The 72,089-nt window shown below is 41.2% G+C and overlaps 1 protein-coding gene across 2 annotated transcripts; it reads left to right on the plus strand.

The window, feature by feature from the left end:
* Positions 1 to 34,242: 34,242 nt before the first annotated feature.
* Positions 34,243 to 44,355, plus strand: shox (shox homeobox). Of its 2 annotated transcripts, none has more exons than XM_079665406.1 (6): positions 34,243 to 34,625; positions 36,253 to 36,461; positions 39,594 to 39,651; positions 39,793 to 39,899; positions 41,852 to 42,064; positions 42,418 to 44,355. In XM_079665406.1, exons 1-6 carry the CDS (start codon positions 34,385 to 34,387, stop codon positions 42,505 to 42,507), a joined length of 918 nt encoding a protein of 305 aa, XP_079521532.1. In that variant the 5' UTR covers positions 34,243 to 34,384; the 3' UTR covers positions 42,508 to 44,355. The 2 variants fall into 2 exon arrangements, with proteins under 2 accessions (XP_079521532.1, XP_079521533.1); XM_079665407.1 differs by having other exon boundaries at positions 39,814 to 39,899.
* Positions 44,356 to 72,089: the final 27,734 nt, after the last annotated feature.

Raw genomic sequence — 72,089 nt, forward strand, 5'->3', positions numbered from 1 at the left:
TGTGGAGAGGAAGAGAGATGTAGTATGTTCTCTAAATGCAAAGTATCTTGAAATAGTAATCAGGTGTTTAACATCTTTCTCACAGACACCTACCTAAATAATAGGAAATCAGGCAGGTGAAGACTTATTTCTTTTTAGGTTCTGTGCATTTTCTCTGGCCAGTATACTATCATTTATGCAGCTGATCTGCTCTGGTGATCATATCGAAAGTTGTGTCCTGCAGTGCAGTCCCCCGCAGAAATCTACACAATTAATATTCATTATCAGATAATGAATAACTCAAGAAACATGAATAAGTAAATTGTCAGATCTTACTCTATTAAAAGACTTAGTCAAAAGTGATGAAAGTAAAAAGAAAGAGTATCATTTATATATGAGGGGAATAATAAGCTAATGACAGTATACATAGTCCTTGTATCAGTGCATTGTGGGATATCTCGCTTATCGTATTTGTTTTGTATGTGGGGGAAGGTTAAATGCAAATGTAAACAAATTAAATTGGATTCAGCTGTACGAGCATGCATGAAGACTTAACATGCATGTCATACAAGGATCCTTCATATTTTGGACGGATCTCATTTTTCCAAACTCACTGCCCTCCGTCAAGCGGGGTGGGATTTGTCTAAGATTAATAGTTTTATGATTTATAGGCTGGCAGTGTGTGAGCAGCGCTGCACCTCCAACCAGCCAGATATACAATTATCCGCTGCTCTTGCCCTATATGAATGCCATTTCCCGGCATCCCTCCTTAAAAGAGACATGGGCCATTTGTCTCCCTAGCTGCCTCCTCACCCAGGCCAGTAATAAGCCATCTGCTGGATCTGAACATGAAAGATTAAAATGATATACAGTATGAAAGCTCTCTATTCAGTTGCTAATGTCCAAGATTCAGGGACGCAGAGGCCAAAGCTGTCATCTCTCTCAGGAAGAGGTAATTATCACTCTTCCTCCGAGGGGCGGCCGCTACCTCTGCCTCAGCTTCACGCAGGACCCGGCCCCCGTGCCGGCTGCCACCGGCCAAACCTCATTTAGTAAGCCAGAACAATACCCCACCAAATGTCTGGCTAATCCCCACAATCCTTTGTATTCATCGAGGGCTGGTCGTATGGGCCTGAGGAGAGGGCCCCGCTGCTCGTGTGTATGTGAGAACGAGTGTGTGTGTGTGTGCGTGTGTGTGTGTTGGAGGGCAGGGGGTCAGCTTCAAGCCCTCAGTGCTACAGGCGAGGCGGGTGATTATTTCACTCACTGCCATTAAGTCTTCGCCTGTGTGTGAGTGTGTGTGTGGGGACATGTGCGCGTGTTTGTGTGCACATGCTTGGGTTAGGGGGTATCCCTTGTAAATAAATGGGGGATTAGAGTGAGACACATTTGTCATGTGAGATTGATCTAGATCTGAGAAATGGAGCAAAGAGTAGCAAGTTAAATTGGCCATGTACAGGAGGGGATGGAAGGATGGCGAGAAGAGGCACACAGTGACCGGGTTGTGAATTGCAGGCCATTGTTGTTGTATTTTCTGGGCATTATCTGACAAGATATTTGACTAAGACATTCAGAATTGTTGAAATTCTGAAAAAAAGGGGATAAAAAATGATTGAGTATGGCAATTTGTCAACTTTTAAAGTTTAATAATATTAACTGTGTAATTGAGAATAAACCCAGACCGAACACAGCACAGCGCTGGTGGTAGGGTATTTTTCCAGGAAGTCCAGTTAGAGTAATAAATGAATGCGTTTAAAAGCTTATGGGATGCCAAAACACTGCATGGAGGTTTGTAATACCACATGACAGTATTTTACATCTCTTGAAAGTTACTACTTTGGTATCTATTTTACAGTAAACAGTGCAGTGATACACAGGGAACACATGGGGAGAGAGAGGTATAACACGCATCCAACAGATACACTAGGAAAATAGATTGTTTGCTTTAGGTCAACTTATGGATGAATGGTCTCATCATTCCTGCTATAATAATGAACAACTTAAGAGAAGTAAATGGCGTGTGATCCCGACATATTAGCAACATTTAGCCAGCGTGTCAGTCATGTAATGCCTGATAATGTGGTATGTAATGGTTAAACTGAAATAGCAGAGGAATTGCAGTCTTTCCTAATCAAAATCAAAGACGCAATCCTTTTCTGTCCTCTTCCCACGACTCAAAATCTCTTTTCCCGTCCCTCACCGGAGTTATGTAGTTCTCTGGAGCTTCTCTCTGAGCTGTGAGCACCACTGAGAGAGTAAATTAATTTTCCACGTAGACCAGAGGGCTTAATTCAATTACAGTCCCAAGAGCTCATCGCGGGCCGACCTCAGTGAGGGGGCTCGGTGTGTCTCTGGGCTGGGTGAGGGGATCCAGCAGAGCTCTGCCCGTTAGGTGAGCCTGACTGTCTTCACTCCCCACCTCCGTGCATCAAATATCTCTCTGACATCCCCCTACTCCCCTTCCTTATTCTCCCCCATCTCATCTTATGGTCCAGGGAAAAAGCTGCCTCTCTTTTCCTCCCCCTTCCAGCTTCCTTCATCCCCCCACTCATCCTCCTTTCACAGTCAGAAGAAGCTCCCCTCATTCTCCTTTTCGTTATACAAGCCTCAATTATGCATAAACTCGTCAATTTCGCCGTTCAAAGAGGAATGACATGGAATCCAGTGGAGAGGGCTGTCTGAAGATATATCTCATTTGGTGACAACGGGAAGCTTAATGCATGTCTTAGTGACTGTCCTGTCTCTCACACCCACTCCCGTGTGACCCATCCCTGCAATCATATTGTTAAACATGTTTGATAGAACTTAAACCCAGCCAGCAAGTGAAATGCCACAATACACCCCCGTGATATATTTTTACATCTGCCAACGCTGCTGCCGCTGCTGGGCTCCATCGTTAGTCGGGCTTGCATGAAGCTGCCTGCAGGACTTTTCTTGACCTCAGATTTCCACCAGCCTGTTGAAAACAACATTATCTAAAGCAGATCAAAAGCTTTGTTGTTATTTCATTATTGCGGAAAAAAATATTTCAATCAATATGTTTGGCTCCAAGCTTTTATCACATTTACATCTTTCCCTCTCCAAGTCTTGCATGTCTAAATGAGATTGTGAGAAAGAGACCACCCCGGCCTCTGCTGTCTTGTTCTCTCTATCTTCCCCTCTATGTTTTTCCTTTCATCTGAGTCCAACTGTACCTACTCTGTGAGACGACATGAGTAAATGGTTCTGTCAGGCCTCCTGAGTGGATTAAAGTGGCCTTCAATTACCTTCATCATTGACCTTATGAAGCTGGTTAACTGCAAAATCCTTAACCCCAAACTCAGTCATTGTACACTCTAATTCCCGCTTACACACACGGGGCAAGAAACACACATTTGTGTTCACAACATTATAAAGGGGTTGAAATGGGAAGGAAAGATCTTTAGTGAAAAAATAGGTTAGGGGTAAAATAATTCATTCTGGAAGTTTCCCTTTTTTCCGATTTTGGTTGAGATCAAAGCGTGGTTTCAGGTCTAATTAACCAAACGAATGCAGATCCCAGACCTTCTGGCTGTGGGTAAGGCCTTGGAGGGATCCCTAGCTGAAAATCCACATCAGATTTAAATAATTAATATGGCACCTTGAGCTCTGCAGAGAAAGAGGGGCTCCATGTTGGAGTTTAGAACAATGTCACTGCCAAGTGTAATGCTGTTTGTCTCCATGAAAATGAGCAGGGGCGAAAGCAGCCACTCCATTGTACTGCCTCCTTGGCAAATCAGGGGACTGCTCTCTCCTTTGTCATGCTAACGGGGAGCTTTAAGGGGCCGTTGGTAAAGAAGGCCTGCGGCCTGTGCTCCATTACTGGCTTGGCCAGGCTGAAGCAAGCTGGGCCTGGCTCTTGGGACTTGGAGCTAGGGTCATTTTATGGTTTTTAATCCTCTTAATCCCCGTTAGAAGGGGCTTGGTGGAGACAAATCCGCTCCCAGAGGTCCTTAGGATTCAAACGCTGCGCTTGAGCAACTGTATCATTTGATAACAACAATGGTGGAGGATAGAGTGAGAAAGGGAAAGGGACAGACGGGAGAGAAATAGGAAGAAAGATAGAGATCTACACATTGTGATTGAGAGATATAGATTTTTTATCTTTGCCCCCTGGTTATTAGCTCTCTTACTTATTGGTCACCACTTCTGTCTCTCGAAGTTTGTGTCAAGGTGGATAAACCTGTGACGGATCCATGACACATACGCACATTAACACTTGGTCTGAGTCTCATGCTAATGACCCTTATGTTGCCCTGTAGTCCATGAAGAAAGGCAGTGCGTTCCCGGTGCGGACAGCACAGCGGCCCGTTTTCAGAGCTCAGAGAGGCAGGGGAGCCAGAGATAATCCAGAGGGCCCTATTCAAATTAATACACTCCTGTTAACCTCATCTCAGACATGCTCTCTTCATTATCACTCAATTAAAACTGCATATTTGAACAGGCCTGGGCTGGAGACGCCTCAGACTGTCGGAGCTTAGTGACCAAACAGTGAAGCCAGAAAGGAGGGACATTAAAACACTGACTGATCAGGACAAACCGGGTTATAGTAAACTAACTAATCAGAAAGGTGTATGATTGTTACAAGGAGAGACATGCTGTACAAACTGGAGTTCTGATGAATGATTACGAGAATTGATAAAGACATAAAGGGTTACTTTGCTCTTAAGAAAAGTAAAGTTATCCTTTTTGTGAACATGCTTTGATTAAAAAATTCCCCTTTGAACGGGTTGAAGGGCATTTGCTTATTATGCCATGTTTAGCACTGTATTGCAGGCCACTACTTCTGCCTATGTCTTTTCTAATTGGAGGAATATGAGAGAGGATGGTTTGCTGGAGTCACAATTGCGCACGCCTCACCAAGAAACCCAAACATAGTCTAGATCAGGGGTCTCAAACTCAAGGCCCCGGGGGCCAAATCCGGCCTGCGACTTGATTTTATGTGGCCCCCGCAAGAGCTTGCAAAGAATATAGTACGTTTATTATACAGTTACATGCCACTTTACAGGAGCAGGTTGTCCATAAACTACATGTCCCACAATGCATCTTGATTTGTGACATGCACACTGAAGAAACTTGCAATTATTTGCCCTGGACTTCTGCTCTCAGATGTAGTTAATCATTAATAAGTTATTATCCTATAAGAGGCAATAATGTAATATAATACATTATTTTATATATATATTATATATTTATATAGTTACAACCGGCCCTTTCGAGTGCAACCTTTATGTGAATGTGGCCAGCAATGAAATTGAGTTTGACACCCCTAGTCTAGGTTGTTCCTTTTGTGTAAAATGACCTTGTGAGTTTGTGGTCAGCAGAAACCAAAGCATGGAATGAAGCAGAGGAAAAGCCAAATGCAGAGAAAGAAAGAGGGAACTTATTGGATGAGCCTGACACTGTTAAGCATAAAGCAAACAGATTCCTTTTATATTTAACTGCTTTCATATTGTTGTGTTATCTTTCTGTACTTCTTTCTCGTCTTCCTAAACTCCTCCTTTTTGCTTTCTCCTCCTCTCATTGCCCAGCAGCTCGTTCCTGCTTATGAACCCCGGAGTGGAGTGTGGGGTTGAGCACCTTCAGCGTTGAGCCCTGGTGTGGGAACAGGCTAGCTGTCTGTGTTCTGCATATAGCCTGCAGCCAAAGACTGAGAAGGAGCGGGCAAAACAACAACCACAAGTCTGGCCTGTCTGCAGAATGCCAGGACTGCTTAGTGGTTGGCAGCCTCCAACACACCAGGGGTACACTGCTGTCATTCGTTGGGAAGAAATGCTTGAGATCCCAAATTCCACAGACAGGGTACATGTAACTTGGAATGAAGAGGACGAATCTCCTTTCCATTTTGCATACGTAATGTCTGGCTCGGATGATTATAGTTTGCAGGTACTTGCTTCATGGCTGAAATCCGGAATGAATTTATAATCCTGGAGTTGACTCGGGTGAACTAGCTGAGAGCGACTGGAAGCAGTGGCGGACTCAAGCTGTCTGAGGGGCGGGGGCAGCAAAAATAAGAAAAGGCACCATGTATGGAAGCACTGCGTCACGTATTTTAAAATGTAAGGCCACTCTTGAGTGCACTTCATTGCACTTTCTTCAATGGAACGGCACCCTTGACGGCACTTTATTGAGTTTTTTCCAATAAAAGGGCTCCATAGAGGGGGCTTTGCAGTATTTATTTGGAACAGGGGGGCACCACAGGGGGTGGTCTTATATAAAGTTCTGCCAAGGAAGTTCAAGTGTTCGCATTGCTGTCAATATAGGACTACTGTGTGAAGGAATCTTTTGTTATTTTACAACTGAATATGTCAGGAAAATGTATAAAACACTATCCATCTCTCTCAAGGTTTGACACATTTTAAATGGGAAATCAAATGATTGCCTTGCCCAATAAGTTACTGATATTATTAGCTCAAGCGTTCAGTAGTTCAGAAAGTCCACTGATGAAATGAATTTTCAGTTTCTACACAATTCACAGTGTGAGTTTGACCTTGTTGCTCTCCACAGTAGCGGCTAAAACTAAAAAGGCGATTCGGAGCACCAGATTGCAGTTTCCATCTGGTGCATTTGCCGTGCGACACGGGAAGACGAGTTCACATCTTTTCGTACTGTAATTGTGGTTTCATAAAGCGAATGGCGGTGTCGTTTGCTGCATTGCTTTTGCTGCACACACATTGTTTCACACTGTGGGTTGTCTACGTGTTCCTTTCTCAGGTCCTAAATCCTAACTCTATATTATTTGATCAGGGCTGCGTTCACCACCCTCTTGTTTCTATAGCCTTTGAGAAAGACAAACACAGGCAAGAAACCTGTGTAATGAGCATAGTGTGCGTGCCTGTGTCTACGTGCGCCTTATGAATCCGAGTTCATTTCAAACACTTGGTTCTTACTGGGAATGCAGCTGAGAGCGAAAACGGCTTGTTGGTGTGTGTGTGTGTGCGTGTGTGTGTGTGTGTGTGTGTGTGTGTGTGTGTGTGTGTGTGTGTGTGTGTGTGTGTGTGTGTGTGTGTGTGTGTGTGTGTGTGTGTGTGTGTGTGTGTGTGTGTGTGTGTGTGTGTGTGTGTGTGTGTGTGTGTGTGTGTGTGTGTGTGTGTGTGTATATGTATGTATTGATGTGTATTTCCATGTGCGTTGACAGCCTTTGAGCCAGTTCTCGCCTTCACTAAAAACGCTTAGGGCACAAAGCAGCCTTCCCCCCTCTGCTCCTGAGCACAGGCCCTGCTCTCTCTCACTGACAGGAGCTGAAGGTAAGCACCAAAGACATCCTGACACACACGCCTAAAAGCACTTTTGATGCGGGGAAAATGGACCGCTTTGCAGTGTACAAATAACAGCAAAATGTCAACAGAGCGAGGCGAGTCCGACGGGAGGCAACAACACGAACCAGGTTCAGATGATATTACAGCGTACAAAACGTGAGTGTCAACCACCAAAGGCCCTTTGCTTGTCTTCCTCGATCTTCACATTGTTTTGACTTTGTCTGTTTATCAAGCCACGCTTTTCTCCCGCATTCAATCAACAATGTGATTTCTTACGGAAACACTTCACAGGAAACCCACATGGGGGTGAAAGAATGAAAGGCAAACTTTGTATACAACACAACAATAGTAAATGTTCAATCATCCTTAAAACAAATCTATTTATTTTTATTTTAAAAGAAATTCGGCCCAGATTCAAGTTCCCCATGCTGTAGTTCTTGTCATGCAAAGTCAACTTAGGCTATTTTATATTGTGTCATGTGCACATTTATTTCATTAACAGCAAGAAGATTTTATTTAATTTGTTTCATTTTTTCCATCATGATAGGAACTTTCAGAGGGATCTGATTGGGTAGTAACGGATTGGAGGTACAGGATCACGATACAAAAAGGTAACTGTCTTTTTGGTTTCATTCAGCCTACTTCGAATCTTCTTTATTTTAAATATATATATATATATATATATATATATGTTTTAAGTGCAGTAAGTGGACAACTGATTTATTAAACTAAAATACGGTGTTTGCTTTTAATGAATGTATTAAGACGTAATTTGTAAACTATACTGTTCTGTAGGCCTAGACTTTAATTCAACATGACACATTTTTAATATAAAATATATTTTAAAATGTGTTATTATTTTCCTTGTAATTATTTGCATTGCATTTGATACTGAGGTAATATTTTGGTTACTGATTACATTGTTTTTTTTTTACATGCAACTAGTAATTATAGTGGAATACAATTTTAAATCTGGACAAAAATCTATTTTTTAACCATTATTTTAAATTGACAGCTGCAGTCTATAAATGGATTATCAACATTGATGATATATGATACTATAACAATGCAACTCAACAACTGCATTGTTAAAGTATCATATCAAATCTATCTATTCTAAGTATTAATATTTAATAATCAATACATTTAACCTGAAAACTCTCGTCGCATCAGGAGGACTCTGCCATATTTATCTGCCTGCTTTCATGACATATCTATATTTACCTGTCAATCTTTAACACACATTCCCTATATAACCCATTACCCTGCAACACTTCCTCCCCAACCCCAACACCCCCCTCTGTCAGTCTGTGCTGTGTTTCCTGTGAGGTGTGTGTGGCGGGGGCCGGGGGTCAGGGCCCAGCGATTCTCTGGGAGACAAGTGTCTGCTCTAACCCAAGGCTACACCTGTAGGTCACTGCAGGGGGATGCTAATCCCTCAGCCGCCCACTAATACTGATGATCTGCATCTGAGACCCTCTCCCCTGGGAGTGTGTGTGTGTGTGTGTGTGTGTGTGTGTGTGTGTGTGTGTGTGTGTGTGTGCCTGATGCTGGTGTGTGTTTGGGTGTGGGGGCTGACAGATGAGGCAACAGGGGGCCCAGCAACCCGTGTCTGTCTGTCCCTGTGTGTGTGTGTGTGTGTGTGTGTGTGTGTGTGTGTGTGTGTGTGTGTGTGTGTGTGTGTGTGTGTGTGTGTGTGTGTGTGTGTGCGCATTATGGGGGATGGGAGAAAATACGGTATTGTTTGTGTGTGTTTTAATGTGCGTATATGTGAGTGAGGGTGGAGCTATCTTTAAGGGGTGCTGGGAGGGTAACTGGTCCGTTTTCCTTGGCCTCCACCTTCAGAAGTGGCTCTGATGCTCAGATCCTAGACTGAATAATTTGTCACCTATTTACATCGAGCCAAGAACTGGAGAAATGGCACGAGCAGGTGGTGGTATCTCTCCGTCTCGCTCTCTGTGCCATAGACAGATGTGTCTGGCTGCAAACATCCCCCCATCCTCTTGCTTTCCCTGGGGCTCTCTTTCAATGCTTTGCACTTTTGTTGACTGAAATACACAACGTAAGCTTTTTGCTTTATACTGTAGCTTATTATGTTAGTCAATATCTTTACGAGTGAGCTAGTCCTGGAGATTTCTTTGGACAAAATAGAATAGAATAGATCATTTTATTATTAAGGTATCATGTCCTAAATTCATTCAACCATATCTTAAGTATCACACTGCAGCAGGTATACACTGGTGTAAGTTTTACCCATCACCCTTATATTAAAATAAAAGTTGTCCTGTCACAACATGCAGACAGTGAGGATTAGTCTAGTGTACGTTTTTTCCAAAAAAAATACAGTTTAACATGTTTTCAATAACATGGTAATAGTGATTACTTTGCATGGCTCTGATGTTACATTATATACATTTCTATTCAGAGACAGTAAGTCACAAACCCCACAACAATTGAATACAGATGAGGATCATGCTAACAATGATCTAACACAATAGTTTAATAATCACATCACAAGTTGTTTGATGGAACACACTGGTTTACTTACAAAGGTTAACTTGTTTTAACATATTAGTCCTTACAGACAAGCAGAGAAAGCCGTGACACGCCCACTAATATTAGTCCTTAGGTTGCACCGTTAGCGATGCCCTCATAGAAATAAAGAGTTTCCAATGTTTTAGAAAACATCTACGGCTCCATTGCTCCCTGACATCGTTGTCTTGGTTGCTCCCCTATAAGAAAACCTGAAGTTAACGACTGATTGCCACAAATATTTGCGAATAAAATGGCAGAATAAAACAAACAACACAGAAAGTGAAGCAAATAATTTCTAACAATTTCCAATCTTGTCCCCATCCACTTCCGGTGCAAAATCCCAAAACAGATATTTTTTTGACAAATGCATACAGATATTAGGTTTTTTGTTACACAAATATATTGTAGCAACTCGCAGCAAGAATATGATTAGACATGACAGAGACATCTCCATTAATTTATTACAGAAAGTGGACAAAATGTAGGCCAACTCCAACACAAAGAAAAATAACAGAGACATTATCCTTGAGCTTTATTCTTCCTCAGACTTTTGCATACAGAATAATTTCAGCTGCTTCTACACAGGGCCGGTAATTAAATGCATGACCACAAATGTTAAACTGATCAAACACATCACAGTAACAGGTAGCTAAAAATGATTGACAGCCTTAACAAGCTATTAGACTTTACAACATGTTTGGAAATGGCACTGATCGTGATGTAACAACCATTTATCTCTAACTAAGCTCTTGATCTGAACTAACTTAACTGAACATTATTAATAATCACAACAGCCACTCCTCACATGCCCGTTACAATATATTAGAGTCAAATGTGTAAAGTGGTAGCTGAATGCGATGGAGAGAAGGAAAGTTATAATAAGGTGGGGAGAAGTTCAAGTGGTAACATTACTTGATTAGGTGCGCAGTTTTTAAAAAAGGTGATTGGGTCTATCCTCAGGCTACTTCACACACACACTCACGCGCATGCTGTTATTGCATGCTAATCATATTTCACCCCAATCACTAAACACACATTCATATTTGAAGGTTTATCCCAGGCGGCCATTTCAAATGATTATGTATGTGATTCCAACCACACAGCGCAGAGAAAGTGTTTACTCTCTTCATTGAGGCGCTGGATAAGTTGAGAGCAGAAGCTAAGTGTACTACAGTCTATGGCAGAAGAATAAACATTTTCCTTTATAGCCTGAGGACCCACTTTTCATCTGTCAAGCATGTTTTAATAATTAATCTGTTTAATACACACACAGCATCTGCTGGGTACAACTCCCATCCTCCCATTCAAACTGACTAGCACAGCTGCCACTGTTTGGGTGTACTGTACAGGCCTGGAATATGATAAGATGTTTTTTTTCTCCTTTGCAATACACAGAGAGAATACTGCCGTGCAATCTCAAAGTATATAGACACACATGCACAAACTTGTAGATGTGCACACTCCTGCAAAATAGTTTATGCTGAAGGGGGGAGGCTCTGACTATGGGCCTACTTTCCCTATGTATTTCTCCTTGGTGAGCAGGCCAAATGGGGATTGTGTAAATTAAATACATTTCTTTTTCCGGCAGCAGAGAGAAATGATGCCAGATTAAGCCCATGAATATATACATGGGCCAGGGCTGACCTGTCTCCAGACGCCTGATTTCCCTGGAGGGGTGCTGACATGGTGAGGGGCTCCAGGGGTGTGTAGGTGTGTGTATGCATGTGCGTGCATGCATGCTTGGTAGTGCGTGTGTGCGTGTGTGTGTTGCTCAGTGCACCTCAGACAGAGGTGAGGAGATCTCTTGAACAGGTCCAAATTGAGCTTAATCTCATTCCTCATTGTGCTGGAACAGGAATGAAATTGCACAATTGCACTTTAATCGACGATCGAACACCCTTTCTCCCCCCTCCTCCCCCACCTCCTCTCCTCCTTTTCATTTCTCTTGCCCTCTCTGTCTCTTTGTGTCCTTGGCCTTAAATTCCTAACATGGGCCGCTGGGCATGATTGCCGCTTAGCCTCTATTTTCTCCTCGTTTCTTTTTGTTCCAATGGAAGCATCTCATCGTGTCTTTTAAAGCAATCAGGAGGTTAATGTGGTTAGGATAAGGGCAATCATAAACCAATAAAGGATATCCGGATGCCCCATTCCTCTTTCATTCAGCGTTTAATCCTGGGAGATTGTGATTTCGGGAATCCTGTGCCGCATCCGTTGCACTGAAGCGTGTCTCCATCATGGGCAGGAAGGATTCAGTTAGTCCCCCGGGGTTGATTACATACATAAACACACACACACATCCTTACAGTCATTTGCGCCACACAGGTGCTTCTGATTATCTAAGTTAGGAAACTTTTGGTCGACTGAATATTACCCATATAAAGGGCATTTGCCCTTACAAGAGTATAGAGAGCAAAGCCATTACTATATATTTTTTCCTAAACACACTCAGTCACTGTTTCCCAGTCCTCACATAGCGATCATATTCAGCAGTTTGCCTTTTTGGTCCTCTCCCTTGTTCCCAAATTCAAACAAACCACAGTCTCCAGGAGAATCTATTTTTATTATGAATGAAACATCTGACTTTAGTAAATTAACAACAACTGTGTAAGGATTATAGAGGCCGTGTCAGAAACCACAGAGAAACACAGTTTAATGCAGCTCAAACATTAAGTCAACATTCTTGTATGTACTCGAGGATGTTAGAGAAAGAAAACCTGCGGCAGCAACAACAATGCACTGATGCGATTGTAAAATAGCACCATACTAGCTCACTAAATGGAATTTTTCTGACATTACAGATTGTTATTTGGTTCGTTGTACAATTAAAATCATGTATCTTTCAGCCGGCTGGAACCCGTACATGTATATAATAGCACAATTATTATAAAACACGCATTTCTTTCAGTATTTTAATAGTTTTGCAGCATAGCTCTGTGATGATAATGATTTCTGCATGTCAAAATGTGAGGCAAACATAATGAAAAGAAAAGAAACTACAGAAAGATCTGTCCCTGTCACATATTTAGAAAAAAATCTGCTGGTACTTGAGCCATGTGAAATGTGTTGATTTGTTGCTCATGTGTTGGAACAAAAACAATGCAACAAAGGTTCCCAGGTTGTTGTATCTGGGGTGGATGTACTCATTATGGCCCATAACGAAGGGCCCTGCTTACCGCTGTGCATCTACTCAGCAACACTGACGACCTACACACACACACACACTAACACTAACACATATACATACACAGGCCAGGTCGCTACCAGGCTGTCAAGTCCAAAAATAATTAGGCATCAAAATTAGTTTCCCTGTTTTTTTTCCTCCTCTTGTTTCGTTTTATTCATGTGCTGGAACTCGGGAGACTGGCTAATGCAGTTAACATGCTCTCATCATGAATTTTCATTACCCCATTACATTACATTACAAGAGCAGGGAAGCTGCGACTACAGGGATGCCATCAACGCACACTGACAGAAGCACACAGACACACATAAACCCATGCATTTATTCAGATTACCGAAGGCATAACGAGAGATTCTGCTTCCTGGCTTTGCAACGTGTGATATATGTAGTTTTTTGAAACACAACCGTTTTACATTATTGGTAATGATACAGTATGAGGTAGGGATTGTGGTTAAAGGATTAGCTTGACATTTTCGCAAATATTCATATTCATTTCTTGTCGGGGTTAAGATGAGAATTGATACCACTCACATAGTGTATACAGTATGTCTATTCATTTTGGAGCTACTGCTGGCACCCGCATAGCATAGCATGGCATAACATGGCATAGCATGGCATAGCATAAAATGTATAAATACACACACTAACACCTGTAAAGTGCTTTTATTAACCTGGTTTGACTGCTGTGTTTACTCTGTAAACATGTCTACATGTTGGGGCTTTAAAAGGGTTTATACGTGTGCTTTATAGGTGTTGGTAAGAAGATTTTGTTAACTATATCTGTAAAGCGTCTTTGAGCACCTGTAAAAGCGCTAACAAAATAAATCTATTATTATTATTATTTCATCATGTTTCTAGTCTTTGTGCTAAGCTATACTAAATGGCTACTTGCTCTATTATTGTAATTAATGGACACACATGAGAATAGTATCCTTCTCCATCTAATTATTGGCAAATAAATAAATTACTTTTTTAGTTTGTTATATAAATGCTCTATTGCTTATGTACCTTATTAAAGGTGGGGTAGGTAATTTTGGAGAAACCAGCTTGAGTGCGCTAGAATTTGAAAATACACAACCAAAAAATATCTGCTACTTCCTTACAGAGCCCCTCCTCCAACACACAGGAACGCGCACATGACCAATGAGATAAGTTTGTGCACATATGGAAGGCTGACAGGCAGGTAGGCCGACCAATCATTTTAGCCGGCCCGGCTAAAATAACTGGATGGCCTACCTGCATGTCAGCCTTCCATCTGTGCTTTTTACAGCGCCACGGCTTCCACAGATTACATTTTTTTAATGTATTTATTGTCAAAGCATTTAATGTATTCATTGCTATCGGGATGTTAAGAGCATTCCATGGAATATAACAAAAAGTGTTTCTGAAATAAATTACATACCCCACATTTAAGGTCATAGTTCACATTTAGGATATCATCTCACTTGCCTTTGTTTACTTCCTGGAGTTAAACATATAATATCCATTCTGTCCCAAAGGGGAAATACCGTCACAGCACATCAACCTTTACACCATACACATGAACAAACATAAAATACACCCTAACGCATCGTTACTTCCAAGGGCATTGCATGTGTCAACGAGCAACACGGGTTTCTGTGTGTGTGTGTGTGTGTGTGTGTGTGTGTGTGTGTGTGTGTGTGTGTGTGTGTGTGTGTGTGTGTGTGTGTGTGTGTGTGTGTGTGTGTGTGTGTGTGTGTGTGTGTGTGTGTGTGTGTGTGTGTGTGTGTGTGTGTGTGTGTCGGCGTGTGTGTCTCACTGCTGGCTGGGGCAGTGAAGCGTTTTGGAGGTGCTTGTCAATCTCCATGTTAAATGGGTTTTCTATTGCTGATCTGCTCATGCTCAATTACCCAAAGTCTCCTGGGGCTTAGGGAAGGTAAACACACATCAGCTGGGCCTGATTTATTTCACTGTCCCACAGCAGCCTGGAATTAAGGCATGCATGCTTCCTCGCACTCACATATACACACACTTCCTGCGCCAAAATATGCATATTATAGTCTAGCAATTATTTTCTTACAGAGGCCATTATAATTGTAATTGTTGCTTTGTCAGTTGCAGTATTTTACATATTGTCAATGCAACATCTTTAGTAGCCTACCAAAAAATACTGAATCCCAAAGATCAGACGGTTCATTATCATCAGACAGTAAAGCTTATAATGCGCATGCAGTTAACTTATGAAAGTCCTCATGCAATGACAGATTGCTGGTGCCTTTGTTACAATGCCAAGGCCTGCATCCCCTAAAGCCTAAATCTCCTGCCATCCCTGCCCTCCCTCCTTCCTTCCTTCCTCCCTCTGCCTCCTTACTTTCCTTTTTTTGTATCTATAACAGGTATCTGTGAATATGGGCAGCTCACTGGCATCCTCTGGATCTCATGCATGGTGCTTATTGATTCTCATGAATAGACTGTCGATATGGAGCCTGACCCCATTAGACTCCTATTAGATCCTATCCAAAGCCAGTCATGGAACGAGCACAGTATCCTTGCTGAAACATGTCAACGCTAATCACATGGCTAAAGCAGACATGGAGGGAGAAACAGAAGGGAGAGAGGAGAGGAGATTGGCCTGTTGGTCAGCCTCCTTGTATAATGATGAAAACACCCCAGGGAGGACTTGCTGTTTTGGAGGCCTTAGGCAAATTAGGGTATGATTTCCTCCTACCTTCTATTTTCACCATTTGTTTAAAAAACACTCAGTTTTAAACATGAGCAAGTGAGCCAAAAAGTCCAATAACACAACATTACTGGCAAAAAATAGGAAGGACTCACTTTTCTCAATATGTATGTTTCAGATTGCTACCTCCAACACATTTGTATATCAAGACTCCTTTTTTAATTGTGGGGAAAGAGGGCATTGTGTAGCATTACGTGAAATATATTCTGTAGCCCACATACTTATTTGAGGCCTTTGAAGCCATTTGTTTGATTGTCGTTCCTACCCACGCAGAGTAGAAGACGAATTTGAATAAAGATATTATATCAGTGTATTGGTATCTTTTTGACTTTTTGTGAAATGAGAGGTTTGTGTTAAATAATAAGCATGCTTGTGTCATGGGATAATAACTCTCATGCATATATAAAAGGCTGAGTTGTAGCATAGAGCCATTAGGATAGATACATGTAACACAATAACAGAAAGGTCAAAGAAAAAGCAGTAAAATAATAGTAGAAAAGGTGGAACTTAAGGCGGAAATCCAACTTTCTCCTCCCTATTCCTCTCTCTCCTGTCCATCTCTTCCTCTCCTCTTGCCACTTTCATGCTGTCCTGGGTGATTGTTTGTCTTCAGAGCGTTGCTGTCTGCCAGACAGGACTGTAACATCAATGTTAGGAAGCGTTCCTTTCTCTGGTGTAAGGCTGCAATGACAACGTCTGCCATGTTTCACTCTGATCTCTCCATCAGTGTGAATAAGTGTATCGCCACGCTTCCACAGACTGTCACTCACTCCTCTGGGGAGACACCCGCACACCGCTCCTTATTATCTCCGCCAAGATGGAAATGCAGCAGATGTAGATGCACAGGCCGACACACACAAACATTGTATATTATATATGTGTGTCTGTTATTAGCATATTCAGCAGTCTGCAGAGATACACATTGAACGGTTTAATAGAAACTGGTATGAATGTGTGTATTTATTACTGATCAGTGGGTCAAGCTAGGAAATAGAGACGGTTAGATGTGACAGACAGGGCCAGAGTCCTGTGTGTGCGTGTCTGTGCACATGCATTTCATTGAGCGTGTGTGCAACTAGTTTGTAATGGCTGTGTTGGTGCATTTATGTGTGAGAATGTGTGTGTGTGAGCAAGCTGACCTGTAGTGCAGCTGCGCAACACACGCTGACTACCTTTGTTAGATCCCTCTGTCTTTCGTGTCACATCAAAACACCTCATTATCTCCGCCTCTGTCATTGGATTTCACACTGTTCTTTTTTTATTTTTTTATTAACCTACTCATATGCTCTCTCTCTCTCTTCATCACTCTGTTTGTCTCTCTCGTATCACTCTGCTCTCTCTGTCATCTGCTGCTGAGACAGTGTTGGGTAATGATTTTTTTCTATCTTGTTTGAAACCATTATTTAAATAACAGATGTCTCGTCCAGTGAAGGACAGGAGAAGAAAGCAGCTCTTTTTCGAAAGTCTTTTCATAATGTGTCAGGCGAAGAAGACCTCTTCGGTGTGTGGCTTTAATGATGTTCATCAACCCTTTAGCTGCCTCTCAGCAAGTGGCAGACCGTACAGGGACCGCTCTCCGGCTGAAGACACACAATATGAATTGTTAAATTAAGATTAAATCATTGTCCAGTATGGGGAAACTCAGGAAGTGATTTAAAGTGTACACACTGCTAGCTACGCATCAGAGCCAAGAAACCAAATCTTAACATTTCTCTGAGCTTGTCATGTTGTTATGTTAGAATCTTTGGCCGTGTCTATATCAACATACTTTTGAAGGGTGAAAATACATAACTTTACATTGCCAACAGTTATTAATAGAAAATGGAAGCATTTCTATCGAGTTAGCTGTTCTTGACATTATGATTGCATATATTTGTCTGTTGCTGGAGGCAATCTCTCTAATCATTTGTTTTGATTTACAGACGGTGATGTGTTTAATGTGGACTGTGCATTATTGTTCTGAACTTGTCCACAGAGGCGCACAGTAATGCAGGCCTCGGCCTCTTAATTACTGCACGGGTCAGAGAGGAAATAAAAATGACTTGAAACAGGAAGTTCATATTACCGTGTGAGCCTGGCTGTGTCAGCAGTGATCACTCTCTCCTCATTAGTGTGTTGTTTCACCTCATTGAAACATTCACATTCTCACACACACACACACACACACACACACACACACACACACACACACACACACACACACACACACACACACACACACACACACACACACACACAGACACACACACATACCATGTATACATCTCTTCAGCTAACATTACATTGACTTACATGCATTTCCTGGAGACTTATTCTAACCTTAACCATAACCAACATGTGCCTAACCCTAACCCTTACCCTTACCCTAACCAAGTCTGCAGTCTAAAATGAATGATTCCCCTGATGGGGACCTCCATTTTGTCCCCATAAGGGAAGCGAGTCCCCATACGTGACTGTGTAAACAGATGTAGGTCCCCACAAGTATAGTAATGCTAGGCCACACACACACACACACACACACACACACACACACACACACACACACACACACACACACACACACACACACACACACACACACACACACACACACACACACACACACACACACACACACACACACACACACACACACACACACACACACACACACACACACACACACACACACACACACACACACACACACACACACACACACACACACACACCTGTAGACTGTGGGCGCCAGGTGTCCGGAGAATGGATCACTTTTTCTATGCCTCATTTCAAGTAACAGCTGTGTTAAAAGGAAGTCCATGCAGCAGGGACTTCCTGTTGCGGGTCAGTGGGGGTTACTGTACAAATTGACATTCTCCTGTGAATGCCCTCCATGTACATACTCTAAACGTGGAAGGTTGTGCTGTATGTTGCATGTACAGGATGGTATGGGTATTTATATTGGAGCTACGCATTTACATAGCGGTTGAAACAGAAGATATGCATCAGGATGCAGATAGGTTTAGTAATCGCTTGTGTTTTTCTTCCCGCTCACATCTTTTTTGATGGTGGCTGAAGGGTGACATGCTCTCCTCCTCCTCCTCCTCTCGCTGCATGGAGGATGGAAGCCTTCTCCTCCCTTCCTTTCGTATATGAAAGGGCAGTGCGGCCGAGCGCAGGGAAGGTGATAACCCTTTTGTTTAGTCTGGGCTCCATCACAGGCTCTTGCAAGCCCAACAGACAAGCAGAGAGAGCCGTGACAGGCCCACTAATCTGACAGCTCCTCCACATCACAAAGCAAAGAGCAGCCATCACATCAAAGTGGCGCGAGTGAGGAACCGGTGGTGAGAGATTGACGCCACTCCTTTGCTCTGCCATTTTCGCTGGTATCTTCATAGCCCCTCTGACATGCTCGCTCCAGGAACCTTCACAGGAAGTATCCCGGTGGCAGAGAGGGAAGCCTGAGTTGAGGGACTCCCCTCTGGCTGAGTGGTGCGAGGGGGTAACCTTCCTGAAGGATGAGTGTGTGATGCACTGAGAGTACATGACAGGAGGTTTAAATGGATTTGTGTTTATGCGTTTGTGTTGTTGATGGAGGGGCTGTTTTGAAGAGGGGTGGGGGTCACATGGCTGTGTGACTTTTCTCTGTGTACGGCTTCAGCTATGAAGGAGGAGACGATACAGGACATGTATTCTTAAATACCTGTTTGAAAAATTGGCATTAGATTCCAAACCACTATGCTCGAATACCTGTGCTCCACAAACCCAATTGTATTTATCCAGTAACAGTTTCAGAGATTCACATCCAGAAGCTCTCCAACTGCATTTGAAAAATAATTTGTAAAAGGTTTCTGTCAATGGTACATTTGTATTACTTCTTGCACAAGGATAAGTTGAACTATGACATGGTTGTACAAAAACTTGGTTTCTGCTGTACTTCTGGTTTCTACAAACTGGACAGAAAAGGTTTTTAGAAGCTTTGTGCCTATAACATTTATTCTTAAGGGATGTAAACATGACCTGGTTCAGTGTTCAGTCAACACTTCCATATCATCGTTGTCAAGCTGGATTTCATCGGCCTTGTGTTACATGAAGACCAACAGACTTGTACAGTAAGTGCAGGTTCTAACTTTTGTCTGTCAAACGGGCCCTATTATGCAAATGTTCAGGGTTTCATTTTTGTATTTTCTGCTTCTACTGTGACATGTTTCCATGCTTTAATGTTCAAAAAATGATATTTATTCTCACAAAGTTCCTGTGCTGCAGCAGATCTTTTCACCCTCTCTTTGAAATTGTAGCACAGTCTGCTCTGATTGGTAGCTGGCCGGTTCTGTTTTGATTGGACAGCCGCTTAGAGATGTCCCGCCCATTAGCCTATCATACAATGTGTTACTATGTTACGGAAGAAAACAGAGGAGTAAAATGGAGGCATTTCAGGCTGGGGGGGGAGCGTGTCGGAGAGAAACTCCCTCAGGAGGGAACTTTTAGTCTTTGCAGACCATTTACATGCACACAAACCTATATAACACACTAAAGGGAAAGGAAAACCCCAAAAAGCCCCTTTAAGTTGTGTATAACTTGATTAGTCCATCTGTCCATCAATCGCCCGTCAATCCACATGCATTCCAACAATAATTTCCCACTTCTTACAACTGTTGGTGCCGTTACTGTAGGACTCGGAGCTGTGTCAGAAAGTGGGGTCACACACCAGTAATGTGGGTCACATGTGATCTTCCTCATCCAGATGGTTTGCCAGATGCAGAGCTGCCAGTCGTCTGACAGAGCACACACCCTACCTGCATACAAAAACAAACAGAGTGGCATTCATCAAAAACTACCACAGTACTATTTATTTAGTTGGCTGTGAAAAAGGCAGCTATGGATGTTCAAAAGTCCAGTTTGCCGAATGTTTTTCTACTTAATGTTAAGTAATCGAGTCGATGCATGTGTGAGTTTTGGGAGGATGAGGTAATGGTCTTGTAGCGCTCAGAAATGCCCCAAGTCCATCTAATAATGTAAAACAACACTAATTTGAGAGAGCCGCTTCATCTCTGCATGTTAATCAATAAACTCATTACCTACGGTGCTTAGTGAAGGATTCCCTGATGCCTGCTCACTGATGTAGGCAGGAAAAAAAGAAAGGGAGAGGGAAGGGAGATGGAGATGAGGGGGAGAGGTGGAGAAAGAGGTTGATTATAATTACAGATTTTAGCAGCCTGTGCCTTAGCATAACCTGCTCATTACAGTGAGTGAGTATGTGTGTGTGAGTGTGTGTCAGCCTCACACTATAGCCACAGAGCTCCCCAGCTTCCCCTCCTGCTGCAGAAAGCCAAGAACAGCCCGACACAAGTGGCCCATTTTAAATATAAACACACAAAAAACCTGTTATTTCAATTGACCTTCGTCACATCAAGCTGTCAATGATCTCAGCTCTGTACTCTTAGTCGTTTTCTCCTTCTCCTTCTCCGAGGCAGGCTGCATGGTAATGAACATTTGGTTCAGCATAGGTGAGAGGGAGAAAGAGGGAAATGATATGCCGGGGCATTTAGCCTTGCAGTGTTTTCTGGTGTAGGTGAGACAGCCAGCAGCATTTATGGAAATGGACAGAGCTGAGGGGGGTACTGTGGCTGCTGCTGTGTTTTCCCCAAAAACTCCCAATAGCGGGAAATTATAGAATACAGATTTGGTATTCCTTTGTTAGAGGGATCAGCAAACTTAATTTTTTAGGGTTTCTTTTTCCATTAAATGCAGGCAATCTTTGCTTGCTTCTCAAATAAGATGCGGGCAAAGTGGCAGTGACGAAATGTTTCAGAGTTTGGATCCTCTGTCACGTTTGTGGGTATTTTTCCTCGCATGTGTGCTTCTGCCTGTGTTTGTTGCAGGTTGTCAGCGGTTGTTGATCATTATATGTGTCAGTGTTTTTGCCGTAGTGTATCTCGCAGACATCCCTGGCCTGCTTCTGGCTTGTGATTATGAGATGAGAGGCGTTTGTGATTGACTGAGCCATCCGCTGTCACTGTACACATCCATTAGCATAACACTCCTAGCCGTCACTGTTTATCCACGTACCACGGCGGCACGTTATGTACGAGATTGAAAATAATAATTATGAATAAAAAACTCCTCTTCCTGCATTCTATCAGAACTTGTGTCATTTATATCGTAGCGCTCCAGTGTCCAGCTTCATTTTGTGATGGCGTGTGTAAGTCAGTGGGACGGGTGCCTTCACTCTGAATGTTTTCCTCGGGACAAGTACTGTCATTGAAGTGTTGTTTGCAGAAGCAGTCTGCTGGGAGATCAGCTGATTAGAAAATGTAAAGCCACAATCGGTTTTACCCTTAACAATAAATGTTCAGAATGAGAAGAGAATCATTCATTTTAGGCTCTTTGCTTTTTGTTTACCACTGTCAATGGGTTGAATAAAAGGCAAGGTAAATGGAGGTAATGGAATCTATATCTGCATATCAACTAACTTTGAAGTTTTAATGGTGCTCGGTTGTCTCATTCCAAACCCATTAATATTCTGTTTAATAGAGCTAAATTCTGCTAACTGTTTTTAACACTGGGAGACAGTCTCTGGGCTGTCTCTGTTTGTGCTGCCAGCACATCCACAACATCAGGTCGACGGATAGCGAGGCCATAAATGACTGTGACAGCCAGTTTACACTCAGTTTAGACACTTCTGCTTTTCCGTAAAGCTACATTACGTCTGCAGGCAGCATGATCCAAATGCACTCAGCTGCACAGTCCTGTTTAGTCAAGTCAGATGAATTATGATATTATTTACTGTAAATACGATTGGCTCGTAAAATACAATAAATTCCTCAAGATTTATATCAAATAACAGCTTATGTACAAAGTGTTGCCTTAACACTTAATCATTATTTGTATTTTGTTATATAACGTAATTATCACCTGATTCTGTAGTTCTCGTTTAAGTTTTGAGGGAAAGATAACTTCTCCTGGATTATGGACACAGTTACATGGTTAATGTTGTGAATTTAAACAAAACAAAACAGAAATGTCAATTTGTTTAGAAGAAAGATTATATTTTGGCTCCAGCTACAATTTACCAGTAGCCCCAGTTTCTTTCAATAGCAGCAAACCCTTTCTAAAATCAGCCGTCTGGTTACCTGGAATCTTGTCAATGAAAAGACACTGAGTGATAATTTTATGTCTGTTTTTGTTTCACTAGTTAGCCAAACTTCTCACTAACTAAGGTTCGAGTATTATAATCATATAGACTACCGCACGTCGTCTGTGTGTCATAAACACAGAAACCACATGAAAAACCTTCGACAAGTGAGATGTAGTAAAGGGATGTGTTGCTGTGTTGACATTACACGTAATAAAAGTTTTATTCCAGTAGTGAGGAAAAGGCTCTGTCCTTGCCCGGGATTTTGTTTTAATTCCAGCCTGGGCCCAGTTCAGTGGTTTCTGGGCAGAGTAAGCTGGCACTGTGGGGACATCTGGACACAAGAGGGGATCGTCCGTACAGGCAAACTGCAGGGACACACGGTGCCAGAAAAAGAGGCCCCCAGATCTGACGCCAGTGTTATGTTAATTTGATTTGTTAATTCAGTGGCCCTGTTTGAGGGAAATCTGCCACCAACACCTGCCACCGTTTCCAAAGGCAAGGACGCAGATCCGCTGTGACACTGGCTTCATTAAATAAACAAACCAGGTCCCCCATAACAGCATTTGGTGGAAGGCACCATCAATTCTTATACATTTAGATCACAGCGATTGGAGTTGACACTGAGGAGCTACATCCTGCTGTTTCACAGACGCACAGGGCGAAGCATGCATGCAAGTATATGTCTCAGTGTGCTGAGACTATGACTATTTTGTGTGTATTCACTTTTGTGTGAGCTGCAATGTTTGCGAATCAGAGGGTGTGTGAACGCTCCAAGTGTATTTCCATTCTGTCTCCTAGCTTTTCCGCCAGAGAAGATGGCGACTGATGTATTTTTCAGGCATAGTTCCACAATCAAAGAGGCTCTTGTGGCCTTTCTGATTCGTCATGTACATTTTATAAAGTGTGAAGCGGAGGAGAGTCAGAGAGAGCAACTGCAGCTCTGGAAAGCCTAATGTCTGTTTGCCTTTAACTCTGACGGGCTGTCTTTGCTCCTGTCTATCTAACTTCCCCTCCACTTACTCCTTTCTGCGTGGATCAAGGCCGGTCAAGGAGCATCTTACCACAGGGCCCGATGTCAGACAGAATGTGTGGACGTGCGAGGATGTCAGAGCTCAACCGGTTCTCAGGAAAAGGATGAAGCGAAATGTGGGCAGATATCACCACACAGACCTGGCTACAACCAGTCAAACCCAATGCTAGATTTGCATAACCGAAGCATGTCATACTGCATGTGAAATGATGAGTTTCAGTGTCGAAATGTGCATATTTCATCTCGGAAAGGAAATCCAGGCCCTCACATATTTTCCTCAGCTGCAGTTCTGGCAGGTCCTCGGCCTACTGTGTGCTTTTCTAATGATTCAATTGGCTCAATGAGCATATGCTCTCCTCTGCATCATAAACGTCAATTAGATGTGTTGTAATGTGATTTGAGAATGTGTGTGTGTGCAAGGGTGTGTGTGCAAGAGTGAGAGAGAGAGGTTATAAAAACAGAAACACTTTAGACCAGGGGTGTCAAACTCAAGGCCCGGGGGCCAAATCCGGCCCGCCACTTCATTGTATGTGGCCCACAAGAGCTTGCAAAGAATATAATAAGGAAAACGTTGCCCATAAACTACATGTCCCACAATACATCTCATTTTGTGACATGCGCAATGAAGAGACTTGCAATTATTTTCCCTAGACTTCTGCTTTCAGATGCAGTTAATTATGAAGTTATTACCCTATCCGATAATAATCCATTGCAGAGGAAATATTGTAAAATAATACATTATTTTACATTGATTATGTATATATTTATCTATGTATATTTATATAGTCTTAAAGTTACCACCGGCCCTTTGAGTGCAACCATAATTCTAATGTGGCCCGCGATGAAATTGAGTTTGACACCCCTGCTTTAGACCGTTGAGCAGGTTTGTCAATGCAATCTTTTTTCATGAAAGGATACATTAACATTACCTGCTGGTTCATGACATTGGCACCGTATACCAACAGCCAATCGCTTGACAACGCACAAGATGCTTGTTCATCTTTGCTGTAGTAGTAAAATGATAAATGTTTAGCTTTAAATGAGAAAGAGCTTTTAGGATATTAATGATATACGGTTGTAATGTTGGGAATTTGTGCGTTCACACAGTTTTATACAGGAATATATCTGTATGCATTGGTACTTTTAGAAAGTGAATGCACATTTCCGGGAAATTCATGTGTTTGAATGGATTGGAATCCCCATATGGTTTCTATATTTTCTTTAAACTGATTTTCACTTTTATACTGGACACATTTTCTGCCGTCATGATAAAAGAGGACCTTGGGATTTTTAAACGTATCAGAAATCACAACTGCTGCATGTGCGAATCGCCTGCTACTTTAAACAAGATCATTAACAAAATCGAAGTACTTCCCACAATGTTGAGGCTGTCACAGCTGTGTCTGGCACTGCCACCTTCAGAGATGCTTTACCTTCCAGCTTATGGAGTTAATCTGAAAGTCAACAGTTCAGCGCTGCACCACCTCACCCTCTTCAGCTGCCACGTCTCCCCGCCTGCCAGGGATGTTTACTGCTAAATATTGATAGACATCTGGAGTGCCATTCATCCACCATCAAACTTCGTCGTGCCAGTGAAGTAGGCCCAGCCCTCTTCTCGGTGTGTCACACACACATACATATGCAGACACACACATGCACACAAAGGCACCTGGGGTGAGATGTTTGGCATCATCAGAAACCAGAGGCCTTGGCCACCAAATCAATCCCCTGGAATTTACAAAGATTGGCTGCTTTCTCAAAGGCACAATGTTTGGCAAAAACTGTATCGTGATTGGACAAATATGCCTTTGCTTGATATCCCAAAGTCTTCACAAGCGCAGGTGGTAATGACATGTTGTAGCTCCCTGCCTAATTGAACTGAGTCTGAGCTTCCCAAATATTGTTTTGAGAACAAGCAGTTGATTGTGGACACATTTCTTTTGTCTCTCTGCTCACGCCAACAAAACAAAACAATGTTTCAGTCCCGTGCCATTGAAGCTGCATTGTTTGTGTGTATCATCTCGAGCAACAGTAGAGAAACTGACCTGATGTTTGAAGGAAGGGCAAATTTGGCATAAACTGTCGAAAAGCACCTGCGGGATTGACAGAGTTACAGCCGTCCTGTTTTCACCACAAGCCTCTCACGTTCGAGAGATACTTGCACAGGGTCAGATTGGAAACATGTGTTGTGTGAGCACCATGGAGAGACTGATCCTCCATCTTATTAGTGGAGAACTCAGAGTACACTACACTGGGGTTTACTAGACACACAAAAGAAGGAGATACAGGAGGAAAAAAAACAAGGCTCTTTTGTCTTTTCTTAATTATTCATGCCCGGGAGGGATGCTCTCTCTCCTTTGTTTTTGTCAGCTGACACATGTACAGGTACGATGGTGCAGGCAGTGTGTGTGTGTGTTCATATATTTGTGTTTGTCTCTGTGTGTGCTCTTTTAATTGCAAAGAAATGCCAGTTTAATGCATGCATTCTCTTTGTCTGTGTGTGTTTGACTGTGTGCAGACACAATGTGTCCGTCAGTGTCTGTGCACACGGGCGAATCAGAGCCAGTTCAGCCACGCTGGAAGCAGCAGCTTTTCTCCTCAGTGCAAATCAAAGTGAGGAAGGACACGCAACAATGAGCCCAGCAGTTTGAGCTGATAGGCTCTTTAAATCCACCACAGACAACAGCAGCTCGGCGACGACCCTGCCCCGCACTCTAATCGCTTCAAATGAAGTCATGAAGGAAACACAGCACAGCCAGCCTGAGCTCTCCTGTTCCGCAAGGTGCAGCGGCACTTGTTTGTGCAGAATGTCTGGCAATTAAAAATAATTGGGAAGCAGGTTTGCCCACGAATCTTCCAAGAGTGCCAGTTATGATCTAATGAAGCTTCATTAGGCATGCTGAAAGCTGAGAGCGCCGTATGACAACGGCAATTAGACAGGATCATAGGCAAAAAATAATCATTAAAAAATATCTCGGCCAAGATTAGCTTTTCACTTAATGACCAATTCATTAGCTAATTGATTTCTTATTAGTTACAGGCAGAGACGACTGTTTGGGGTACTGGTGCCGGTAATTAACAGCATTTACGCCATTAGTCGATCGCCTAATTTTCCAGGAAAATAACTTTGGAGGGGAGCATAGCTGGAGGCTTAGGGCCATTCGCTTCTTGCTCCTTCGCTGTGTTATCTCTTTAATATCGAGAGGGGAATCGTCTTCAGCTTAGGGGTTGTTAACATGCACTAATACCTACTGATTACCCATTCATGTCATGTGACCACGTGATTGGTGCTCGAATCCATCTGATGGATGGATGAGGTTAGGAGGAAAGCAAGGCGGGAGAGAGGTGATGTAATTAAGAGAAACAGATCATGTTTTACTCTATATGTAATTTGACTTTTCTTCAGTACCACATCTGTGCTGCCTGCACCTATAGATTAGGTGTGTCCAATGAATTGAGTGGGAATTAGATTAATTATTACTCTCAGCCTGTGAGGCTTCTTCTGAGGGTCTTCCTCCCATCACACCTGAGTTAAAGCAGACAGGGATGGATGGATGAGGACTGACAGCTGCTCCCTGCCTACAGCAGCTCACTGAGCTAATAACTGGCAGCTTATAATGACTGTAGAGAGGGCATATACCACTGTCCAGCTCACTAACATATGAAACAACACATATTAATCATACAAGTAAAGTGGTGCTGAATACAAATCACTTTTACAACCTTATCTATTACTAATGAGGACCTCTCAGTGGTTTTCTCGTTACTGATTGGTCAGTCAACCAACTGACTCAATAATATAAGATAAGATCTTTAATTTGTCATTGTACAAGTACAACGAAATTACAATGTGTGAACTCAAGGTGCCAACGCGCAACAACAAGACAATATAAAAACAACAAGACAATATAAAAACAAGAAATGGTTATTAAGAAATGCTCTCTTAATAACAAACATGTGATGTTTGGACTGCTTCTGCAACAAAAAAAAGACAATTGTCTATTCCAGTCTATCCCAGACTTCTTGTCCACCTGCTTCTTCCTTTGGTTGGCTCGCATTCTTCCAGTGCTAACATTTGCATGTCCTAACTATGCAGTAGTGGTAACAGCAGATGCCCAACATGTCAAAGTCACTGCTTGATAAATCAAAAGTATTGCCAGCCACCGTACAGGTTAGAGTGGCAGTCTAAATGTTATATCTAAAAATGTCAAACTAGATTAAAAGTCTACAGAAAGTTGACTCCAGTTTGACTGTAGTCACTGCGGCTCCGGCCTCTGTCTCTTTAGAGGGGAGAGAAATTCAAAGGGGTGAGATGATAGACATGTGTGATAGGAGAGAGGCAGTGATTTGGCCCATCAAAGCCTGCCTTCAGCCAACAGACACAGCCTGCGGCACAGGATGGATCAGTCTCACTCACATGCGGGTGAGTTGGTGTGTCACCACTTAAAGTATGTGTGCATTCTTAAACGGGCCGCTGAGCTTCATGTAGGGGTCAAACAGGTATTATGGGGACTCTTCGGCTTTCCTCCACGTCCCAGATACTCCTGTCTGATCAAACAGCAACCTCCCAACACATGATAACACACCTCTTCCTCATGCATCACCATCCTCATCCTAATCTCTGGCATATGTTCTCAGTTCACCCTTTCTCCCCTCGTCTACCTCTGTTTTCCTGGGTAGACTCCTTGTTTCCTTCACCTTTTTTTACCCCTCTATCCCCCTTTTCAAATCCACTCTCTCCCCTTCTGTCTGTGTGGGGTCTTCGGTTCTGTTAATTAAATCTAATTAAGTCATCTATCAAGGACTCCTCTTTTCTCAACACCACAACATAAATCACTCTGTGTTAAAACCAAATGCAATCCCTCTGTCTCCCTCTCCCTTGCTCTCGTCTCTCTCTCCTTTTCTCTCCAGACCCGGCTTTAATTGTGTGATTGAGAAAGTGTAGCATCGCTCCATGAAAGACAGTTTGCCTCAAATGGCTGCTCTCCGGCTGACACCAGAGGGACCCCTTATAACCCGCTGTGGTGAGACACACACACACACACACACACACACACACACACACACACACACACACACACACACACACACACACACACACACACACACACACACACACACACACACACACACAAAGCAAGCAACTTAAAACAGACACTTATTGTAAATGGGCCTCATTGGTCTCTGAAGACGTTGTTAACATGTCTGTGGGATGGTTCCCCTGCCAAGAGGGAACTGATCCATCTCCACATTCACAAAATTAATTTTTATTTCAAGCTGTGCCTGACTAACGCTGCCCAATGTGGGATTTATTTGCTCCCACAATGCACAATAGTAATCTTCAATCGATAACACTGGAGGACCTGACTCGAATCAGCATCAAACTGCCATGTCGGTTGTTTCGTATATATATTTTTTCTAGGACATGAACAATAGCAATTAGAGGATTCCATAAATAGCATTTATTCGTATCGTGTCAGGTCACCGCGCTGTGTCCCCTCCAAAGAACATGATGCAAACCTGATGTAACTAAATGCACGCGAGAAGCCCAGACACATCTAAATAATGTATAAATGATACGTCTTGTTAGCCTCAACTCACAGGTTCAGTTGTCTTCTTTTGCACCAAATGATCAATGTCCTCCTATTATCGTCATGCTCTCGCTTCACTTCCATTCCCAATTCTCCCCGCCTCTCCCCAGGTCTTTCATGTTGCCCTCTGGGAGCCAAACAAAACACGGGTTTCTACTGCAAATAAGGAGCTAAAACACCATGTGATCAGTCATGAATTATTTGAACGCTATTGATTTGTATAAAATGTTGCCCTTCCCCAGATTATTTGACCATAAGAACAAAAGTATCCATATGAGGGAATAAACGGAAGAAAAAAAAAATCATTTCTTTTTTTGGGCGTAAATGAAAGGAAACTATTTTAAGGAGATGAAAGTAATTAATGAGTAGATTTAACCTGAAGAGCAAATTGTAGCTTGTTATGGAAAGAATGAGTCATAGAGAGGAGTACTGTGTTTGATTTTCAAGCATTGTCTGTGGATTACTGTTTTTTTCCTGTAAATCTGCACTGCATTTAAGGGTGTAATGTCAATTTCATGCCTTTTTTTTTCCCTCAACAAGAGGCCCCGTTGCCCTGTGGGTAGAAAGCAGTTAGAGAATACACAGGGAAAAATAACAATCCAAAAAGGAGAACCAACATATTCCCAAAACATCCCAGTCGAGTGCGAGCTAATGTTCAGCACATTGTGGTATTTTCATGTTGAATTTTTTTCTCTTTTTTTCGCCCCGAAAGCCTCATTTAGATGGCAGACAAGGCTTTTGAACACAAAAACAGCCTGTAGTCTCAGTGGACCGCTGCAGCACTGGAAAAGGACCTAAATGAAGGCACCAGACAATGTAGAAACCACGAGATCCCTGTACCCCGCAGACAAGCCAGAGGAGCCTAATAAACAAACACACAATCACTGTCATTAACATGACAGCCTGTTAAAATCCTCCTTTCCCTCACAAAAAAAGGCTTACATTGTTCCACTGGGGAAGAATCCAATTTTCTGTTTCTGCACAGAACCACATCTGTACAGCATCTCTGCATTGCTGAATCAGATTCAAGTATAGCACTTTATTGCATTGTTGTGCTGCTCCCTGTCCCTATAGTATGAGATGATGATATTTTGAGATAAGCGCTGCTCTACAAGAAGCTTTATGGTCGTGGAAATTATATTAGAAGCTAGAGGTGCAGTAGTTGCTTTTTAAGTTACATTTTCAAAACTCACTCTGCTCTCTTGGGGCCGAGTATAACATTTAGACAATCACATACGATTTTACTGAAGCACTGCGCAGAGAGTCGCTCGGGTGCATGTTAAAACGCATCTTTTGTTATCTTTCCATCTCTCTTTTACACATAATTTGTCGTAAGATTTTTAGTATAAAAAAGAGAAAATGAAATCCTTTGACTTTTTTATTGCCCATTTATAAGTAGCCTAATTAAATGATTTCATTATAGGCTCCTCTCTGGGAAAAAGAAATCCTGGCAAACTTCCAGAAGCAGAGATCTGCATTTAGGATCATCCGTTGCTCCTCACGTGAGGGATTAGTTTGGTGTAGGGAACAGCTTGAAGCAGTGTAGTGGCATTTGATGGGGTGAGGATTTGCTGTCCAGGCAGCGGCTGCTCCGACCCTTCCTGTATTCGCTCATCTCTAAATCTGGATACTAGCACCACCACAGGGATTTACAACCCTCGCACAGGCTACAGGCCTCTAACACAGTTCAGTTCTAATATCTAACATGCTAAATCAAATGTTTGACCAATGGGGGCAACACAATCCTAATTTTCTCATTGCTTTGCATTGCTACAGCGTGGCCCCCCACTTCCTCTCCCTCTCTTCCACACTGTCTCTTCACCCTCCCTCTCCTCTCCTCTACTCTCTCTCTCTCTGTCTCTCTGTCTCTAAGCTCTCCTCCAGCCAGCGCAGACTCATTTAAGTCTGCTGATGTCTTGATAATGTTCCAAAGCCTTCACAAGCAGGTAGAGAAGGAATTCCTCAGCTCCCTAATTAGCAGTAAATGGACGATCAGGGCATGAGTAGGTTTATGGACAGTAAGATAGCGCTTGTCGCCTCCTATAGGGATATATATTTTACTTTTAACTCAACGTAAATAAACTTGCAGTCAAGTGGAAGTCTACTTATCACTTAAAAAGGTTTCCAAAGATGTGTTAAAGTTAGAAAAATAAATAAAATATATATTTATTGTTGATTAGTGAGCTTTGATGCTTTAATTTTCCAAATGATTGAACTAACCAATCAGGTAGGAGCTGTTTTTGTACAATGGTTATAAACATGGGAGTATTGCAATAAAAGTAAACATGTAGGAAATCATTTTTTATGATAGAGACCCCATTGATTAAAGCTGATAATCATAACTCATCATTAGAAGTAGAGATTTAAACTAGAAATTAGGTGCCCAATTATTGAAAAAAAAAACACTCTTATTTAAATAAATAACATTTACATTAACAGGAATTCTAGTCCATAAAATAGGACCTGAATATCATTGAAATGGAAACAAATTAAGTTATTATTAGGTTTACTAATAATAATTCTTATATTATGATGAATAATAATGATATTAATATTTTAGTATTTTGTTTTTAATTATTGCTTTAAATTCTATGTATTGTCGGATTTAAGCACACCCTTTTATGTCATCTGATTGGCCACACTAATAACAACAATAATACTGACTGACAACAAATAAACCAATTAATAATTTAAAATAACATGACTGTTTTTTCCGGAGTGCAGTGCAGCAGGAAGGTGGGGTGCTGGGATCGTGAGGAATGAACGGCAAGTGAAAATATGATTGAGGCCCCTTTAAAAGTTGTTGGCCGCTAAACTGCAGCGACACCAGCGTTGGTGCGTAAAGAGCATCCCTCCTGGATTCCTTCTGATGTTCCTCCAGGCTGCTGCTGATTGGACACCACATGCTTTAAATATGTACGATTACAAGTCATTTAAAACATTTTTTTTTTTTTAAAAAGGACCTGCATAGAAAATCTGTGTAGAATAAAAACAAAATTACATTTGATTAAAGAAAAGATAGCCTGCATTGTGATATACGTTGTCTCGTTTTAATTGGTATTGTGTTTGCCATTCATATTAAATATGCACAGCCATAGGCCTTCTGGCGATATGTTTTCCTTTATTATTCCGGATGAATATGTTGTTGCACTGAAGAATTGTAAATGAGCAGTCGAGTTGGATACACCGTTTAAAACAGAATGCTTAACAGTTAAAAAAAGATATCCTAATAATAAATGTATACCTGCATCTGATTAATTATGTATTTCCAACATTTTAGATTGTATTTGTTTCCATGTGTAAATGTTCTCTAACCCACTGACATAGGCCTATTTTCAATTACGTACCAACATGACAATACAAATAAATGATCTCTTCTTTAGATCCCAGAGTGAGATATTATTCGGATCCTGTGCGTAAAAATTAAATAGTTCCCTTAATTCCATTTTTTTTAAGGAAGCCCCTGTTGGTGGATTATTTCGTTAGACACACGTGCGCCTTTTGTGTAAACGCCACTCTATTGTGATGGTGTGATATCGAGGCACACGACTGGGAGAGCAGATTTGCGTCTTAAAGAGGATTTAGGTCTATTAACAACAAAAGGCGCAGTTCATGGCACAAGGGAGAGACCTCGACTTGTGCGTCAGCCGCAGTGATGTGAAGCGGGCTCACTGATAAATGGAGAGACATCAAACCGAGTCATTAGAGAGCTGAGATATGAGACTTTCACAGTGGCGGGCCGCTCAGGGCTGCAGACCCAGGGGATCTCACTCCTCTCCCGGCCTTTTGTGTTTGTGTGCTGGACTGATGAACGACTTAGATAACGTTAAGCCATTATGGGCTCACTTATTCCCATGAAAATCCTGTAAATAGAGGGAACATTTTTTTTTCTCCACTGCTGATATTGATTTGTAGCTCATATTTGTAACCGGAAACCACAAAGGATTACAAGTGAATACTCAAAAGGGACCCGAATTTACAACAGCCCAATATTAATTACAGCATTATCCCATCATTATGTATGTGTTGCTAGCTGGATACCTTCACTCGTGATTTCCAGTGTGCATTGAGGTTGATTTTAATACACTTGTTTTAGGAAGGCAGAGAGCGATGAAAATGCATCTAATATGGGATAACATTCACATTTTCTTGCACAAAATGTTGTGGAAAACAAAGGATTGGGACCTAACATATTTGTACTGATATCAACTTAACGTAAATTAAGTTTATAGTGATGTTTCATAATATTTAGGGTTTAGTCAGTCAATATGTTTTTCAATTAGGCTAAATAACCTATTTTTATTTTTGTATTCATGTTTTTGAATGTGTCTTTGACCTAAGACTTGTATAATACGACATCATTTTGAAAGTACAAGTCCATTGAGCTGACACAATAGAGATTAGGTATACTTTGTGGACCGAGTTGCCCATAAAATAGCTTTTAAACACATTATTCTACTCAACAAACACCAACAAATCATGGGGCAATCCCACAAACCCAGCATGTGTATCTTCTAATCGCGTTAATTGAATTTTCGCCGAATTAATTAGACATAACAGCCATATACAGCCTCCTTGCAGGGGAGAGCCACCGTAGGCATTTTAATGACCCGTAATTCAATTAACCGCCTCCATCAGCTCCATCATTGATTTGTGGAGGAAGAAGAGGAAAAAAAAAGCTGCTGAAAGTTGAATTCTGCAAAGTCGAGCCGGCCTGTAATTGCTCAAGACACAGAAATCGGAGGGAAGAGGGGTGGGGGGGCTGGGCTGAGGTGGCCGTGTATAAATAGTGTGCTCTCAAATACACAGTCACAACAGCAGGAGTGATCTCACCTCCTCTCCACCCCTTCTATCTGTCGCTGCTGCCAGCCTCCAAAAAAAGAGCGTTATAGCAGTGCTGGTAGAGACACGGTGAGGTACAACTCACGGTGGATTTCCCTGACCAGGACCACTACTGAGCGACAGAGCCGACCATGGAAGAACTTACGGCATTCGTGTCGAAATCTTTCGATCAGAAAACCAAGGAGAGCAGCAAAGAGAGTATCACGTACAGGGAAGTTTTGGAGAGCGGCTTGACAAGGGCGAGGGAGCTGGGCAGCCCGGAGACAAACCTGCAGGACATTACGGAGGGCTGCCCGGCGCATCTGTTCAAGGACCACGTCGAGCTGGAAAAGGACAAACTGAAGGACTTTAGCGTTTCGAGGTCGAGCGAGGGTAAGGTTTTGATTTAATTTTAAGAAAATGTTGCCGTTTTGTGTCGGTGAAATGTCTCAAGTTCAGTTGTTTTGTATCGACAGCGACGTTTCCGCTTTTACAAATGCCCGAGAATCCGTGCGTAAAATTAGTTTACGTCACGGTTCGCGTAAAGTTAAAGTAGATTTGGAAAGTTAACGTTTTATTCTGTTGCTGCACAGATTATTTTACAAAGCAGGAGGTGGGCCCTTCGTCTGGTCGCCGTTTTAACTATTTGATGATTGTTGACAGACGTTCAGTGTTTGGCCAAACGAAAAATCATATTACCCTTTCATATAATTTTTACAATAGTATTACATTATGGATTTGATTACCGAGTTCAACCCTATTATAGTGGCAACTTAACATTGTTTGCCAACACGAAAATATGTGGCCACTTTTCCTTACCTTTAAGGTATTCATTGCCGAAGAAAATCATAATAAAGTGTATGGGATCGTTCCTCCTCCAATGTTTCTTCTCTTATCTCTTACAATAATTTCTGAAAAATAAATATCATATGTTTGGCATCTTTTACAAGTGTAACTGAAAATCGATTGTCATCGTGTTACATTTAAAAGATATGGCTGATGCCATAGTCGACTGCTTTTGAAAATGGAAATACTTTCAGCTGTTACATTTCTGTAATTTAAAAAAATGTACCACAGAAAATGTTCTAAAGATAGATATTTTTCAAAACAAATGATGTCAATTATTTATGAAATAAAAAGTAAAGTCAAACAGCAGAACAGGACATGTTTTACTGAGCAGTCAAAAAGTCTGCAGTGTGAAGAATTTTAGACAATTATTAATTCATCCTAGCTTGTTTTTACTTTTATCTTACAGGCAAAGTGAAAATGGCTCAGTATTATTAAGCATACTATCATTCTATTTTTTTTGGTTGATATTATTGCAAGATAATAGAAGAAGACAGTTATTTATGCGATGGGATTGGCATTTAATCATTTGAAATATATAATATTAAACTAATTTTAGTCAAATAAAGTAACCTCATCTGACTACAAACATGGGACCAAACAAGCCAGTAATTGCAGCAGTTTGTTGTCATGTCGGTTTAAATAAATGTTAGTACAATATAGTACAGTATACAATGTTAGTTATGGATGAATACTATACTGACAACGTGTTACACTGAAAATACAGGCATTTTAAGGATATAATGAACAAAAGGAAATTACATTTTAGGACTGACTTTTTTTAATTAATAGCCTGAAATAACCCCAGCCTTCTTTACGGAGGCGAGTAATTAGGCCTAAATCTTTCTCATTTTGCTGAGCTTAATTCTCTGCTCTTTAAATCGCTTATCCTTATTAGGCTTACATGGCATGTAAAGACTGATTTACTTTCATATCGGCACTGACCTTACAGCACTGACTTATGGAGGCTGGAAATGCAGCCACAGGCCCCTCTCTCTCTCAGAAGAAGTAGGCTGTGTAATGTGTGTGTTGCTGCCAAATTGCCAGGCCTTAGGCCCCTGACAGGGCCCAGTGCAGGGGGCCAGGACGGGGAGAGATAGTGCATGTTTCAGTAAAGTCTGGAATTTAAACGCATCTTATTTCCTTTATTTTTTAACCATGGTCCGGTTAACAGGGATATACGAGTGTAAGGAGAAAAAGGAGGACGTGAAGTCGGAGGATGAGGACGCACAGGGCAAGCTGAAGCAGCGGAGGAGTCGCACTAACTTCACCTTGGAGCAGCTCAACGAGCTGGAGCGGCTCTTCGACGAGACGCACTACCCAGACGCGTTCATGCGGGAGGAGCTGAGCCAGCGGCTGGGTCTGTCCGAGGCCAGGGTGCAGGTGAGGATCCCCTCCTTCCTCTTCCTCTCTCCCTCTTATCTGATTTATAATGCCAAACACGGCGAGGCTGCTGTGAGAGCAAGAATCGATGTTTTTCTCGTTATATTCTTGCAAGGGCTGTGTGTCAGTGTGGAAATATTCTCGGTGTTTTTGTGGTTATATTAGGATCTCTGTAAGATGTTATATTTATTCAGACTGTTATAGATCTTACACAGCAGGTGTTGATGTTTTTTTAGTGGCTTCGCAATATGTGGGAGTTGTGTTGATGATCAGTCATTGATTTATGCTCGAATAAAAAAACAAAATATTGTGCCATTTGAAAAAGACTATATGGATTTACCGAAAAGTAAGACGTAATACACTGCTTGAAAAATATATAACAACTATTTAACAAAGATGCAGCTAATTGTTTCTTTTCTTTTCTGGGCAATACTGTTTTGCAGTGTGACCTCATGCTGATAATGTCTTCGAGCTTGTAAAAAAATTAAATAATAATGAAGCCCTTCATGCGTAAAACAGCGTGAGCCACATGTCATGTTTATATCATACACAAAGCTTTACTTTTTTTTTTTTCTCCAAGAGATCTCTTTGTGTTTCGTGTAACATGCAACAAAATAAATAAAACAAATATCAATATCTAATTAGTCTTAGCCAGGATGACCTTAAAAACCTAGGAGATAAATGATGCAGCCCCTGTTGTGAGAACATCTGAAATGTTCTTATATTCCTTTGGGGATTTATAAAGTGTCTGTGGTATAGCTCACTCAATAGTGTAATTTTTGAGCAATCTATAATGTTTATTTATTTGTGGAGTCGTAATAACCCCGCAGGAAGTAGGCTAACAATTCTACTGCAACATTTCAGTTGTACAAAATTCTGCAACAAAAGTCTCTTTTAGGATTTGTAGGCTTCCAGATTGAAATTAATCCAAATTTAGACTGAATATTTAATCACATTTACCCATGCCTGTTAATAAGTAGTTTAAAAAGGACGAAAAAGGGAACATCTAGACTTTATAACAGAGTGTGAGTTCAGTGATATCCAACACGTGTGAGGTGCTGTAAATCACCCGGGATGTAACAACCTTCTGAACCTGCAGCAGTGGGCCTGCAGAGCCAACAGCCTGCGATCCCAGAAGCCTTAGGGGAGGGGAAAAAAAAAATCCAACCAATGATTAAAATGAATGAAGAGCCTGAATGGCTGCTTCAGGGGACGCACTCTTATGTCAACTCGTATCGCTCCTCATTTTCTTTGTAATATCTGCCATTGGCTTGATGTAGTGTCCCCATAAAAAAAGATTAGAAATAACTCAATTCTGGCCCAATTCTGCTGCTGCTGTTCAGCTAATCAGATGAATAAAACCCGTCATAAGACCACAGACTACTATTTTGAGCTCGGGCTTGGTTGACAATTCCGGATACCATTGCATTTATCAGCCTAATAAGTGTATAGCTATACGCGTTAAAATAATGCTTGCTGTAAATATTTGACAAAGACTCAACGCCTGCCTGTTTGTTTACCGTCATCAAAGCGACTGACAGAGCACGTTGATGGTCGGAAAAAATAAATCCTTTTAAAGGCACTTTTTTCGACTCAGGGACATGTTGTCTCCAGATTTAGTGAGAGTGAATTGCAGAAGGGTTGTTGCAGGCTGTGAACCTGCGCTCCGAGCAGCTGTCAATGAATCTAATTGAAAGTTATGAGAGCTTGGTGAGGAGCAGGCAGTAATTCAGTTAGGACTAATATCTTTGGGTTTCTGGCGCGCTGCTAAATTAAATGTCATTATTCACTGTCTCTAATAAAAAATCAAAAAGGAAATAAGATTAGGGTATTTGTGAAGCGCATCATTGAGTGGCCCTTAATGAAGAAATAACTGTCTGAACCAGTGTAGTTCACTTTGCTTAACATACTGGCACGTAATTGGAATTGATCCCGGGCCCGTCTAATATTAGCCCTGATTTATCTGAGGGATTACTGTGCGTCTATGCAGAATCACCTGGGATTTTCATAAACACCTTTTCTACCACCACTTAACGCTGTAACAGTGATCACTTAGCGCCCTTTCATTCATTACAATTTACAATATATGCCTTTACTTCCTACAATAATAATAATAATAATAATACTAATACAAATACAATAATGTTCTTTAATTGGTGAAACATGTAAAAAGTACCTTGAATTTATGCTAGTTAAATTACAATGATTAAAAAAATCAATAAATGTTCTTTATTGTCCCAAATATACAATTATATTTATAAGATCAGTTTTTGAAAGATGGCAACATTATTTATTTATTATTTCACTTGACTTCGTTTGTCTCTAATGTACAGTTATTGCTCTCCCATCGACACAATGCTGAGCGCGCGCAGCTCAAAATGGCTCCACAGCACCTCTTCATCATCATCATCCTCATCATCATCAATCTGTGTGCCCTTTGTGGTCCCGCAACCAGCCGCTAATTTCGCATCTGTAAATGATAATCGTTGCGGGGGTCGAAGGGGAGGGGGGAGATAATGTGATTCACCGAGGCAAATTAGGTTGATGATGATTAACAACGGGCCGCAGCCTGAAGCTTCAAACACAGCCAGCTAATTGGAAGGTGCTCAAGGAAGTTTTCTAACCCCCCTTTTTTAAGACATCTTAAAATATCATCATTGTATTATTATTTTTAATATCGGTGGATATTTTGGTGGCGAAATTTTGGTTATTTTTGGTTTATTTTATTATTATTATTTTGTATATTAACACCCTTTTGTTGTATATCTTTTGGAGGTAAATATCACAATTATTGTGACCTCATGCTTCTGGATTTTTCTGGGTTGTTTATACAAATGTATTTAACAATTTCTGGCCTATTTCCTATCGTGTAAAGATTTTCTATTTTTCTCTTTATAAAATATATGCCTTTCATACAAGCAGCTAGATAATATTTCAACTGCTTATCTTTAACCTTATATGGTTTATTTACTTTGGGCTTTAAATAAACGGAATGTCCATAAAAAATAATATAAGTATCCACTAGTCTACCAAATTTTGAAAAAGGAATTCAAAAACTAGATTTGTTTGTTTGTTATTTAAAACAGTGTGTATTTTTGTTTCCTTATAAATAATTTCCTTTTTCAATTACAGGTCTGGTTTCAGAACAGAAGAGCAAAGTGTCGAAAACAAGAAAACCAGATGCACAAAGGTAAATGTAAATGTCATTTTATTGCCTCTTTAATGAAAATATGTATTTGCTTTCATTTTGCAATTTCAAACTTTTCTTCTGCATGTGAACAAAAGAACCTCAAACATCTCTTATAACAACCGCTGTCTGGCTGTCTGACAGACATCTTTCCCTTCTCTCCAGGTGTGATCCTGGGCAACAGTCACCTCGACGCCTGCAGAGTAGCACCCTACGTCAACATGGGTGCCCTCCGGTTGCCCTTCCAACAGGTAGGCCAGGTTCTTCTATCAGAACTAACAAAGCTTAGAAACACAAACCCGGTCAGATTCACATGAACAAAAGTTAAACATGCAGGCTGAGTTGCAGAGAAAAAAAGATGATTACTCAGCATCTTTTAATGCAGGGCTGAAGACGGTGGAATCTGTAGAAACAGGTCAAAGTGAGTCTGTGGTCCCCAAAGTAGGCTGTCTATATTTGTACATTCACATTAATCTATAGACCATATGCAGCTATTGCGAGACAGTGTGTGTGTGTGTGTGTGTGTGTGTGTGTGTGTGTGTGTGTGTGTGTGTGTGTGTGTGTGTGTGTGTGTGTGTGTGTGTGTGTGTGTGTGTGTGTGTGTGTGTGTGTGTGTGTGTGACCTCAGTGCACCTTTCACCTCCTGGCCGTGTGCAGAGGGCTGAGCTTCAGGGAGAGGTGGACAGACATTTGATCTGCTGCGATCTGCTCCTGCGTCCTGGCTGCTGTGTTGTCTGCTTGACCCTCGTGAAAAGCAGCGGCCTAATTAAGCCAACAGTGCAGCAGGCGAGCACATAAAAGAGATGATGAAAGCGGTGAATGGAGTGGGCTCTGATGGATATTGGCGTTGAGCTGCACTGGCAGGGGTGGAGGCTCGAGGCCTGCATACCGAGATAGGCTTGCTGTTTGAGGTTGAAATAGGCAGTGGGCAGCACGCTCAGACTGCACTGACATCACAATGCAGCATACGCATATAAAACAAGTGATGGTTAGAGGTTTGGTTGGTTAAGGTGCATGACTTGGCCCTAAAACCTTTGTGTCTCATACTTGGTAGCAACTGAAAAGTAAGGAAAATTCATTGTAATTAACATAAGAAGCTGAGATGCTTGTTTATGTTAAAATACGTATATAAGGAATCTAAAAGGACAAGATCATAAAATGTCCACCACCTGTTTTATCAGTTCCCGTCATTTCCCCTCCACAAAACCAAGTTTCAAGAATTGCATTTGTTTTTCCATCAGTGCTCATGCATTTTAATCAGATGTAACCGCACTATACATTTGGAAATTATCAGTCACAGCTACAGTTTGTTACCCGAATGTTGGTAAATGAGATGTGTGGAAACGCTGGTTGTTTGCGGGAGGTTTTGTTTGGATGCAATGGCAGCGCTGCTAAGCAACGATACATTTGTGGTTTAGTTACATTTTCCCTTTCATATAACAACTTCAACTTAAGTCATTTTCAGTCATTTTAGTCCAGTATGAAAGGGTGCAAAGTGAAAAAATAATATTTAGTCAAGTTAAAACTTTGACTTTATCCTTCTATTTTGTTTGGAGAGGAAAGCAAGGAATACTTTAGTTTTCCCACTTCTGCCTGTGGTGTTTGAAACACATGAGAAATGGCAACAGGCTCCACGCTCCCTCTGAAGTGAGTGGATGCTTAATTTTCACCTACTTCTTATAAAATAATTGCCAAGAATGTGAAAACTGATATTCTATGCTCCTTATGGTTTCTTTTTTTCCCTTGACTCAGGAATATGTCTGGATAAATATTTATAACTCCAAATATGTGAATATCTTTTTAGTGCAAAATTGTTTATTTATGCAATTGAATACATAATCAGGATAACAAGACTGCATATTTCCAAGGGTATAACGGAGTCCTCAGTCTGAATTAAACAAATCTGTTCTGGGTTCTAGAAAGACTTTGATTCTGGATGATTAAATTGGATGTGGTGTCTGAAAGCAATGTATGATTCATTAACTTTTAGAATAGCTGACATGAAAAAAGGGTAAAGCGCAGAGTGCAGCCCTAACTATTTTCTTAGAAAACACACTGTAAGCATCAGCCTTGAGGGGGTAACATTTGAGGGGGAATTTAATACTCTCAGCCAGTGAAACCTAAATCCTTAACACACAGACTTACACACACACGAGGCCCGAGGCGCCCATGCTGACTAACTTTGTATGTTGCTGTTCTGCAGGTCCAAGCCCAGCTCCAGTTGGACGGCGTGGCCCACTCCCACCCCCACCTGCACCCTCACCTGGCTGCTCACGCTCCCTACCTGATGTTCCCTCCTCCTCCGTTCGGACTACCAATGGCATCGCTCGCCGAATCGGCCTCGGCAGCAGCAGCGGTGGCGGCAGCTGCCAAAAGCAACAGCAAGAACTCGAGCATCGCCGACCTGCGACTCAAGGCAAGAAAACACGCCGAGGCTCTGGGACTCTGACCCCTGCAGGCTGCCCCTCCGCTCGCCTGATGCCCATAATCGCCCCTCACACAAGACTGAGCCTGTGAAAGGGCCGTGACACTCACAGCTAAAACTAAACTAAACAAAAACAATGAGTGAGAATGAAAGGGAGGAACACATACAGAGAGGGGGGAGAGAGAGTGTGTGTGAAAGAGAAAGAGGGAGAACAGTGGAGGAGGAAAATAAAAGAGAAGGAGGGAGCGAAAAAATTGTCACAAAACCAGCTGCCAAAACAAACCACTTGTAGAGAACGGTAATTAAATACCAATGAAATCACCTTTTACTTTTCGCCCCAACAGGCAGGACTTCTGCGGGGCCAGTGGCTCAGTCCACTCCAGGCCCAGATCACATCCCAAGGACCGTACAAACACATGTGGATGTCTGTCTGAGGGCCAGGCCGGGGCCCGACAGACCAGAAGGCGTTAGAACAAAGCAAACGGGCAGGCAGCAGCAGGGCCCAAAGCGGAGCCGCGCTGACGCTGGCTGCCGACATGTTGACAATGCAGAGGGTTGAGCATGGGGGGGAAATAGACCCAAACACCACCTCACCGAGGCATTGGAACGGCTTACACCTTTACACCCTCCCCTCACTAGAAAAAATGAAGAAAAACATTAAAAAAGGCCATATCTGTCTCCAGTCACTGTGTTCCCTGCTGCTGCCGAGTGCATGAGCTCTAATGGAGGACTGTTGTGGAACCGTCTCCATCCACACTTGACATAAACGCTCGACAACAGTTTTTAACACTGCCATTCGACATACCCACTCCCCCCCCACCTCCTCCCACCCCCAACACACACAAATTGAAAGGTCTCCATTGCGGACCTTTCACTTCTTATGGACTTGTGCTATATCAAAAGCAAAAACTCATCCTTCCTTTGCTGCGGAGGGGAGACGTGTTTTATTCTGCGTTGCTGGGCGTGTGTCGGCGAGACATGGTTTGCATTTCTCCTCACAGCGTGCACTCTCTGTCTTTATTTCTTCCCGTTTTTGTTGTGTTGTATCCTGGGTAAAGCAGTGAAGATAGCCTTTGCACTTCAGGTCTTGTATGTGGGTGTTTACAAATGGCACTACAAGCAGATACTACTTTACTAATTAAAAGGGGAGGGGGATTTGATATTGTAATGTGTTCGGCGGAAGGACACTATCTTGGATAAAGGGTAACCATGCGTTCTTTTTTTCTTTTTTGTAATTCTGAAAATATGAAGAAAGCATCAGTCAAACTGAAATGCAATGGTGTGCAGTTTAAGTGCAATACTGTAAATAGCAAAAAAGTTCAAAACAGCTAGCAGTTAATCCTTAACGATAAGGAGACCCAATGATTTTTCTTTTGGAGTGTTGAATTTCTTTACCAAACAACAGCTTTTCTACAGCAGTGTATATTTTATTGAGTTTGAGAAGAAGTCACTCATTACCAGGTGCCATATCCCATCCTCTGTATTCAAGCAGTTTAGTTTTGTAGACGCTGCAGAAACATGGGTTTGGTTCTTTATAAATAAAAAGCCTACACCACATTTGAGGATATTGTTCATAATAAACCAACAAATCAGCATTTAATTCCAAATAAAGCCGTTGTTTACACTATGATTAACTTCTGCATGTTGTATGGGACATTTCATCATTCATTTCCTAATAATTTAAACTGTATCTTACCAAGTGTTCCAGGCAAAAGAGAACATTTGATTATTTGGGTATTGAAACATTATTTTGACGACTTTTTAGCACTGCTGTCAGAGCTGCGTTAAACATATTGATCTGCTGAAGATCTATGTACCTCTAACAGTCTCCAAAAAACTATTTTCTCTGCTAACAGACCTCCATTTAGAATCGTTTATCTATGTCTCCATTTTAAATTAAACATATGGGTGTTTTATTTATTATTTTGTCTGAAAGATTATGAAAGATGAAATCGTTGAACTACAAGTGTACATTTTTACATGGCTTTGCATTTATTTTTGTATGTTTTTTTAAGTGTTGATTTTGAATTAGGAGGTGTGGCTGTAGTGCATTGTTTGCCGAAAAAAAATGTAGCGTGTCCGAGTTTACAAACATTTCAGGGATGATTGAATTGAACAATACTCCATGGAATTTGTTGTACCCATTAAAAATGATTATCATTTCACATGCAAGCATGCCTAAACATGAATCATCGTACAGTTTGTTTTTCCCCTTTTGATTCGCAAAATATGAATGTACATCTTGTACAAGTAAACTATCAATAAAGTTATAAATATTTGTACTCGAGTTTTAAAATCTATCACTTGTTAAACTGCATGAGGAGAATTGAGTTTCATCCACAAAGGCTGCTGTGGAAACATACTTTACAACTTAGTATAAAAAACACACAATAAGGCAGTAATCCCAGGAAATGAGAGAATTAAAGACAGAATTATCCACATTTTCATGACAGTAACAGAAGTCCAGACTTAAACGCTGGGACTATTTACGCCCTGATTCAGATTCATGCTCTCTCCATGTCTCACACCGTGTTGTGGCTGACGCTCAGCAACCGTCTCAACCTGAGGATCAATATCAATATCAGTCTGGAGTTGACATTCACGTTGACTACGTCTCAGCTCATCACATCCAATCTGAGCACCAACACGGAAAATTGAGCTGCTATAAAATCCAGATGCAACCCTAATCTGCAGCCCCCGACATGGTGCATCTCTCCGCCTGTGTTCGTCAAAATGACACAGATAGGATTGGTATGGAAAGTGGGGCTGGAGCGTCGTCAAATAGAAGCAAGATGGCTGTAACCGGAGTGGGAAGCCCATAAGTGTGTATGAGAAAAGAAGGCGAGCGAGAGATTTGAGGGATACTGTATATATGACATGTAATCTCCTCTGAGCTCGGGGCTCAAAGAGCATCTTTTCTCCTTGTTTCTACGGCAATGATTAACTTTGAGCGGGTGACATGAGAAGGTCAAGAGTTGGCGTGTGTTCATCAGCATCTACATTCGAAGTCAACCACCCCAAACACACACACACACACACACACACACACACACACACACATACATGCATGCTCCCTCCACTTTCCACACATACTACATTTTGCAAATCTAAAATGGTCGGCCTTCTTTCCAAATGTATTAGCTTCCTCTGGGAGCTTAATTCCAGATGTGTGTACACAAAGTAATTACACCATGTGGTATAGTGGCCTATTGTCTGAACCCCATGCAGGAATTAGCCCAAATGGCGTCCCGTTGAGTGCCGTACCCCCTAGAAGGTCGCCGCGCGTTTAATTTGTACCTCGTTGCTCATACATCAAGATTGAGTGATATAGTCGCAGACTGATGGCTCCGTATTTACCCAGTGACCCCTCCGGCTGGGCCCTGCTGGGGCCAGGTCTGGAAATAACAGCATCCTTTTATGTGTACTAATAATTAACATGGCACACACGGCCATCCATCAACCAGCAATGAGCCATGGCTGCTTTGTCAACATGTTCAAGCACATAACGCTATTTATGTTGGCAACAAGTGAGACACACAATAATATATTAATAGAGGAGTGTGTGTGTGTGTGCGTGTGTGTGTGTGTGTGTGTGTGTGTGTGTGTGTGTTTGGGGATACTAAGTAGATGGCTGTGCTTCACATTACATCTGGTTTTATTTCTTGGTGAGCTTTTGCTTTTGAATTTGTTTCGGTTGTTTTAAGTAGAGAATCAGAACACACCTTTTTCTCGACTTCTAGTGACTTGAGGTCAGATTCCCGAACACATTCTTTAGAAAACTGATTTCACGGTTCATGAACTGAGCTCTAATCCAAACTTTGAGCACTTTTAGGTATTAAATATTGGGTTTCACCTCCAGAAAATGCAGCCCATAGGACTTTTACCTCTTCGTATATTCGACTTCCTCATCGGTCGCCCCCTTTTAATTCTCCTCGAGCACGGATTTCACAACATGCGAGTCCCAGGAGTCTGAGTCTTGGTGCTACGCTGCGCTAGCCTATCAGAGGTCAAGTGCTCAGGGGTCACGTGAAAATAGTTTTTATCACAGTTCATTCTCATAATCCTCTTTGAAATGTCACACACAACTATGATCAGACGGAATGTGAGCTGTCGTAGCCCCAACGTAAAGCTGGCAGTGGTGTGAAATGACAGAAAATGGGCCTGAGAAGACGGTGAATATTCAGCACAGAGACATGAGGCTAGAGCTTTTGTCATTCTGAATCACAATAACTTCGGGGGCTACATGCAGCAGCTCAGAAAATAAGCGTCTATTTGGTTTAGCTGAGTTTTTTTGGAGCCAACTTAGTGGTTCTTAAATCCCGAGTAAATCTTGTTCCGGCAGTTTCAGCTGTAGCTTGAAGTGAAGCCACCCAGAGAAACCTCAGCTGAAAACAATCGAGCTGAAGTGCTGAAGTCACTACGGTCGGCCGAGGATCAAAGGCCGCCTTTCATCCCCGTTTGTTTGGGCTAGACTCGGGTTCGCTTTGTTGGCTAATGCTCATAAATGTATCTGGAGTCAACAACAGTGCAGAACTATATTAAAACTAACATTTTAAGTCTGGGTCAACACTCTGACGTTCTTTTCTCTAAAGTGTCAAGAATTTAAACTTAGAAAATTGAGGGGGAAAAAAAAAAAGCAGGGCATTAAGTTCACGGTCCATTCAGCCGTTTATGTTTCACTCATTAGCAGTTCAGCTATTGTTGTTATAATTCAAGTAGTTATCTTGTAAAAACACTGCATTTTATGTCCTATTGCGGCGTAATGTCCCATCAATTTAGGGTAATTACTGAACCTATCAGTTCCATCTACAAATACTCAAGACTTTAATGTCAACATAAATAATATCATACAATTAACAATTAATCTTTACATCTTTTTCTGTCGTCTATCAACCTCCATCACACCCATTTATCGCGTGAACACATGTTGGTTTATTGAACTTTTATTGTGGTAACTTTAACGACAGATGTAGTAACAGATATGGGAGGGAGACTGTGTTTAAGTTGTTTTGAGCTAGATGTTTTGGTTTGGTCTTTAATCTTCTGGTTAGCTCTGGTCAGATTGGGTTTCTCTGTCGGTGCCGAGTGTCTTTTTAGCTCCATCCAGTGGGCTCGGAGTATTTTTGACCGGAGCGCTTCCATCTCTGCTGTGAGGATCCACGAGGAACCGAATCAGAGGAAAGACAGAGTCGCGTGGCAGCCGGGGCAACGACTATTCTCAGTTTAATCGCAATAAAAATAACCCAACAGCCTCACATAAATAAAGAATATGATGGATTTATTTAGGTAGTTCTTCCAGCCAGAGAAACACAAAATGTACCAGGACTAGATAAACATTTACTTAATAACAGTTATATTTAACAGAAGACATTTTGACTTGTCAGAGTAGGGAAAGTGAAGATGTAAATAATAACATTATTGTTGGCTGAATACCATTTAGCTGAGGCCTTGTATGTTGCATGCTGGCTCATTGTCTTACTTTCATGGATATTTGAATCATAGGGCTTGTAGATATTATTAGTTACTAATATATGTATCTTGTTTTCAACTGAGGGTTAGGAAAGACTGTTCATACATTGAAATACATGAAAATAATTTGGAATGAAAAAGTCAAAAATGTGTTTAAAGTGAAAATGTTATTTTGTCTTTTTTTACAATGTTGTGTAAATAAAAACCCTATTGCTTAATGCAACTACTCTAGAGGAATAATAATACTAAATTATGTTTTAAATCTACTGAAATGTTCCAGCTGTAAATCATCTCTCATAAAGTGAGTGGATCCCTCTGCTTCCTTCTGGCATGGTGAACAACTGAAAATCAAACAACCTATAGGACGGCATAAATAAAAAAAAAAATATATATATATTAAAACAACTTGTATCCCAACAAGCACTGCCATCTAATATTCTTTTTTTGTTTATCCTTCATATATTTATTTCAAAATGTAGATGTTGTGTAGAGATATACAAAAAGAGGCAAGAGCAAAAGAAAACCCAACAATAAATAGTGATTTTTTTCGTGAAATCAAGATGAAATTATCTAAACCGTTGTTGTGTTAGTTGATGGACCGGCTTCAGAAACCGTGATGACATTCAACATCAGAGTCTCGTTCCTGTTCATAAACACACATTGAGCTGCCCTCTGAGAACATATCCCTGATAAATGACGTACCATTGTTTTTCTTTCTGTTTCCCTGCATCATGGCAGATATGGTACAAATAAACATTCAGCAGCAATTTAAAACCGTAATTCATTTTGAAACGTCCTCCATTGAAGTTCTGAGTAACAAACACTTCACTTAGAGCTGTTCTCAAAAAATGTTTTCTTAAAATGTCAACGGGCGTCTTCTTCAAAGCCTATTTTAATTACACTACTTCAAACCAGTATTTAGACAACAAATTCACCCGGGGAAAAATAATCATTCCAGATTAATGTGATCAATAATCCAAACTCAACAGCAGTGTTGTTTCCAGCTGCTTGTTTATCTGAGACTCACCGCAGACAACACGAGTCAGGTGATACCGTTCGGCTTGAATGAACAGAGTTTAGGTAATGTTCATATTTAGGTTTCTTTCAATCTAAATGGGAAAGCAAATATGATTAAGTTGAGACATTGAAACAGATGTCAACAGTAAATGTTTGCGCGCCATCCCAACAGACCATCAGAGCAAATTCCAAGACTATTAGCTTTAGCACAGAAGGCCAGGAGGTCTCAAATTCACATTCCTCGTCTAAGTGCATGTCCGTCCAGTCGCACAGTGAAGAAGCAGGTGGTCCGCAGTAAAGTTTTAATTGCATTTGTCACAGAGAGCGAATTAAAAGCATCGGTAAAGTTAGACATGCAACTCTTGGTTACTGAAAGGAAATCAAAGGAAGAAATAAAATCTTGTTTACGTTGGCGTTTTCAGGATAAATTGGAAATATTTCTCTAAAGTCGAGCCAAACTTTTGTGAGACTGCATGCTGAATAACTTTCCACATCATTTTTTTGGGGGCTTATTATCACACTCAGTCACCCAGAGTGCTTTATGCTAATCTGGATTTAGGTGGAGCAAAGGTCACCAAAATGATTTCTCCTTTCAACAATCTGCCTGGAGATCTTTCAGAAGCTTTTTGTTTTGATGTGGCTCGGCAAAACATCTGTTTGACGGAGAATTAACTCTGATACATTTCCAAAGCAAGGGAAAGGGACTTTACACTTTGTTTAGGACTCTTCCACTGACAGGAGGGGCTGTAAGTATGAGCCTAGTTTGTGTGAAAATGTACTTAAAACGTCGCAATTTCATTCTAATTTGTTTTGAAAAAACATTTTGTCCACACTTATCCATAGCATGAGGAATATAGACATTTGCAAAAAAGATGTTTGGGATAATTGCAGCGATTGATGAGGTTGCATGTTGTTCACTGATGTTTTAAAACATAAGAATATTTTTGATTGTTATTTGATTATGCACTTTTCTTTAAATCATTAAAGTCTTAAAACACGCAGAAGTCATTTTATCTCATACAAATCAGTCACTAAGAAATTATGTTTACCACCGTGATGTTGTTTCCAAATGTTTTGAAATAATATATAACGTGTCCTGGAAAATGATTAATGTATCTGGACACTCACTGATTAGAAACATTGAACCTACAGGTTCACTGACACCTTAGGACATTGCAAATTATATCTGATTGAATGCGCTGTTAGGATTTATACGGAAGAGGTTTAGGGAACCTTGATATTTTCTTTTCTTATTTCTTTTTTTAATACGTTTTGGTCATAACTCAAAACAATAAATTCACATGTGGCCCTAATCCTCTTCCTTCGATTTCTAAACATTGTCATGGTCAAGTTCAGACAGTTGGTTAAAGGAACAATAGTTTGACACATGTCTGCTCACATTAAGGCACAGCAGATCATCTTTTACCGCATTAAACAGTTAACATGAACCATTTTCCCTCCTTAAACCTTAACCAAAGTGCTTTTGTTTCCTTAACCTAACCACATGCCAGTTTTAGGATGTGAACCTTTGGCTCTGGGGTCAAAGTCCTGCACTTTACGAGCATCCTCTAAAAAGTTGTCCATGAACATATTCCAGCCAGAGATTCTGTTTCTAACCACATCGTTATGGGGAAAACAAACGAGTAGAATATGAGAGTAGTTTGAGGGGACTTTTAGGGGTTTCCTCATCACAAGCTGTACCACGAAGCATCTCAAGTCACGAACAAGTAAAACGATAAACCTGCGTCGCTGTGTGTCCTCCTCAGCAGGGTGGCGGGGAGGAGTCTCCAGCTGAAGGAGTCTTGCAGATTCAGGGCAGTCAGACACAGTTTGAAGGAAAAATGAAACAGCCCGCCGCTGATATTTTTGCAGGAAACCATGTTTGAGCGATCGGCTCTGTACTCTTCTCCGTTCGCCCTGCAAACAAGGAATACTTCAGGCAAAATAAGTATCTGTCATTTCCAGTGTGAGGGTCGAATGCTTTTAGATGCAAATCAAAACAACTTCCAGTTTTGGAGTCTTACTAATTAAATGGAAACATGTAAATACAGTGCAGAACACATTTGTACTGTGATCAGAATTTTGTGAGGCAACAGAAAACTTTGTGCCAGGTTTTGTCTTTCAGGTCTAAAGAGGGTATACGAAAAAGAGGATGTCGCCTGTACCTCAACGTAGGGCTGCTCAATTCATCGTATTTTAATCGCAATTACGATTATGGCTTGCAACGATTACGAAAACAACGTAATCAAAATAAAACGATTTCTCTTTTTGTTTAATTACTTTTTTTTTTTTTGGTTTTTCAGTTGAATTATACTTAAAGTTCAGGGTAATCAACTGTTAAAAACATACACATTTTTTTTTCCAATAAATTGATGTTTTCAAAGTAAATGGATAATCGTTTTTAATAATCGTGATATAAATTATTGACCCAAATAATCGAGATTATGATTTTTGCCATAATCGAGCAGCCCTACCTCAACATAGGACCATGAGCTGGTCAAAGATAAAGATAAAACAGTAAATGAGATTTAATATCCCTCCCTTCAGCAGGAGTCATTTAACACGATTCCTCAACTGCAAATCCACAAAGAGTTTTAAGTGTGGATGAACAGATTAAGCTTTTGAGTCTCTGGTCTCAACACAAACTTTCTAAGGCCAAAAGGTCAGACCTGACAGAGTGAATTCAGATTTGTGTCCTCAGGGAACATTTTGGTTGTAGGAAATGTGATTAACATAAAATATGGTCAGCAGCTCTCTGTGTGCAACAATGAGAACTCACTGAAGCTTTTTAGGACTGCCGTGGATCAGTTTTAATATCTAAAACCTCGGCTAACAGCTGAGAAAGACTTTTTTTATCCTACAATGACAGGCTCTCCAGTAACTGTGTCCATGACAGAAATGGCTGAAATGTTAAGAGCCATGCCATATCTGGGGGTTATTAATTCAAAGCTAGACAAATATTTTTCTGTAAAGAGGGCCTCGCTGACAGAATCAACTGTATCGCCTTACAAAATGTGCCCTTGTAAGTGAGTGACTGAAAGAGCCTTCATAATGTTTACCTAACGTTCAACACATACGTTACTTAAGGCGCAACATAGGCATTTATTAACAGACTGTACAAGACAAGGAGCCTTATGGGTACTTATTTCAAAGCAATGCTCCCTTTATCATCATAAATAATTTCTTTGGACACTCCCCTTGAGAATGCAACACACACACACACACACACACACACACACACACACACACACACACACACACACACACACACACACACACACACACACACACACACACACACACACACACACACACACACACACACACACACACACACACACACACACACACACACACACACACACACACACACACACACACTTATTTTTAAGGGACACCAATGAAATGCTGACATTAGCTTCGCCTATGATTATTAAAAAGGGGTCTTCCAGTTTGACCCTTCATATATAAATGGAAAAATAATTTTCACATAGCCACACACTTGCCATCACATTAGATGTGGAGCTTTCATTTGCTAAACTCATGGCCAAAATATTCACATCAGTGTTTCCCACAGAATTTGATTCTATTTGTGGGGGCACCACAAAAATATCATTTATAATTTACAATTCAGGCATTTAGCAGACGCCTTATTCCAAAGCGACTTACAATGACCAATTACAGGGACATTCTCCCTGGAGTAACCGAGGGCTAAGTGCCTTACTCAAGGGCACACTAGTAGTGGTGTTCCAGGCAGGATTTGAATTTGCAACCTTCCAATCATCAGCCCACCTCACTATCCATTAGACTACCAAAAAAAAAATAATAATATATATATATATTTTTTATGAGATCCATTTGTGGCGGACGATATATAATTGTGGCGGCCCGCCACAAATAAATCAATGTATGGGAAACACTGCACATATAACATATTCACTCAAGTATTGTACCTCAAAATACCACCTAAGTAAATGTACTTGGTTACTTTCCACTAAAAGTGAAAAATAATGTGCTTTTTGGAAATATAACATTCAATCAGTTCCAAATGTGGTTTTTGAAATTGGATATATAATCCTATTATCGACTTGTCGATTTAGTTGTAAATAATGCATGCCTGGTACCGAACATTTATGACCTTTTTAAAAAATGTCTACTGTTTTGTATGAGATAAAAAAAAAAGTTAAAGCCCCTCCTGCCATGACAAACATATTGTAGTTACATTCCTTCATCAAAAAGCTAAATAAATAACCCTTCCACTTGTTGACCCCCTCTGTTTTGTTCACACAGTCTTCAAACTGATCAATCTGGGAGCTTGATGAAAAAATAGCTTGTACAAATTTCGGTTGAGAAACGTCCCTGCTATTGCCACTTCAGTAGAGATTCATCACGATCAGCAACAAAATGAGAAGGAATAATGCAAGTGGGACAATAAGCCAACACAATGTGTAGCAAATGAATCAGACTTGGCCGAAGGCACGCTCTGGAGAAATGATCTCATTGGACCAGACGGGTCGGGGCTCCTCTCTAATTATATCACGCTTCAACACCATGACTCCTCAGCTTTGTCCCGGCCATTAGGAAAATAAAAACTGCAACTTCTCTGACAGATATTGAGCTAGCATAAGCACTCCTGAATTCTAAGTGTAACACAGTATTTATTAAGCAACCAATTCATATTTCCTTTTTATGAATTATGCATATTTTCCTTCTAAATAGTAAACAGATGGGCAGCAGAATTATCTCAGACCATTTGAGCTCATATAATCATTTTATGCAAATCCTGATGCATTCAGATGTATGTTTACAAAACTGGCAATACAATAGTAAAATTACGCTGATCTAAATAACAACAGGTTTGACCTGTGATATGATCTTTGGTTTATGTGCATGCTGGAACGATCTTGCATGATTACAATTGAAATACTTATTTACAGTTTTGGAATTAAAATTCAATAAGTATACATTTCAATTCAACAGTGCTGTGTATGTTCAGTATATCACACACTTCTGCGTGACCCCGTGACCTTGTGGATGAGTCAGAGCCTTCATCTGTGCTCCTATCTTCAGTCTGCTTCTATATCCATATGCAACTTTATGATATATATGAATATAAATGGGACAAAATGCATTCATGAAAACGAAACAATCCCCATGATAGTCCGCCGGGGTCATCTCCAGCCATGTAAAATAACAATATGTCACATACACACATCTGAACTTTCACCCTGCGAGGATTTCCCTGGCAGAGTGCAATGCCTTTAGGGGGTCACCCAGACTTCCTGAACACACTCTCTGCACAATGAGTTACTTATTGCTCCGCCTGAAGGTGAAGAGCAGGAGAATATTTCATACAATAAAAGGCAAATGGGTGTATAAAGTGCCTGGGGGAAAGATAGCTTTCCTGATTGCTACTCATCTCACTGTTTCCCAGATGTTTTACGCTCCTCTGACTGGGAATCAATAGCTACACATGCCGCCCCTCAACCAGCACTGGTCTTTTATAGCACGCCTAAGGAGTAGTTGTCAGTCAATGGCAGACTTATAAATAGACTGAGGCTGCATGCGGACAGATGGATGCTTTCCCTGTCAATTGAGCGGAGCCACAGTCCAAACAGTCGGATATTGTAGAGTTCTGCTCAGTAAGGCACCGTATGAATACAACTTTTTTGGAAAAACATGTAGAGAAGTTCATTTAGCTTGAAAAAAAAACTAGTATCACGTTCTTGTCACTCTTATAGAAGTTTTTTTTTTACAATTGTAACTAATGGTTTAATAGTGAAAAAGGTCAAAGCTAATTAAATTCTATTGCGTCCTAACTAAACGTTGTTTTCTTTTATGCTCACAACTCACACAAAGAATGGTTTATTAGCTATTTTTAAATCCATTATAATATGCAAAACCCCTTTTAAGTGGCCATTGGTGGAACACATCAATGTGCGTTTATTCAAGTATTTGACTTAAAGGTGGGGTAAGTAAGTTTGAGAAACCGGCTCGAGATACACTTTTTGTTATATTCCATGAAATGCTCTTAACATCCCGATAGCAATGAATATCTGAAGTGCTTTGACAAAAAATACATTAAAAAATGTCATCTGTGGAAGCCGTAGTACTGTAAAAAGCACGACCAATCATTTTAAAGTAACTGGATGGCCTACCTGCCTGTCAGCCTTCCATCTGTGCAGAAACTTATCTCGTGCCCTCATTAGTCATGACGCGTTCGTGTGTGTTGGAGGAGGGGCTCTGTGAGGAAGTGGCAGATTTTTTCCGGCTGTGTATTTTCAAATTCTAGCGCACTCGAGCTGGTTTCTCCAAAATTACCTACCCCACCTTTAAGTACTATTTTCACATACATTGTACTTTACCTGAGTATTTGCATTTAATGCTACATATATTTTTACTCCACTACATTTTGGAGGCAATTATTCTACTTTTTACTTTACTACATTTAGTAAACACTTATTTTTATTAGCTACTTTGTTCATATGAAAAAACATCTTGTAATGCAATACATACATTTTTTATATACACAGTGTTTTAAAACATATCTAAAACTAGCTCCATATTGCCAAACTACAACATTGAAATGATTTCACATGTATTTGCGACAGATGAAAACCGAATAATATTATTCTACAACACTGTAAAAAAGAGCCATTCAGCAAAGCAAACTGAGTACTTTTACTCTTGTTACACAATGTACATTTGACTTATAACACTTCAGTACTTCTACTTAATTAACAGTTTCAATTCAGGATTTTTTCTTGTAGTTGAATATCTTAAGACCATCGTACTTCTACTTTTACACAAGTGAAAGACCTGAGTATTTGTCCACCACTTTAAATGACACCTTATAACAAAAGAGGTCTCAATAAACACGTTATGTTAATGGCGTGTAATTGACACAGCAGAGAGAAAATAAGCCCATCTGTCAGCTTTGAAAACACATATTCTCTACAGTAGGTGTTTAAAGGCATTTGTACGGACGCCCTTGCTTCCTTACACTGTGGTGATGATTATCCAGCAGTGAAAGATACATCAGTAAATCCAGCAAGGCTGCTGTTTGCTTTGAAGAGAACAGAGTATCTAATTACCCTTATTTACAGGACGCTTCTGAGTAAAGCATCATATTATCTCGCTGTGACAGATTCACTTGCCTAATAAAGGCGATCATTAGGATTTTCACTTCTCCAGCTATGCCTCATGGATATTACTTCCTTCTGCTGGCAATCAGATACACACACAAATACGTCTTTGAAGTAAAGGGCAGAGAACCCTATCGTGAGTTATTATGGATGTGTTGGAGGAATTTATAGAGTGTTATTGACGCCTACAAACCCGCAGGGCTGACACACACACATTAACACACTAACAAAAATGAATGTACAGTATAATCGCCCTCAGAAACAACTAAGGGTGTTTTATTTTTGCCCGGCTGAGCTTGATAACTGTTTCTATCAGCACAGCAAATACACGTCGCAGGTACATAATGTGGGACACGCTGATGAAAAAGAATCGGCTCTGTTAAGCTACTGTTCGGTCTGTCCCTACAGGCAGGCTCATGCTATATTGATGAGCAAATTAACAGGCTTGGATTTGACTAGAGAAGCTTCTATTAGATGAAGCCGTGAAAGATGAATTCAATTGTGATTTGAATAGCAACACCCACAATAGATGAATTTCAGTGGGAGGCAGGAAATTGGCTCACGCTAAATTGAGTTGTGCTTGTTATGATGAATGCTCAGCGGCATATCCGTTTGGATCTAATTCATCATACAGTGCTTATACATAAACTCAGAGGATTTATATGACCCCTCTGTAGAAACAAACACTGTTCTAATGTGTTTATTCATTCGAAAGCTTTGAATTATTCCTTGACTGAACCTGTTTAGTTTGGCGGCTAAACTTAATGAACTCTTCCTCCTCTCTGCTGTTATTTTTGAAACCCAATTAGATGTACATATCCCACACAATGCTGCAGTTTGTCCAAAGGGAAGAGGCGTGGGAGAAACACATGGTGGTTTACCCGCCAACACGATGCACTGGGCACGGTGCATATCAATAAAAGCAGTAACTAATAACACGGCTGCAGGTATGTCTTCCAACATCAGATGGAGACGAGTGCAAAGGTTGTTTCATCTTTTATAGATCCTGTTTGAGACAGCAATTGCCTCAAAGAAAGAATGAGTGAAGAACCAAAGAGTTGGAACCAAAGCCAGCGAGTGTGTGTGTGTGCATGTGTTCATGTGTCTATGTGTGTATAAATCATGTACATGTTGTGTGTTTACCGTGCCCCAGCAGTGTAACTGGCTTGTTTGCAACAATCTCGCTTGTCTTTGAAACTGTTTATGTAGGCACATTTCCCTACGGCTGGACGGTCAGCCTCTCTGAAGCCCCCCCCCTCTCATTTGCGATTGCCCTATGCGATAGCACCCAGCAGGCCTGAGAACAGAGGCCTAATGTTCTGGATGGATGGTGTCATGAAAGAAGACAATTATCAGGCAGTGAGCGAGGTCTCCCAGGGTTATGGTTTTAGTCAGATCATTTATTTTATGTAGTTTTTGAAGCAGGAGCTTTAAAGTTTAACAGCCCTAGGGTTCCTTGTGCTTTTTTTTCCCAGTGCCCTTGCTGTGTGTATTTGTGCAAGTGTGTATTACTGGGAATAGGGTTTTTGATGATCTAATTGGCTATTATTGGATGTTTTCAGGCAACAACAATGTGTTTTTTTTTCTTTTGTTTTAAGGTGTAGTACGTGTGATATTGAATCGACTTCATGCAGCCCTTTCTTCACCCTTCAGCGTGTTGGCCACAGCAGCCGCTGCGCTCATACACAGGAGACAGAGTTATGGATTAATAGAAAGAATTAAAAAGAGGGGGATGGGTTGCTTAGAATTACAACTTTATTTCTTTTTGTAGATTTCTCGCGCAACTTGAACATCTTAGTAGCAAGGAATCAGCTTGAGCCATAATAAAAATGCATTTAGAATACAATAGGATAAACTGAGCGGACGTCAGGAAGTAGAGATGCAAAGAAAGGGAAACAAAGAGGCTTTTTAAATAGCGGGAAACTGTTTCGGTGGTGGAAAATACTTTTACGGACAGGCTGAGGTGGATTTCTTTCAAAAGCATACAACTGATAACAATCTTTTTTGGGCCTACACACATGTTTTAAAAAACTGAAAAATATGTGTTCTATCTGGAATAATTGGCAACTCTACTTCTATCAAACTCATCTAAGTGATCTTACCTGACAAGTTACACATCTAGGTATTTATAAGCATTCAAGTTCACCCATTTGACTAAAGTTAATTTAAGGTTAGCAAATATAAACAGAGCCCATTTTTCTCAGTTGTGAAGATTATTATTAAATGTCCATCACAGAAAACTAAGAGTTTCCCAGTATCAGCAACACACCAGTCTCCTCTCTTCTTCATCTTCTATTTTCCCCTTTCCTGGCATGTGCCCTCTGACAGGCTCATATTAGATACGACACGCCTTCTAGACGTTTGGCAACCAATCAATAAACCAATGAAAATCTGCGATCTTGACACTGACCGAGGCGTGATTGCAACTGATTGATTAATGTGAAGAGACTACTATCGATCAATTATACTCACTTTATTAGCAACATCTCGTTCCTCAGATGTTCATCAGGTTATGTTCATCAGACAGAAAGCAGATGGACCACAAATATGAAATATGGGTTTTATATTGTTATAAATGATATAGTATTTATATTGCAGGGATTGTATTTATCATATCGGATTGTATTTATCATATCGGATTGTTTAGGTTTTGGTCCATGTTCCAGTCAATTAGAAATGTTTGTGTGCAAGAACATAATGTTAACTGAATACTAAGAGTACCACTGCTAATGTTATACAAACAGCTGTGAAAATATAACATGTTGAATGTAAGACTATCGAAGAATACAATCTCTTTAGTAAAATGTCCTTTCCGAGGTCAGATAAGGAACAAAGGCTTTTGTAACAACATGTTGTCTCTGCAGGATATCTGAGCCTTGTGTGTTTTTCATACAGAGAGCTAGCATTGAGTGTGTTTGTATACGCCTCGTGGCGTGCTTCAGGCCATGAGCTAAACTGCTGGGCGCCATAGAGTAGCACAAGCTGCATTAGAGCGGTATATTAAACCACTGGCAGTGGTTCACCCATCATAATTACACATGCTCAATTCAGTAGGCTATTTATCGATGAGTTTAAGTCTGTGATGATAAGCATACGTTTTTTTACCACATTCTTCATATGGAGATTTACAGTTAGATTTCTGCAGAACCAGTTATACCACATTACAGCGGCTCCTTATGCATGGCCAATAATACTATTTCCTGTGCAATCAGCCTCACTACTTTCCCAGCGAGCGGCCCCACGTCTCCTACAATTACATCCTCCCTCTGTAATCTGTACTTCCACCAAAATGAGGCCGGCCTGAGTAATTTGCGTGAAGATTCGCCAAATTAAGAAATATAATGGGTGAAAATCCGGTCTGATCTCGTGGTTATTGAATACAGCGGCGCCAAAAGCCCTGCTCTCTTTGTACCCTATTGTTTCTTGTGAGTAATCACTTTCACAAAGTCCCAACCCTGTGAGCCCAAGCCTCTCCCGGATAAAAAACAAAGGTGGTCATGACAATCTGTAATATTAATCTGATTGGGTTAACAGTGTCTCAGGGGCTCCTCCAGCCTGACTCCTCAACTACCTGTGGCTGTGCTTTAATCTGATTGCACTAATAGTATATTCAAAATCAAGACCCTGCCACCTTCCCCCACTGTTACACAAAACCTCTAATAGAACATCCTGTATTTCACATGAACACTCACAAATTTGTAAATAATTACTATCACATGGGGGGAAAATAATAGGCGGCCCCAATTCAAATTCACTAGCTCGAGGCGGTGTGGTAATCATGGAGGAGAGCGGGACATGGAGAATAGGGGATATGGGGGGTGAGGAGAGAGAGAGGAAGGTAATCACATTGTATAACAACCACAGAGTCTGACAGTTTGATAAGAAAAAGAGTTCGGAGTGAATAATGAGCAACTTTGTACATAGCACTTATGATTTTATGTGCTACCTCATTTGTCAGCAACAACTGTGGGTTCTTCCTTTGAAACGCCTGTTACCCGTAGTTAAAACAAACTTGGCACAATCTAATGGATTCATTGTTCGTTTACGGACAGCTCCTTACAAATAGCCCGGCATATTTCAGTATCTACTGTACAGTCATATATGTGTTACTTAAAAGCAAACAACACACACATCCTGGGAAGTTGTTGATGGATTGGATGTGTTATCTGCCTGTTAGCACAACAGCCCATTATCAATGTGCCCAGGTTACCGCGCTAGCTGTAAAGCAATAAAGACAGCCTGATTCTAGCCACAGCTGAGTAGGAGTTCAGTGGCTGCCTGCGTCCTATCACTTTCAAATGAGCACCACAAATCACTTCAGCGGGATGCCTGCACCAGTAATGTGGCCATCAGCATATGAAAATATGTATGGGACACCATCCAATTTACTGGCAGCAAATAGAAGGAAGAAACCCGCAGTGTGCTGAGTGATAGTTAGATGGCTGGCCGATGTGTATATATACATGTTCCTTGGTTGTTATTTAATAACAGCAGAACAACACGTGATAGCATGTAAACATTTTTTTTTAAATTGCCTGAAAACAGACAACATTTGTTGCATTAATAAGCAAATCTGTTTCTCTCTGGGAAGAATCACAGCATAACAAGACGGCCAGGGGAAAAAGTTGGGCTTGTTCCGTGTCTGTGTTCATCTGCAATTTGTTTTTGTGTCTGCATTTTTCTGTGGAAACATGCCTGTGCGCTTGTGATCATGTGTGTGCTTGTCTGTGTGTGTGTGTATTTATGCAGCATATTTTGTACAAACCAGTCCGAACGTCATGAGGGTGTTTTGTGTGCTCTTTGTTCTCCACACTGATCCTGTGTCTCGCAGAAATAATTACAGTCTGTTTGTAGGCTGCTGCGACGGAGGAAGGACAACACAGAAAGCTGCCTCATTTTTACTGCTTCAGAGGACGTCACATCGCCCAGGAAGAAGAGGAGGAGAAGGGGATGACGGAGAGAGAGACAATAGCAAGAGAGATACGAGACCATTAGATCAGAATGCTAATTGCTCCACCTCCATTGGACGTCTGTCAAACAACGCACTTCTCATAATGAATGGAAATGTTGCGTCCTTAATGCACACTTCAAATGTGAACACATGGAGATACATTACATCTCCACTGTGTGTCTTGTTCCAAAACAGCTGGAATAATACGCTTTGTCCAAACTAATGAAAAAGGGAAATGAGGGGCTCATTTCTGGGAGACAAAACAGCAGAAAGAAACGTGGTAATAGCGAGCAAAGCATTCTCTGATTTCAAGATAAATCAGACAACACAGTGGTGGAGACAATGCTGCCTCTTTTATAAGGATTTATGACACACTTGCTCACACACCCACAGACTGTGTCGACCCCCCTCTCGATCACTCAACACAAGGATTTACATATTGTACACTCAGACATGCACACACACTCATTAGGAGAGGGGGCTTGTGCATGCTATATGCTAAGATGATGGTGGATGATACCCACCTTCTTGTCAAGAGATCTAAGAGAGATCCCTGTGTAAGAGAACACAGCGTTGAAGGCTCCTAATATCTTTGATAGCATCGTTATGGTAATGATCAGGCATAATGTAAAATTCATGAAGTGTACCTAGTATTTGAGGATTGCCAATACTTGTTCTGCCGGCAAAGAGGGAGGATACAGAAAACATGTTACAGGAGTTGTGCATGCAGATGTTGTTATGCTTTGCCCTAATTGTTTTTCGACAGTTAAGTGCAGCTAAATGACTTTCATGTGTTGGCATGTATACACAAGGAGGGAATTGCGTCCTACCTTTTCTTTCAGCTGTTTGGCAGAGTGCTTGTTGGAACAAAACATCTCTTTCCTAATTATTCAAACCATTAGACCTATTAATTTGCCCAGTCAAACAATCCAGACAGACGTTGTGTAAAAATACCAACAATAGAAATATTGTGATTTCCCAGAACATCTAAGCTTAGCCAAACAGAAGGAAATGCAAAACAATCAGAAAGGGGTCTGCAGCGGAAACCTGGTCCATTCTGTCACATCAAAAAATCTCAGCATCAACCTGTCCATCATTGACAGTTATGAGTTTGGACTATCTTTCTCTGATAGTGTATGCACAGGTGTGTGTTTGCGTGTGTATGTGTGTGTGTGTGTGTGTGTGTGTGTGTGTGTGTGTGTGTGTGTGTGTGTGTGTGTGTGTGTGTGTGTGTGTGTGTGTGTGTGTGTGTGTGTGTGTGTGTGTCTAAGATCTCTAAGGAGTGTCTTTCAAACACATTTCCACCGAGCACTCATCAGTAGGAGGTCCAGGTCCATTGGAGATGGCGTAGTCACTCTGAAATCTCACAGCTAACCAGGACTGTCAGCCAATCAGAATGTTTTTGATTTTTCTTGAAATCCACACTCAGTTCAGATTAACCTGGACTCCGACACAGACATCAGAATGGAGTGTGATTAGATGGCTGCGGATGTTCACATCTGGGGAACAATTAGCCTGGATGCACGGCCAAGCTGGAGTGAACAAAAGTGACAGTGTTGTCAGATTTGACAAGTGACTTGAGCTGTTCCAAAATTAGATCCCTTGAAGTTACATGAGGGTGGAATCAGGTCAAAGACATGCGTCGTGCAAACGGGTTAATTTTTCTTGGGAAACACTGTCACCTCAACAAAAAAAAAACGTAATAAATGCATACGATTTGCAGTGTTTTGGCCACCATAAACCAAATAAAACATTAGGCAATATTTAATACAACAACAATTTTGAATAAGCTTGAAAATAATTCTAATCTAGTCCAGTGACGGTCCGCATCCTGTGGTTTCCAGTTTGTGTAGCCCTCATTTAAGTTAGGGTTTTGATAAACTAGAAGGATAATGCCAACATTTCTAAGTGCAGCTGCTTCTGATTTAGACCTCATGTCAGCAGCTTCATCTGGTCTCTTTGGGGGAGCCCCACATGAAACATTTGTAGACCCCCTATATCCAGAAAACCTGGACCACAGACCGTATCGTAACTGAGGAATATATTCTCATACAGTACATGGCAGTGCGGAGGTCTGCAACCAAACAACCTCACAGTTTGTCTGATCAAAAAGTGATTGCTAAACCACAGTGGGTCTACCCTTTAAAGGGGTGACACTAAACTGCTCTACAAAGATTTGAGTGTGACATAACTGATAGGGAGCTTCTCCCATAAAACAGATGAAGATCGATTGAACAATGGGAACTTTGTGAAGTTGAATCACCTGTACAACTCTGCTAAGCCAAGCAAAAATATGTCTTGCATTATTCATGCTTGCTAATAATGCTAATAGACGTGATCTTGATCTAGCTAGCAAAGGCTGTGTTGGTAGGGTGCCTTTTTTTATGTGAGACACTTTCTCTTTTTATTCTTGTTTCCAAACATTCATAAAATGCAGCCATACAGCCCCGGGAAGCACAAGTATACAATTTCTGACAAAGTTTAAACACCCAAGAGAAGTTCAGGACCTTTGGGTTCTTAAAGCAGTCACCTTGGCTACATCATGTGAGCATTAATCTGGCATCAAGTGCAATGGTACCCAACAGGTAAAATGCACCACAGAGATTATATTGTTTGTGTTGTATAGACTAATTCAAAGGAGATGTTTGGAAGACTGTCTGCCTGTTATCAAAGCTGTTGTCTGAATATAAAAGGAAATGATTTCCCTGCAGAAAGTGGACACTGGTGAATTGCCAATGATGAAATGACAATGATGTCTGTCAATTGGATGTTTGATGCAGGCTCAAACTAAATGAGAGGCCGTGAGCAGTGGAAAGCAAATAGTCTTTGAAGAGCGTTATTTTATGACATGTTGTATTCATTGGCGGATGTGAGGCATTGAAATAATGAGAGATGAAAACATGTCAGGATTTTCCTTCAAGCACATCCAAAAAGTTTTTACAACAAGAATTAACATACGTGGCTTCTTCACCCTACTTTATCCACATCCAGTTGACTGTATTGCTTTGATTCAGAAAACCCAATAATCATCCTTGCGACTGCCATAGGGATATTTTTGTTTCACTAAAATGTACTTCAGTTGAGCATCACATATTAAGAGGCTTGGGGAACTCTTTGTCTTGCTTAGAAAAAAAAGCTCATTAAGACATATAACTGCCCTCGGGGTAGAAAGGGAATTTATACCTGCTCACCAGAAGAAATTTGCCAGAGCAAAACTGTACAAAATGACCAGAATTTAAAGCACCAAAAAAGCGTTGCTTATTTGGCATGCATTAAGAAGCTTGACCACAGCTAGCAGTCGATTAGCCTAGCATAGCATAAAGACAGGGGAAAACTGTGAGCCTGGCTCTGTTTGAAGGTAATACAACCTACAAGCTAGCTCTACAGCTAACTAGTTAGCATGATATATAGTTACCTTATTGTAACCCCCGGTTACTAAGACACTGAGAAATAACACTGAGTAACATGTACATTTTATTTTAAGGCTGAGCACTACATACACACACAATATAAATTATTTGAAACTAAAATAGAAACAATATAGATACACAATAGGCTATGCAATTTAGGACAACATGATTTAGACCCGCCCCCTTGTCTGCCCGTCCAGCAGGAAGTGAGATGCGTTCCAAAGAGCATTGCCTCTTATATGATTCCCTTGGTGAGTTGTATGTGAAAATAGAAAATACGGATGTTAAATATGTGTTTTAATGAAATTATCGATGCTAAATTAGCCGTGGCTAACCATTGCTAACACGTTAGCCTAGCGTGTATCAGTGTTGCTTTACGGCCCCTACAGACGGCGGCGTGCGTTGAAGCTTCAACGCTTCTGCCCATCCACTTTGAATGGGGTGACGTCACGCTTTGCCGAACTGAATTGTGGGAGCAAAGCTTCGCTACAGTTCTCTATCATATAGACGGTTCGGCCACACAAGGCCGACAGGGAAACGCAGAAACGATAACGGGTCCCAAGGTGGGTAGACCTGCAGATGCAACGCTCTGGGGGGCCAAACGGCTCCGTGGCCGTTTCTCAATCGCGAGGATGCTTGCTTGGTAGCACATGTCTTCCGATTCACTTGCTTCAGAAGCTAGGCAAGAATCCTTCCTGGCATTCGGAAAACGAAGAGTGGAACAGGCCAGCAAGTGTGCAGGTGTGCGTCATATGTGAGGCCCAGCCTTACATTTTCCGCCAAAGATTTGGGGAAATTGGTCCGAGCCCAAAGCATTGTGGGGATTTTAAGGACGCGAAGTCTACCCATGTGCGGCCTCGAAATTACCCCCAAACCAAGGACACAGCCTCGGTGGAATTCCAAGTATGCTGGAGATTCGAACAGTCCTTCGGCGGCACTCGATGACGTAGCATCCTTGAAATATTGGCTTGGAAGCCAGTTTCCTCGAGATTGAGAAACGGCCCGTGTATACGCCCTATACGATCATTTCCTGATAATCATGACGCAATAGCCCCGCCTCGCCCCGCCTCTACTGCTCCCCCCCCCCGCCCCCCCCGCGTCATTGCTGATGTGTTTCGCCAACAACAACAACAACTGTGTTCCGAATGTTTCGAGCCAGGTCCCGGTATCTCGCAGGACAGTGGACCCAGCAGGAGCCTCCAGCAGACCCCCCCGCACGGTTCCCTCGTCCCTTGGAAGAGGCGGAGAGGTGGGTGTTTTTCATCTGCTGGTGGACTACCGGGGAGAACGTCCTGCTCGGGAGCCAGGCTCAGAGGTAGTGGCAGTGGGTGCAGTGCACCTGCCTTTTACAGCAGGAGCACACGCTCGCCTCGGGGAGGGAGAAAAAGAGAAACAGCAGCTGCCGAAACAGCCAGAGCCCTGCCTCTCCCCACCTCTGCTGTTGTGTTTCGCCAACAACAACAATGGCAGATCACAGGATGGCTTTTGTGCTCCAGACGCTACTGACCATGCTACAGATGTTAGTGCAAAATCTACAGCTCCTCTACCACAACCATAAGTAACAAGTGGACATGGAGAACTACATGAACTACATGTTGCTAAATCCACCGCGGGGAATAAACAAAAGGGCAACAATGCTCGGGGGTCTTACGGCCCCTACACACGGTGGCGTGCGTTCTCGCTTGCCGGCGGGGGGGGGGGCTGAAACTCGACCAACAACCAATCACATGAATCTCCCGCCCCAGACACACAAGCACGCGGTTTGATTGGCTAGAGCTTGTACTGGCATATGATTAGAGTGGCTGACGCCTCCATCGAGGCGTCAAAAGTAGAACATTGCTCTACTTTTGCAGCGAGCACCGCGAGAGAAGCTACGCTATGCTCCCACAATGCAGTTCGGCGAATCGTGACGTCACCCCATTCAAAGTGAATTGGCAGAAGCGTTGAAGCGGCAAAGCACGCCGCCGTGTGTAGGGGCCGTTATTCCCTGCTTTTTGTGTATTTTGTGGCGGAAGTACAGCGCCACTTACAGGCCCGGCTGATGTACTACAGCGTCTCAAGCGGGTCGAGCGGTCTTGTGTGGACGGACACGTTTCTGGTGCCGATTGCGTGTGGATGGAATACTTTTTTGATATCGAATTCGGTTCGTTTTCGTTATCATCTCCGTGTGGCTAGGGTCTTAATATGGGCGGAGGGAGGTGAAGCTTACTGCAGGGAGCTATTGTCTGTGGTTTTGGCGGTGGTCTTCACGTTGCTTTGACGCCTGTTGTGGCACATTGAAGGGGCATTGACCACAGCTTAGTCTGTTGTTTGTTGTGGAAGATGAGCAAAGTGGAGTCAACTGTGGCTGGTTATAGGTTGGTGGAAAAAGAGTTGAGTACACTTGTTAAAATAATGCTGCCCTCATCTCTGCTGGTGTACTGTGGCAAATTTCAGTCTGGCGAACTACCTATCTTAAAGGAAGATAACTATTACAGTTACCCAGAACGGTGTTAGGACAAGAACTTCTGAATCTTTTTCTCTACACAAGTTGAGAGCCAAGAAATGATTATTGATTGTTTTGATACTATGTTGAATATGTTATAACTATATGTGTATAGAAGTAATGTGATAAGTTTTCTTTCATTTTATCTAAGAGTCTGAAATAAGATTTCAAATACAGAGTCCTGGTTCCCAAAATTAGAATATATAGCTTAGCTACTAAAATTAAATAAAACCATTAGTTTATATTAAATAGGGATATTCAAACATAAGTAATAACACAAAATTACATCAAAATAGTTATAAAATAAATAGGTACAAATAATTAGAACCAGGATACTCTCAAATTCAATAACAAGGTAACTGAATATATATGTATATAAAGTGTTTATCTGAAAGAAAGAGGGAACACAGAATAAATATGATATCTTTCTTTACCTTTTCCAAACAACGTCTGCTTTGTGTCTTTTCACTTTTATTAAGTATCCATTTTCTCCTGAGCGACCTAGACTTCTGATGTGCTAGTCCACACACTGACATTTCTACACTTATATGAGAGAGGTTTGAATGAAACTGATTCGTATAAATAATTCTGTGCTCAGCATTAACTTTTGGTGCTCGTGTTACATTATCGTTTGTTGAAATTACACTAACTAGTTAGCATGACATATCTTTTGTTATTTTATTGTTTGTTGAAATTATACAAAGATAAATTAAATCACAGTGTTGTTTTGCTGCATTTATGCTAAGTCTAGCCAAGCAGTTGTTGACAACTTATATAAACAATACAAATTTGAGAGTGGTATCTCAGTATTGGCAGAAAGTCAATATATCCTCAAATGTTGTCCCACTGCAATACATACCAGTTCAAATGAATATTTAAAGCTGCAACACGCAGGTAACATGTTTTTTGTAACACTGCTCTTCTGCTGATACTGGGCATGTTCCCACCATAACATCCAGCGGACTCCCCACCTCCTCCCTTCACCTCCTCTGTATCAGTTTGACCTGGCGGGGTCCAACTGCTCCCACACCTGTACACCATTTCACTCCCACAGTTCCCACTCTGGAAACATGTTGACTGACAGCTGCACTTCAAAGATCTGCTCACTCGTGCTTTCATGGTTATCATCTGTTCTGGGAGTTGTATGTTAGAGAGAGGGAGAGAGAGTCTCAGGCAGCCGGTTGTGTTGTGGGGCCAATTTGGATGATTGGCCTTGAAATGCAAGCTGAAACGGGCTTCCCTGTGTTCCTTTAAAGTGACCCGTGCCCGGCAGTGTAATGTAAAATTATCCCTGCCGTGTTTGTGTTGTGTCAGATGTGGTGACTGGCAGAAACTGTTAGTAATTGTCTAAGTACTCCGGTGTGTCAAAGCTGTCCGTCACTCATCCCAACCCCCTCCTCTTAGTTCTGCTTCTTCAGCTTCTCATAATATTTTCACTGAACTGCAGAGGACAAACTACTTTCAGTGATGGAGTTGTCACTTCGGTGCTTTTGCTAGGAAAAATATTTTACCTTGGAGAGAACACACAACCGACTGACATGTGTTCCTGCTTTCTGGAGGAGAAAGAATTAGAGAGGCATACTTGTTCTTTTTTTTGTTCTTTGATACTTTTACAAATTCAAGACTATGAGCTTTTCTTGTCATAACTCATTGAAGTCGTAGCTAACCTGAATGTGGCATTATGAAAATACATTCCTGACTAAAATCAACTCTAAAAGAATGGACACGCGTACGTACTCTCTTATGTGTACACTTAAAATGGAAACTATTGACTGAACACCTGAATAGTACAGAATCATGAAAGACTGAAGCTGTGTTTCAGTTTAGTTTCTCTGCTTGGAAATGATTTAAACACATAAAACCAGCTTAGTTTTCACACAGCATTCATACATAACACATTAAAGCTCTGCAGTGTAAAACAAGAACCTTAGGTCTTTTGAATAATGTCCGTGAAGTGTAAATTGTTATGGTTATTAATCCTGCTAATCATGGGTTTATTTAGGGGGACAGAGTTTATTTTGAAGCTTCTAGGGCACACTAGCATTCGTGCACTTCCAAAGGTGATTACCGGCTCTGTACGAATATACATTGAAAAACCCTAGTTTAAATATTTACTTTTTCAAAGCATATTTGTAGCACTTTGATAATGAATTAAACCATGTGTCAACTGTTAGTCATATTGCTTCTTCTTAAAGTAAGCAGCTTCACTATATCTGTGTTAGAATGACATTTTTCTCAGTTTCTTTGAACATTTTATTTAATGATCCACCTTTTTACCCCAAATCAGAGATGCATCATTTCTGTTTCGCTATTCAGTTATGTTGGAAAACAGAGGAATCTTTTGTTTAATAATTGTAGGTATAATGATTGTGTCAGTAATCAGCCATTAACGTGTGTAGTGATAGCAGAATACTTAAATTGCCATTACAATTATCCAATCATCTTCACCATGGTGGTGAGTGGTACTAATTCAGCGCTTTCAAGTGAAATCTTGCTGATTTTTTTCTTCATACTAAAGCTTTGCACTAAGTGCTTCTTAATGTGACCTTTTGAACTGCAATTCCCAGAGACCACTTGTCAATCAAACAAAGTCACACAGGCTAACGTTAAGCGCTAGCTGTTGAGAGTCAGAAAACAGCTCAAATATTGACCGTCTGCCTGATAAACTATAACCAATGTTTTTCATTCATTCACCTTTTTTTTATTAATTCCTCTTTGTAAGGTATGTAATAAGTGTTTTGCTCAACATGCTTCTGTTTCTGGTGTCACGTTTCCTCAGTTCTTCATGTTAGTGGATATCAATGCTCTTTTCAATCTGTAATGTTTTCCTTTTTTATTCTTTACAAACTTGTTTGAAAGCAAAACAAAAAACAAATTTAAGTTTGAGGTGACGATAAGCTGACTTATCATTGTGTTATAGAAATCAGAAATAGAGGCATATTTAATTAATAAGAACATTTATGGTTTTATTTGATTAATGTTATCTGGTTTATTGCTTCCTACTGCTGTCAAATGCCACCATCATTCTAAAAACCTGTGAGTTAATGGGCAGTCTGCTCTGTGCTTTTTATCCCAGGCTGCCGGAGAGCTAAAGACTCAGGATGAAGGGCCGAGGTGAAGTCATGGCATGTTAACCCCCCCCCTTCCTGTCCAAACACACCTTCTACACCTTCCTCTGGGGAGGAGAAAAATCATTCGTTATTTTAAATGGGTGTCAAATATGTTTTCCAAATCTACTAAAAGGTTATCGTTGTTACACACGGTCAAGTGCTTATATCTTAATCAATGTTAACTTTGTTACGAGGGAAATGTACGGCCTTGCTGGCCGTCCACGTTGCACAAACTTAATCGGCATGTTTTCACAAAGTGCAGCTCGAGGGTGATTTATAAGGCTGAGGTGACTGACTGCTCTTTGATAGAGCCGGAGAAAAACACATATCCAAGAGGTGCGATGAAGGCATAAATAACTCTCTGTATTTTCATTTGAATGTCAGAAGATTACGTATTGTTGGTGTTAGAACAGCAGGGGTTGTGGGGAATTAGGGGTGTGTAGTGTCAAATGTGGTGATATGAATGAATGACATGACTCTGCAGACAACCTCTGGTGGTTTACACTGCCAGAAAGTTATTTAGCCCCCCTCAGACCACATCCTACCTCCTAGTTTCTCCTGACCTGACACGGCAGGGGTCTCGCCCTTCTTCCACTAATCGCTGTTTGATGAAATTATGGGTAAAGTTCATAATCTGTTGAAAAAGGGTGAGAGGAAGAAAAAGAGACGGCCAAAGGCAAATAAAGCGTGTGAGCACTGCTTTTCCTCCTGTGCACAGGCGTCACTATTTGTCTTGGGCAAGTTAGCTTTATCTAATAAAGTGTCTTTGTATTAAGATGGATACTTCAAACACTCTTTTGTCTCTATAATCACAGAGGAGGGAGGCAGAACTCACACATTCCTTCGCTCAATTTATTATTAATAAGTACATCAGTGGGAGAAAGATATCCCGGGGACCAAAACACCCGCTGAGCGCAACATTCATCAAACGTAAACGAATATCACAATACACAGGATACAGAGGCTCCAATAACAGATAATTGATGAGAAAGGTCTTTCGGTGCACTAGATCACTGCTGATGGTTATCATTATATAACATCATTTCATAGTTTTACACCGAATGATAAACCGTTTGTTGAAGGGAGCTACATTTTGGTTGCCTTCTGTATGCAATTAAGTGGTTTGTTTTGGGGAGGGGGGGTCATTCTGTGCTCTCGTGATTAAACTGTGGTTTGCAGCATAACTGCATCCACTCAATACTTCTGTTTTAACACAAGACCTTGATCTACTGCAACCGCAACAATTACCCTTCTGACAGGATAACAAAACACAAACACAAACAACACGATCACATCCAAGGTTTCTTTTTTAAATAAAATAATGAAATAACCTTTTCATCTTGTGCAGAATGAGGCTTTGAATCTTTGTTCTTCTTCTTAAGATGCTGAATTTAATCTCAGTTGTAATTTGATGAAAGATGCAAAAAATCGGAAGATAATTTAGGGAGATGTTTTTGTTAATATCCCAAGTCTTATTTGTAAATGATAATGAGGCTCTATTCTGGAAGACCCTCACAACAGGAAAGAAGGATTTCAGAAGACAGATGGGGCTGGTTGTTAGACCATCATAAAAGACCACTCCCCACCCTGCTGCACAACCTGTGCTCCGGTGTTGGGTTTCCCACAGCTACCAGCAGCACCGACACATGTAGCTATAGGTCTCGTGTCTGAGGGCAAGAATTCAATCAATAAAACTCGCCCCTCGACAAGATATACCATGTTACAGCAGAGACACTGAGAGACGGGGTGGACCATCTGTTCCTTTCTCTCCCCCTCTCCCCCTGTCACATGTCAATCTGGGCCGCTAATGTCCAATATATTGGGTTATCATTCATATAGTTTAAAGCACCTTCTCTGGCTTTATGTAATGAAGCTGTAACTCGATTGGTTTTGGTTTACTGTCCCCGGTGCCTGCTCTCAAATCAGCTTGCATCTGTCTCCCTCCCCTCAGGGACCAGTGGAGCGCGGTGGAGCGGTTGTCACTTTTGCAGGCGACGCAACACTAGAAAAGCACTTCATTAGCAAACCGCCTTTATGCTTAATCAAGAAAGCAAGTGGCTGTTTGGTTTGGTTTAATTTAGTCAATTTTACTTCCCTAAGCCACCTTTTAAATGTGGCACCTTCTCAAATTGGATCTAAGTGCTTGCAGACGAGTAGGTGCAGTCTCAAATTGGTGGCAGGTGGAGGATTAAAAATAAAAAAGACAATTCAAAGCCACATTTGATGACTCGACCTGTTAGGCCTTTGAGGACACTTGCCCTATAAGAGCCTCTATACAATCAGGGCTGCTTTTGTGCTGGATACAGAAGTCATTTGGTAGGAAACCTTCAAGTGCTTTAGAATAATCCACCCACATAATGAGAGCATCATTAGTCACGTCCCTACATGATTTGTTGAATCTCAGGAGGTGTTGAGCTTGTTGTTGTTGC

The sequence above is a fragment of the Notothenia rossii genome (genome assembly GCF_949606895.1).
Source record: "Notothenia rossii genome assembly, chromosome: 2".
Lineage (NCBI taxonomy): Eukaryota > Metazoa > Chordata > Actinopteri > Perciformes > Nototheniidae > Notothenia > Notothenia rossii.

What these genes read in the sequence shown, in the direction of transcription:
- shox (XM_079665406.1), top strand. Translation starts at nt 34,385, where the DNA reads ATGGAAGAACTTACGGCATTCGTGTCGAAATCTTTCGATCAGAAAACC. An exon ending in CGTTTCGAGGTCGAGCGAGG is followed by an intron (nt 34,626 to 36,252) that starts GTAAGGTTTTGA and finishes TCCGGTTAACAG; the next exon opens with GGATATACGAGTGTAAGGAG. An exon ending in AGAAAACCAGATGCACAAAG is followed by an intron (nt 39,652 to 39,792) that starts GTAAATGTAAAT and finishes GCTGTCTGACAG; the next exon opens with ACATCTTTCCCTTCTCTCCA.